We start from the raw sequence: 59,388 nt of genomic DNA, 5'->3' as shown, positions 1-59,388 counted from the left end.
CAGAACGATAGCACAACCGGAAGAACATTTGCCTTGCATTCAGCCAACCCAGGTTCAATCCCCAGCATCTCTTATGGTTCCCCGAGCACCTCCAGGAGTGATTCATAATTCCTGAGTGCTGAGATAAAAAACAAAAACAAAAAACAACAAAAAAACCCACCTAGGAATATAAGTGATTCCTGAGACCAAAATATGTGTGGACAGTTCGATGAGGGATCCAGATCAATAACATGAATTGCAGGCTTTTCACCTGCCGACACACCCACCAGAGGAGCTGAAAAAGATCTTTTATGTGGTATAAAAGAGTTTTCTGAGTGGAGAAGAATGGTGGTATGCACCACAGTGTGGTTAATCCCTCCTTGCAACACTTAGGTATTATGTGGTTAAGTATCAAAAAAGAAACCAAAACCAAAACCAAACCCTCTCTCAGCAAGCATTCTAACTTGGAAGAGGCTTCAGTACCACTGGAAACTTGCGCTTTATTCTGGGAAGCACACGGAAGAGGAAGCTGTCACACCATTTGTCTCAGTCCTTTATTCAGTAACAGGGTGGTCACGCTCACTGCAGTGTAGACAGCACAAGGCGAACAGGGAGGGGAGTCAGGTCGGCATCCCCAGCCCCCCTCTTTCACCAGCCCCCCAAACCTGGAAAAGGAACGATGAGCTTTTAACATCATCGAGTAAAGCACTTTCACTTAACGGCTGAAATTGAAAGAATAAATAAAAATTATTGTGGCAAATGTTTCTTATAGGCCAAAAACCCAAGTCTCCTCCAAGTCACCTCAGGGAAGTTTCAGGGCAAACATCAGGGCCCTCAGTCTTACCCAGGGACAGACGACAATTCGTCCCAACCACACACCAGGGGAATGGCACCCGCAGAAACACCATGTGGCATGGGAGGGTACAGACATCCACAACAGGGAAACCAGGGGCCCCGGGGCAGCCAGGGCTGCACCCACCCAGAAGCCTCTTAGATAAATACTTTACTCTCCAGATCAGCATTAATAACAAGGAAATCCAAAAGAACTCAAGGTTAATGTGAAAAGAGGTTCAACAAATCATTTTCAAGTACCTTCTGTGACAACCACTCTGTACCGAGCCCAATGTTACCAGGTTAAAGGTTAATCACAATTTACATTATAAAGGCAAATCTCGTCATTAAAAATAAAAACAAACAAAATAAAACACTGCAGCAGTGAGATGTCAGAGCAACTGATAAAATAGCCATAAATTAATCCATTTGGTTTTAAAAGCTTCTCTAGTAAGAGTTGAAGGATGTAGCTGATACATGCAGAAATTCTGTAAGGGTTTATAGTGTTATTGCCAAATACACTTTATCTTGAAACAGGCAACATTACAATTTGGACATTATTGGAGAACCCAGTTTGGTAATACAGGTAAAATTGGGGAAAAATTAAATAACAATTAATAAATATATAGCCTACAGTAAAACGGCCTAAAGGAAATGTCAAGTTACAGAGCTGTGAAAGGCTTCCACCTTGGAGAAGGGCAAGGGGGCGTCAGCAGCACTCTCGGTGTGATGCGCCTGGTCTTCCAGAGCTGCTACCTACGTCCCCGTGCGCCTCCACACCCCTGCGCCGGTGCTCACACAACTCCGCTGGTGTCTAGGGCCAAAAGTTCGATACACAAGCAGCCCGAGTGCCTGACGGTGGCCAAAAACACTGCAGTGCAGGCCACGCTACAAGTGGCAACTGTCATTAAACACAAAGAGGAACGAATGCGGGAGATGCTAACGGTGTCTGCTCAGAGCACACAACGCTGGGAATCCACAAGAACATATTCCCTCGGATTGAAGAAAATTGTGATTAAAAGTTTTCCCCAATTTCTGAATCAAAAGCATTTTAGAAGGTTTATAAGGCTACCATGGGTCTTCTAGATCTCCAGCACCCTATAGGAAAAGAAAAGGAAGAATATTATTATTATTATTATTTGCCTGCACCACTTCAAGGGTGGGTTGAATTTCAAAAGAAAACAAAATTACCTTCCTTCCTCTGTCTGAAAAGGTAATTTTTAGAGTGTTGTGAGCAGTGTCTAATGTGTATACGCAGATGCAACAGACTTGGGTGGCTTCTTTCCCCTCTCCACCCAGCGCCTTCCTCTTTCTCAAATCACTTCAAGGTATTTGTGCATGGGTTTGAAAAACAGTCTAAACCAGTGGCTCCCTACGTCTGAAGATTCCAAAGTTTTAACTTATGGTACTACTCAAAACAACTGTAGATATATGGTAGATGTCTAAACAAGACAACTGTCTGGAAAAAATACTTCCCTGGAGGACTAAATCACCTGTATTAAGAAAAAATAAATCCATCTGAAACAAAAACAAAAACCTACCATATCACCACTAAAAATATTCTCTGATCTTACATGTCTTAATCAGATGGGTTTAATGTAGCTGGCAACCCTGCCTGCTTTAAAATGCTCATCACAACTGTTTCCGTACGTTTCTGCAATGTATTCCCTCATCAAGGACTGGCACTTCGTACAAGGAAAGAAGGTCACGACCAATTTACTTAATGCAAGATTTCTCCTTTCAGTTAATAAAAAAAGATTTGTCAAAAGTTCTTGTAAATTTGATAGAAATACAGATGAATTCCTAGTGAGGATTTTTTCCAATCCACAAACCTGGTTGTTTACAAAACTTAATTTAAAAATAATTACAACATGCATTGATTATTCCACATCACGCACTTTATTTGGACTCAAACAATTATCATTTCATTCTAAACACTTGGTTGACATACATTATTGATGTCTGTTAACTATACAGAACATACACAAACCAATGAATACATAGGTTTTTCAAAAATCATGTTTCATAAAGAATACAGAGAATGGGGAAAAAACCACACATCCAGTATCTCAGAAATTCTAAAAATAAAACTACAGAGATGAGAATAAAACACATCAAAACAACACACAAGTCATCACCCTGGGGGGAAAATTACAGGCCAACACCTGCCATTCTGTAAAGAACTAAACTTCTTCCAGAGCCAAATGTGCGCATGTGGGGTACGCAGGTACAGTGGGTTTCACTCTACACAGACCAGTTCTCCCCCCAGTCTCTGGCATCTGCTCATCAATCAGCATTAGTCCCTATCAAGTGAGAAGGGAGCTGGCTTGCAAACTGGTGGCCCAATTTCAGGCCCATAGTATGAAATCACATTGTTTTAATAGACTCAAAGTACTACAGGAAGTTTAAACTATCTGGTAAATTGTATGCAAAGGCCTTCTTAAAAAAAACAAAAACAAGGCTATATGAATATCATAATAAAACTAGTTTCCCAAGAGTCAATAACAAAACGGTTATATAAATGCATACATTAAACCTCGGAGAAAGACCATCCAAGCACAGATCCTGGGAATATCACACCAAGTCGAATCACACTTTGTCACCACTCCTCTGCGCCCCTGCGTCTTCATGAGCGCTGTCTAAGGCAGCGAGATCGCTGTGGGGCTCGGCAGGGCCTTCCTGCATTGTCCCTGGGTGGCCCACGTCACTGCTGGGGGCTTGCGCTGGGCCTGCGGGGTCGGCAGCGCCGTCGTCTCCCTCCACTTTAGCTAGCCTGTAACTAGTCAGCATCTCTTCCAGAAGTTGTCGGTAGTTGCCCCTATGATTAATTCTCATCTGCCTGAGGGCTTCCACCAACTTCCCCTGGGATCCACCTTCCTCGGATTCCTCGGAGGCCTTTTTGCAAGATTCAAGACCCCAGTGTCAGTAGACAAACTAGGATATCACACGGATTTCAAACACATCAGCAAAGCCCGCCTTCCTCCCCCTCGGGGAAACAGCGGTCTAGGACAGCACTTCAGTACCTCAGCAGGGTTCTTATCCCGAGGTACTGGCTTATTTTATTGACATTGTTTGTTGCTTAATGGAATTCACATGATTAGAATTCAACGACACCAGTAGCATCTCCTAAAACTAATGTATTTTAAAAAGCAAACATGAATTGGCCACGATGATTTAGCACAAAATATTAGTTTAAAGCAACAGGAAAGGACAGGCGAGAAGACCCTTACAGCCCTGGTCTTTCTCCTCACTTCTGCTAAAGAGACAGGTGGTATAAGGGCAACACTGAGCTGAAACTGTGTATTTCTCCCCTTATGGATAAAAATTTCACTTATTTTATGTTTTTATTTTGGGGGGGGGGGAGTCACACCCGGCTGTGCTCAGGGGTTACTCCTGGCTCTGTACTCAGAAATCGCTCCTAGCAGGCTCGGTGGACCACATAGGATATGCTGGGATTTGAACCACTGTCTGTCCTGGATAGGCTGCATGCAAGGCAAAAACACCCTACCGCTATGCTATCTCTCCGGCCCCACAATTATTTTGTTTTTAAGTATTTTTAACAAGACTATATCTAGATAAGCTAAAAAAATACTAGAACATTAAGACATGAAGAACCAACCACTCGGTCTTTTTCACTGGAGGACCCCATAGCTTTGAGCGGTAAAAGCTACTTCATCAACTCATGAGAAAGTGAGACCAGAAAAGCAGGCGACCTGGGTCTCCCTAGGAATGTCAGGAGGGCGAAGCAGCACACTATGTCCTTGCCCCAAAGATTACTCTGAATCAGAGTGGAATTCCAACTGACAGGAAAAGGGGCAGAGGGTCAAGTAAAGGCCACACTACTGAGGAACCCTCAATAGTCTGGTCCCTCAGACAGGCTCTGCAGAGCTGGCTCTGACGCTGGGAAGGGACAGGGGTGCTGGGTGGTGGAAACCAGGCTCACTCTCGATCATTAGCTCAGATGTTGGCAGTTGGTACCAAGGGGAACATGGAGAGGTGATGGATGGGAGAAGAAGGCTCACCCTCGATTACTGACCCTAACGCTGACATCTGGTCAGGGAACAGGAGTGCTAGTGGGAGCCAGGCTCACTCTCACTCATGGATTATAGGTAACTTCGCCGCCTGCTGAGAGCATTCTCAGCACAGCAAGTCATTCCAGGGACAACAGGGAAGTTTGAAACTGGATATTCAATGACACTGCAACATTCACTTCCTTAGAAAAGAAATGGAGGGGCCAGAGAGATAGCATGGAGGTAAGGCATTTGCCTTTCATGCAGAAGGACGTGGTTCGAATCCTGGCATCCCATGTGGTCCCCCGTGCCTGCCAGGGGCTATTTCTAAGCATAGAGCAACTCCTGAGCGCTGCCAGGTATGACCCCAAAACCAAAAAGAATAGATTCTTAAGAGAAATATGTCCTCACTCCTGGGGCCGAAGAGATAGCACGGCAGTAGGGTATTTGCCTTGCACGCAGGACGGTGGCTCAAATCCCAGCATCCCATATGGTCCTCCCTGCCTGCCAGGAGCGATTTCTGAGCATAGAGCCAGGAGGAACCCCTGAACACTGCTGAGTGTGACCTAATTTAAAAAATGTTCTCAGTTTTAAGAACTGCGCGCCAAAAATATTCCGAGGATATTACATGTGTAATTTGCTATCAAAAAGCTCAAAGGGTCCTTCCACTGTAACTTTACCTTGGCCTCTTTGCATCATTGTTCTCATAATTAAAAATTAAAAATTAAAAAAAAAAAAAAAGCTCAAAGAGCCGAAGAGAGCGCAGTGATAGGAGTGCTTGCCTAGCATTCATAGGAGTTCAATCTCTGGCATTCCATTGGTCTCCTGAGCATCACCAGGAGTAGTAACCTGAGCGCCACCCTGTGGCCCCAAACAAACAAACAAAAAGCTGAAACTTGACTTCAAATTATTTCCTATACTCAAGTTCATAATATATTTCCTTAATGCTAAAAGACTAATGAAACTTCAGGGCAAAAATCTAGAACTGGGAGCTGAAGAGATAGCACAGCTGTAGGGTGTTTGCCTTGCATGAGGCCAACCCAGAACTGACAGTGGTTCGATTCCCAGCATCGCATATGGTCCCCAAGCCTGCCAGGAATTATTTTTTTTTTTTTTTTTTTTGGTTTTTGGGCCACACCCGTTTGACGCTCAGGGGTTACTCCTGGCTATGTGCTCAGAAATCGCTCCTGGCTTAGGGGGACCATATGGGACGCCGGGGGATCGAACCGCGGTCCTTCCTTGGCTAGCGCTTGCAAGGCAGACACCTTACCTCCAGCGCCACCTACCCGGCCCCAGGAATTATTTCTGAGCCCAGAGCCAGGAGTAACAAACCCCTGAGCGACACCGGGTGTGAACCAAAAACCAAGTAAATAAATAAAAATAAAAATCTGAGGCTGGAGATGTCAGGGCATTTATTTGCCTTGTACATGGCTGACCTGGGTTCTATCTCCTGCAATACAGGAGGAAAAGAGAATTTATTAAACATTTTAAGAGGGGCCGGGCGGTGGCGCTAGAGGTAAGGTGCCTGCCTTGCCCGCGCTTGCCTTGGACGGACCGCGGTTCGATCCCCCGGCGCTCCATATGGTCCCCCAAGCCAGGAGCAACTTCTGAGCGCATAGCCAGGAGTAACCCCTGAGCATCACCGGGTGTGGCCCAAAAAGCAAAAAAAAAAAAAAAAAAAAAAAAAAAAAACATTTTAAGAAATTCCCATAAATAGTGAACTTTGAATACATTTGTCTTTTTCTTGGGGGGGGGGGCACACCTGACAGTGCTCAGGGGTTACTCCTGGCTCTGTACTTAGAAATCACTCCTAACAGACTCTGGAGACCATTTGGGATGCCAGCAATCGAACCCAGGTTCATCCCAAGTTGGCTGCATGCAAAGCAAATGCCCTGCCGCCATACTATCTCTCCAGCCCTGAATACATTTGTCTTATTTTCAGTTCAACTGATAGGATTACATTAGTTATCTAAAAAAGATCTTCTCTAAGAAAAATGAACGAATCCCTAATTTTTGCTTGTTCTGGGGGCACACCCAGTGGTGCTCAGGGTTTCCTCCTGGTGGGACTTGGGCTCATATGGGATGCTGGGATCAAACCCAGTTTAGCCACATGCAAGAAAAGCACCCTGCACACTATAGTATCTCTCTGGCCTCTAAGGAATCCCTAATGTTTAATTGTACTTCTACAGGCTTCTACAGCAGAGCAAATTTAACTTTGACAAAAGTACACATTTTAGGAATCTAAAAACAATTAACTCTAACACTAGTTGTTTTTCTATAAACCGAACAAAAATGAGTGTGCTAAAACTAAATGAATGCACACTGGGGAACACTGTATTGAAATGAGTGACAAGCAAGAGTGCAGGGAACCCTTGGTCAGACAGACTGCACCAGACAGAAGCTACAATGGAAAACAATGTTGAGACTGACTCCTGAAATCCTTTTCTTGATGCTTCAGTGCTAGGAGGCCACCGGGGCCCACACCAGCAGTGTTCGGGGCCCATGCGATGCTGGAGACAGAGCCCAGAGCGCCCTGACATGTGCTCTTTTATCACCCCCAATTCCCAGAATACAGTCCTGTACCTGCTCTGTCCCTGCAGCCACCTGAGCAACCTAGCAGTAGGAGCCCCCTGACTTTCTGGCATTCTGCCCTTTCCAGAACATTCTGTGATTTGTGGTCATGGCGAGTGCTTTTCTGAGACTGTTACTCTTCACCAAAGGGCAGTGGCTCCCTGCATTGATTTCTGGGCTGCCAGGCAGAGCTAAGCACCCGGGGAAGATGGCTCTAAAGCCAGGTCTGCTCCTCATGGACTAGACCTGCTCCCAGCAACACGCCCTTCCACAAGGTACATAGCAGGCCTCAGAGCCACCATCCCTAGGCCTACATACCTTACTTCTCAGTCTCTGCTTGCTCCCAACAATGCCTTTCTCCTCAGGACAATTCCCCACAACAATACAGGTCCCTGCCACACCACTGAGGCTCACCCTAAACTGCCAAAACCTTCACTGCCCAAGTGTCTCTCTGAGAAACTAACTCTCTGAACTCACAAGGCGATTTCACATTCAAGTTAGTCAGACCTTTCTATTCTCTCTGTATATGGAGCATCTACACTCAAGATATGAGAGCAGCGTGATCCAGGGGGGGTTGTTCTGGGGGGAACTATCTTCTCACAGCTCAGGGTCATAGTGCACAAATCTCTGACTCATGTTTCTGGAATCGTTAGTCTTGAGTATTTTCTCTGTTTCAGAACTCTGCTGCCAGTCCATCCACTGTTCCTGTCATCCATGAAGAAGAAGTATTTTGTTTTGCAACAAGTTTTGAAGTCATCCCTGATATAGGTCAAAGAGAAATTTAGGGTACTAAAACACTACAATCTTTCCTTCCCTTTATTTTACCATACTCAGTGATGCTCGGGGGTTATTCCAGGTGGTGCACGGGAAACCATATGGGAGGCCAGGAATCAAACCCAGGTCAACTGCGTGCAAGACAGGCACCCTACCTGCTGCACTACTGCTCCATCCCACCAAAATTTGAAAATCTTTGGGATAAGAATAACACTTTTCTGAGGCCCAGGACCAGCTCCTAGACAGTCCTTTGGGGGGGGCTCTTCCTCACGCATGGGGCCTGAATCTCTTTTACTCATTCACCTCCACTCATCCTATAAGGCAGTACTGACACATCTTTATTTACAAATTGCTTTTCACGGGGCCGGAGAGATAGCATGGAGGTAAGGCGTTTGCCTCTCATGCAAAAAGGTCATCGGTTCGAATCCCGGCGTCCCATATGGTCCCCCGTGCTCGCCAGGAGCGACTTCTGAGCATGGAGCCAGGAGTAACTCCTGAGCACTGCCGGGTGAGACCCAAAAACCAAAAAAAACAAACAAAAAAAAAACAAACAAATTGCTTTTCACAACTTTAGCTATGACTTTTTTTTTTTTTTTTTTGGTTTTTTTTTGGTTTTTGGGCCACACCCGGTGACGCTCAGGGGTTACTCCTGGCTATGTGCTCAGAAGTCGCTCCTGGCTTGGGGGACCATATGGGATGCCGGGGGATCGAACCGCGGTCCGTCCAAGGCTAGCGCAGGTAAGGCAGGCACCTTACCTCTAGCGCCACCGCCCGGCCCCTTAGCTATGACTTTTAGTGCTTAACTCCTACTAATGGATCTGAGCTAGAAGTGTTCTAGTTAGAGCTAGAATTGTTCCTAGCCGTGCAGATCACCAATCTCGTTAGCCTCACTGTAAGGATTCAATTGTATACCTTTCCTCTCAGGGTTCCTAGACTCAGGGAGAGGTGCTTAAGACTGTCACCCCTGAAATGACAAGGCTATGCCCTGTGGAACCACCTTCAAACGATGTGCTTCCTGTGCTCATCTGCACCTGTGCTTGCCAGGAAAAGCCTTCGACTGCTCAGGATGCACAGCACCACGTGGCCTTAAAGCCAAGGCTGCACAGCCAAGACCCGTCACTGTTGAGTTTTCCGAACGTCTGAGAAACTCCCAGGGGAAAAAACATGTTTCAATGAATACTTGGAAATTGAGATGTTGTCTCCAGGGCGCTGGGCAGAGTTCTGTTAAGAGGGCACATAAGGTGGACACAACATTCCTAGAGCCTCCAGCAGTCAGGCTCCGTGTGAACACAGGGCGGATGCCGACAGGCCTAGCCTGAAAGTGACCCCTAACTTCTACCTCCTGCAGCTGGAGCTGAGCTGTTCCAAGAAGCACATGACACTGGGGGGAGGGTGTTGGACACTGTGATACTATCATGAACAACTCTGTGTATCTCCACTGATTCAATCGAAGAATTTATTTAAAAAAAAAAAAAAAAAAAGAAACATATGTTCTCTGCTTCATGAAGACTGGGCAGGGTTGAGGAAGAAGTGGTGGAGGAGGATGAAGAGGGAGAAGAAGAGGAGGAGGATGTGGAGGAAGTGAGTGCAGCCCAAACAGAAGCACCCTGCCAGATTAGGCACCCTGCAACTACCCCTTAATGTCCCTGTCCTGCAGTGGGGACCCTTTAACACCCTTCACTGCCCAGAAGAAAGCAGCAGAGGCATCAGCGTGCGCATGTTAGTGCTCTCACATCTAGTCCTCACACTATAAGATCATCCGAGATGCTCAAGGAAGAAAAGACACTTACCCCGTCGTTTTCTCTGTGTGGGTTCAGCCTATTATAAACAGCTTCAATAACATGGCGCCTGGAAAAGAAAAAGGCTTCAGTTTCCCGGAGGTGCCAAGATTTTGCTCCTACGTATTTTGGGTAAAGCTTCATCATGACAGCTCCACTCAGACCTGCCAGGCACCATCTGCCTTTAGCTCAGAATCTGACCCCATATGACCCATCATCTTCGGTTCTTGAGTAAGTAGGGCCTTATCTTCACAGAATATAGTCAGTCCCTTAAAAACAAAGTTCTCCTGGGGATCTGAGTTGGCAGAGAGAAAGTACAGCCTGCCTGGCATGTAATCAGCAATGGCTCCTGGGCTCTCACAAGGAACCCCTGGCTCCACAGACTCAAAGTCACCCACAAAGTCCCAGTGCTCGAAAAGGCTCGGGAGACCCCCATGATACCTTGGATCTCCAGGGACCATGATCCATAGTTCAAGTGTAAAAACCTTCAAGTCATTTCATTTGAAGCTAATTAATGTCCTCCCAGCCCCATGACTTAATTACTAATTATAAATGAGCTCTGCGTGTTCTACTTACTTGCCAGCAAGGCCTCCTCCAGGAGGCAAATTTGGGATACTTTCAGCGGACAAGATGCGCATGACCTGGGCAAGATCAGGCATTCTCTCCTCACCAGACTTTTCCATAATTTCTGCAGGGTTTTAAAGAGTCAATATTAATGCAAAAATTCTTCAGCAACCCATCTTCACTACCAGGGCAGCAGCCCTATGCTCAGAAACACACAGGCTAGAGCAGCAATCTGTTCCCGAGATGGACATGGGGAAGAACACTCATTCAGCGATAGGGTGTGCAGGAAAACAAAAGCAATAGAGAAAAAAGTATTATGAAGAATTAAAAACATTCATTTTTAATAAATATTGATAGTTTGTTCCACTATTTATTTAAAATAAAAAAGGAATTAAAGTCCAAAAGCAAAATTAAAAAAATAAATCCCTGTTTCTATTTGCAATTTCTGAAAAAAAAAAAAAAAAATGTTTTCAAGTATCTGAGGGAAGACCTCAGAGGAGCCTGAACTCTCACAGGGAGAGGGAATGCTAAATAATTCCTAAAGAAGGTAATTGCGGGCCCGGAGAGATAGCACAGCGGTGTTTGCCTTGCAAGCAGCCGATCCAGGACCAAAAGTGGTTGGTTCGAATCCCGGTGTCCCATATGGTCCCCCGTGCCTGCCAGGAGCTATTTCTGAGCAGACAGCCAGGAGTAACCCCTGAGCACCGCCGGGTGTGGCCCAAAAACCAAAAAAAAAAAAAAAGAAGGTAATTGCATTTTTTTTCTTAATCACCATTTTTTTTTTTTTTTTGGTTTTTGGGCCACACCTGTTTGATGCTCAGGGGTTACTCCTGGCTATGAGCTCAGAAATCGCCCCTGGCTTGGGGGAACCATATGGGACGCCGGGGGATCAAACCGAGGTCGGGTCCGTCCTACGCTAGCGCTTGCAAGGCAGACACCTTACCTCTAGCGTCACCTTCCCGGCCCTAATCACCAATTTAGTAGGAACAAATTAAGGCAAGACTCAGACTCAGACTCAGCAGTGGATAGTAAAACTGGCAGGTAAGACTCCGTGACCAAAAAAAAAAAAAAGAAAAAATATCAGAAAGGGCCGGAGAGATAGCATGGAGGTTAGGCATTTGCCTTGCATGCAGAAGGATGGTGGTTCAAATCTCAGCATCCCATAGGGTCCTCCCTAAGTGCTGCCGGGTATGACCCAAAAAGCAAAAAGCAAAAAAAAAAAAAAAAAAAAGAATCTGTGACAACCTTTGATAACATCTTTTAAAGGTCTCTCCTTATCGATAAGACTTCCTGGCTTCACTTTTAGTGGTGGAGCTGAAAGCTGGTCCCTCTAGGGAGCAGTGAATACACAGCCATCCTGTGGGCCATGAGGCGAGGTCATGGGCAGACAGACCCTGGCTTCTAGGGGCAAACAGCAGCTGGTCCAAAGCAGGGGTTTTTAAATTACAAATGTATCTGGGGCTGGCCAGGCAGCCAGCACAGAGGGTTAAAGGCATGTTTGGCATAAAAGAGGCCTGGGTTCAAGTCCCAGAACACCACCATGCTCAGAACACTACAGTTGTGGCTCCAAAAAACCAAACCAAAACAAGGACAAAGTAACTGGGCTCTAGTTGGTCCAGGCCAACACAAACAAGAGAAAGAATGACTTACCCCAGCTACATTAAGACATAGGAAGGGCGCTCGACCTGGTCAACAGTGCTCGGGAATAAAGGGTGAAAGGGAGGGACAGGAGTGATGGCACAGTGGGTAGGAATTTTTTTTTTGCCTTGACCAGATCCAATACCCAGCATCCCATATGGTCGGTCCCCTGAGCCTGACAAGACTGACTTCTGAGTGTAGAGCCAGGAGTAACCCGAGTACTGTCGGATATGGCCCCAAAACAAACAAACAAAGGTGAAGGGAGGGATTCAAAGACTGGATGGGCAGGTGGGCCACTGGGAATATCCCTCTTCTGTTGGGCAGAGTTTAAGAGGCAGATCACCTAACATGGGTGGGCACAGGTAGAGTGAACAACACATGGGCAGTTTGAGTGTAGGCTACTCTCTGTGTATCACTTCTGTTTAAGTTCCACATTGTCACTACATCAAGCTCTGACCACAGCCTGGATCTGAGTCCAGCACAGAAAGGAACAAGGGCTCTTGGGAGTAGGGGATTTCATCGAGATGTTTCAGACAGCTTAAGGATAGGAGTGGGGGTGGAGCTGCAGCGGGCCATGTTGGGGGGGGGGGGAGGCAGCAAGCAACCCTGTTCTCTAGCCAGGAAAAGTCCCACACAGTCAGCCTGAGGTCAGGGAGGAAAGGGTCATTTTGTTTGTTAGGCCTTGTTTAGAAACAAGTCACTGATTTTCCCATGTAAATTTAAAATAATTTCTTGATAAATAGGGCTATTTCCTTTCATTCTAAATTTAAAAAGTATCTTTCTTACCTTCAACCCGTGATTCCAAGTACTTATCCAACTCTGAATCTTTCCTCACCGCTTCATCTGAGACCTTGGGGGCATTTGAAAAACAAACTAGCACAATACTCATGTTATCTCGACTTCCCTGTATATTGAAGAAAGAAAAAAAAATTATTTCTATAGTCCACCAACTCACTATTTAATTCAAAACAATTTCATCAAGCAACAGTATTTAACATGCATAACATTCAAGACATTCCTTTTTATTGTTTTTTTGGGGAGTTTTTTTGTTTTTTGGGCACACCCAGCAGCGCTTAGGGGTTCCTACTGGCTCTGTGCTCAGAAATTGCTCCTGGCAGGCACAGGGGACCATATGGGATTCCAGGATTCAAACCAACACTGGTCCAGGGCTGGCAAATGCCCTATCGCTGTGCTATCTCTCCAGCCCAAGACATTCCTTTTCTGAAAAAAGGTTTGGGGCACACCAAGCAAAAACTAAGGCCCCTGGGGATGAGATTAGAAATTATTTCCAGACTTGAGATTCTGTATACCTTTGTTTTAACCAGATTCCACAACCCAGAAAATTAACACAACTTTAGAAGAATGAAATGCCATTCTTAACTTTCCCACAGATTACTGGCCCCAAGGAGATGTCATCCCCAAATGCATTCCTCCCAAATGAGTGTGCCTGTTTCCACCCCCAGCTAACTAACCTGGACCAGGGCAACACCACAAAACTGACTGAACCTGTCACTGAAACTGTGGGTCAGTGTACTCAAGGCAATGACTTGGGCTTGTTCTCTAGAGAACCTGGGCTCTCACTTGAATGTTCATTTTCCTCTTTCTTCTGAGTAATTTGTTTCCAATAAAAACTATTTTGTTTCATTTTTTTTTGTTTTTTTTTGTTTTTGTTTTTGGGCCACACCCTGTGACGCTCAGGGGTTACTCCTGGCTATGCGCTCAGAAGTTGCTCCTGGCTTCTTGGGGGACCATATGGGACACCGGGGGATCGAACCTCGGTCCGTCCTAGGCTAGCGCAGGCAAGGCAGGCACCTTACCTCCAGCGCCACCGCCCGGCCCCTTGTTTCATTTTTTAAAGCTGAAAAATTAAACTGGAAACTTTTCTAAGCACTGAAATATTACAGTCAAGTGCAATAATTAAAAATAAGAAAAAAAAACAAACCACAGGGGCCAGAGAGATAGCACAGCATCTGCCTTGCATACGGCTGACCCGGGAGGAATCCAGTTCGATTTCCGGCATTCCATATGGTCCCCCAGCCTGCCAAGGATGGTTTCTTTTTTCTTTTTTTCTCGGGCCACACTCATTTGATGCTCAGGGGTTACTCCTGGCTAAGGGCTCAGAAATCGCCCCTGGCTTGGGGGGGACCATATGGGACGGCGGGGAATCGAACTGCGGTTTGCTTGCAAGGCAGACACACCTTGCCGGCCCCCAGGGATGGTTTCTGAGTGCAGAGCCAGGAGTGACTCCTGAGCACTGCTGGGTGTGGCCCAAAAACCAATCAATCAATAAATTAAAAAACAAAAACCACAAATTGGTATAGAGAATTTCAAGGCTCCTAGTGAGTATTAAAATACTGAAAGATCACAATGGTTTTAATAAAATAAAATATTAAAAGAGCCCAACATGTAACTTACACAAGCACATGTCCGTGTGTGTGTGTGTGTGTGTGTGTGTGTGTGTGTGTGTGTGTGTGGGAGAGAGAGGGAGAGAGAGAGGGAGAGGGAGAGGGAGGGGGAGAGGGAGGGGGAGAGGGAGGGGGAGAGGGGGAGAGGGGGAGAGAGGGGGAGAGAGGGGGAGAGGGGGAGAGAGGGAGAGGGAGAGGGAGAGGGAGAGGGAGAGGGAGAGGGAGAGGGAGAGGGAGAGGGAGAGGGAGAGAGAGAGAGAGAGAGAGAGAGAGAGAGAGAGAGAGAGAGAGAGAGAGAGAGAGAGAGAGAGAGAGAGAGAGAGAGAGAGAGAGAGAGAGATCCTAGGCTGGGTCTCCAGAATAACTGCTAAGAACAAATTTTACTGTTGTCTTTTTTTTTTTTTTTTTTTTTTTTTGATTTTTGGGCCACACCCGATGGTGCTGAGGGGTTACTCCTGGCTGACTGCTCAGAAATAGCTCCTGGCAGGCACGGGGGACCATATGGGACACCGGGATTCGAACCAACCACCTTTGGTCCTGGATCGGCTGCTTGCAAGGCAAACACCGCTGTGCTATCTCTCTGGGTTACTGTTGTCTTTTAATCACACTCTAAATGACTGTGTTGAAAAGGAAGCATAAAGGGGCCAGAGAGAGAGCACAGTGGTAGGGCGTTTGCCTTGTTTGTCAGCAATCGACTGACCCAGGACCAAAGGTGGTTCAAATCCCAGCATCCCCTATGATTCCCCCCAGAAAGCAACAAACAAACAAACAAAACAAAATAAAACAAAACCAAAAAAAAAAAAGCATAAAATATGTAGTTCTTGACATATATCATAAAATTATGAGAGGTTAACTTCAAACACTCATTTTCCTGAAGGTATCTAAGTTATTTATCCTTTAGTTGTTTTGGGGACACACATGGCGAGGTTCAGGGGTTACTACTGGCTCTGCGCCCAGAAATCACTCCTGGCAGGAGGATCAGGGGACCAGATGGGATGCTAGGAATCAAACCCAGTTTAGTCACGTTCAAAGCAAAAATCCTAACCACTGTGCTCTGGTCCCAATTTAACCTTTTTTTTTTTTGGGTTTTGGTTTTTGGGTCACACCAGCAGTGCTCAGGGGTTACTCCTGACTCTGTACTCAGAAATCGCTCCTGGCAGGTACAGGGGACTGTTTGAAATGCCCTACTTCTGTGCTATCTCTCCAAGCCCCCCCCCCTTTTTGGGGGGGGTCACACCCAACAGTGCTCAGGGTTACTCCTGACTCTACGCTCAGAAATCGTTCCTGGCAGGCTCGGGGACCTTTTGGGATGGTGCGATTCCAACCACCGCCCTTCTGGATGCAAGGCAAACACCTTATCTCCATGCTATCTCTCCAGCCCCAAATTAACCTATTTTTTAAGAGCAAAATGGAATGGCTCTTGGAACAGTAGTCCCTTTCTAGCACTCTAAAAAACAAAGTCAAAGAGGGTTGATAGGCAATTTTATCTGAAAATGGAACTTGCAACCCAAAGGACCAAAGTCAAGGCCACATTAATGCTAGTCTTTGTTATCTTGGCCAGAATCTGGGCTTCAGACTGCACCTTTACAGGACCCAGGTCTGTTTGTTTGTTTGGGGGCCACACTCAGCAGTGCTCAGGGCTACCTCTGGACAGAGCTAGGGGACCATATGAGGTTCTGGGATTGAATTTAGGTCAGTCGCACACAAAGCAAATGCCCTCCCTGTCTGCTGGTGGCAGACCACCTGCCACCCAGGAGCCAGTACAGGTAGAAACTCAGTCTCCCACAGATGCTCTGGATTCAGAAGAAAGGACCTTCAGAAGGGAGGAGAACCATGAGGAGCACAGCACTAGATCCTATATGATCGCAGGAAGCAGGATTTCATCCTTCAGTGGAGCCCAACCAAACACCTCCATAGCCTGACCTTCTAGAGTCGTGGCAATGACAGTCTTTGGTTTTTATAAGGCACAGCTCCAAGTACCCAAAAAAGGCACCAGTCCTCCCTAGGAACTAGATACTCTCCACACATTTTGATAGACTAGAACTAGATGCCACAGCTATTTGTAATCAAGCATCACTTATTGATATCTAAGGCAATATATGAATAAACAGTATTAACAACATATTTTTAGAATCCAGGTTTCTCTTAGGGGTGCAAAGGGACACAAGGCCAGGATGAAACCCAAGGACTGTCTCATATACCAGGCAAGTGTTCTACAACAAAATTCACTTTTTTCTTTTTGGTTTTTGGGCCACACCCAGTGGTGCTCAGGGGTTACTTCTGGCTGTCTGCTCAGAAATAGCTCCTGGCAGGCACGGGGGACCATATGGAACACCAGGATTCGAACCAACCACCTTAGGTCCTGGATTGGCTGATTGCAAGGCAAACGCCACTGTGCTATCTCTCCGGGCCCAAAATTCACTTTTTTCTAACCAATTGCTATTTGCTAACAACATCAAGAGCATCGTTCTACAACCCCCAATCAACATATATTTTCAAGTTTTGTTTGCTTCTTTTGTTTTGTTTTGGCCATATTACTCCTGGCTCTGTGCATACAGAAATCACTCCTGGGGGTGTTTCTTGTTTTTAAGTAACAAAACATATCCTAACAATGGAGAAGTTAGCTGAAAGATAAATTTCAGGAGGTTTCAATATTCAAAGGTATTTGAAAGACCTGACATATATACCATAGCGCGATCCCACTGTGTGATTTGATTTGATTAAATGACTTTTCCCTAAACATCTAACGTTTCAGTAATGTTTACATTGCAAGAAAAGCTCCTTCAATTTACATTGCATGCATTTTCTAATCTATTCTGTATTATCAAACATTGAAAATTAACTCACCCGCACCTCCAAACTCAGTAGTCCCTACCTGTGCCCACCATCTTCTGGCAGATAAAGGCCCAGTCCCACAATTAAGTTCTAAGAGAAATTGATGCCACTGGCCTTCCCAGGCAGACAACTCTGGGGCTTCTCAAAAAAAGGGGCAGGTGGGTGGCCCTTCCTTTTTTTTTTTTTTTGGGGGGGGGGGGGGTTTGGTTTTGGTTTTTGGGCCACACCCAGTGGTGCTCAGGGGTTACTCCTGGCTATCTGCTCAGAAATAGCTCCTGGCAGGCACGGGGGACCATATGGGACACCGGGATTCGAACCAACCACCTTAGGTCCTGGGTCGGCTGCTTGCCAGGCAAACTTGGCTGTGCTATCTCTCCGGCTCCGCCCCTTCCTTCTTGAAGCCACAGCCACCCCGACACCCTCCAACTGTAATGACCCGGCTCCCTGACTGAACCTCATAAAACTTCCAAGACGTAGATCCTAGACCACGAAGCTGAGCAACACTCCAAAATTTCACAGCAGTAGGGTCACAGCAAATCTATGGAAAAGATACAGAGACCACCAACAAGCTCAGTGAGCCTAAAAAAGAGCTCAGTTAGCACCAAACTCAACCCAATAATCCTCAGACACTGACTTTACTTAACACCACTGAGAGATATAACTACTACAAATTATACTTTATTGATCTGTTTTGATAATTCATTTGCCTTTGTTCTGTAACAAACAATATGAAGTAGAGTATTTGTGCCTGCAAAGGATTGGTAGGGTGGTGGGTGCGAAACCGGGGACCATTGGTGGAGAGAAGATCACACTGGTTGTAGATTTAGTGTCTGAACGTTTCATGCCTAAAATGACTCCATTATGAGCAACTTAGGAAATGATGGTGTTAGCCCCACCAGAAGTGAACCCTAAGCAGAGCCAAAAGTCAACACTGAGCACTCTGCGTGTGGCCCAACCCCAATATCACCCCCAAACTGACCCACTTCTACAGCTGATTTTGGTTGGAATGCAGCTTCTTTAAAGTAAAGAATTAATTTCAGGCAGTAACAATGTTCTGGCCTCCTGTGCTAACCACCATCCTTCTCGTTTCTGAGATGTAGGCCTCAGTCCAGAATCTTGGAATGCCAACACCAGAGACAGTGGATCACTTAAACGGAGAGAGACTATCAAGGGAAGATAACTACAGACAACTAGAACCAGAGTTCACTGTGGGGAGGGGCCAGCGACCACTGTAGCATATCCACTCCATAAACCTTTCCTGCTTCAAATCACAGATCAAATAGGTTTTCTGGCTCATCCTTCAAAACCCCAGCAGGGCCTGGATCAGTAATCAGTGAGTAGAGTAACTGCTTTGCATGCAGCCAACCCTGGCTAAACTGAACACTGCTGCGTGTAGCGGGAAAAAAATTAAAATAAAAAATAAAAAGATTCACAGAATGTCAGGAAGTCTGAGCCACTTTACTTGGCTGGAATGTGTGAGGCCCTAAATTTAACCTCTGACATATTCCAATTCTAAATTAAACTTTAGTTTTCTCTAAGAATTCTTTACAATATGACAATCTGAGTCTTTTTTACTTTAAATCAGTGATGTTAAAAACATTTCTATATTGGGGCCGGAGAGATAGCATGGAGGTAAAGTGTTTGCCTTTCATGCAGAAGGTCATCGGTTCGAATCCTGGTATCCCATATGGTCCCGCGAGCGAGCCTGCCAGGAGTGATTTCTGAGCCTAAAGCCAGGAGTAACCCCTGAGCACCGCCGGGTGTGAACCAGAAAACAAAAAAAACAAACACCATTTCTATAAAAACTGGAGCGCTAGTCTTTTTTTTTTTTTTTTGGTTTTTGGTTTTTGGGCCACACCCGGCAATGCTCAGGGGTTACTCCTGGCTGTCTGCTCAGAAATAGCTCCTGGCAGGCATGGGGAACCATATGGGACACCGGGATTCAAACCAACCACCTTTGGTCCTAGATTGGCTGCTTGCAAGGCAAGACGCCGTTGTGCTAACCCCTGAGCATTACCGGGTGTGGCCCCCAAAAAAAAAACCAAAAAAAAAAAAAAAAAAGAAAAGAAAATTGGGGCCGGGCGGTGGCGCAAGAGGTAAGGTGCCTGCCTTGCCTGCGCTAGCCTTGGACGGACCACAGTTCAATCCCCCGGCGTCCCATATGGTCCCCCAAGCCAGGAGCAACTTCTGAGCGCATAGCCAGGAGTAACCCCTGAGCATTACCGGGTGTGGCCCCCCCAAAAAAAAAAAAAGTTTTGTTTTTTTTTTTTTTAGTTAGATCCATTTATTTTATGCTTAGTTTTTAAGTCTTGCCTTGCACACAAGCAGGCATGATTCCCCATCATCCCATATGATCCCAAGCATTTCCAAGAATGCAGAATTATTGAGTATGGACCCTACCCCCCTTAAAAAACAAAAATCCCTGTGGGGCTGGGGCCAGAGAGATAGAATGGAGGTAAGGCGTTTGCCTTTCATGTAGAAGGACGGAGGTTCGAATCCCGGCATCCCATATGGTCGGTCCCCTGTGCCTGCCAGGGGCAATTTCTGAGCATAGAGCCAGGAGTAACCCCTGAGCGCTGCCGGGTGTGACCCAAAAACAAAAACAACAATTCTGTGGGGAAAAATACAAGCTGTAAGACTGTAGGGGCCGGAGCGATACCACAGCAGTAGGGTGCTTGCCTTGCATGCGGGCTGACCCAGGATGGACCTCGATTTGATCCCCCAGAGTCCCATAAGGTCCCCCATGGCAGGAGCAAAATTTCTGAGCGCATAGCCAGGAGTAACCCCTGAGCATCACCGGGTATAGCCCAAATACCAAACCAAAAACAAAACAAACAAAAAAACCCAACAACAACAAAAACAACCCATGTTGTAGCTCAGTAGTAGAGCATTTGCTTTTGCACATACAAGGCTCTGGTTCCACCCCAGTGCACACAAAGAAAGTAAGGTATGGGGGGATGGGAGAGGTCAGAGGGATGGCTCATTAACTAACTGTGCCTCCTGACAAGTGTAAGGCCCTGAGGTGGATCCTGAGATTCTGGCAGCAAAGACCCCCAGCTGCACAACACGTGTGATCTCTAAGCACCAAAGCCATCATATGTGAGCAGCATAAACCAACGTGAGATAGCCGTACCTAACACATCTGTGAGCACAAGGTGAGCCCAGCAAGCACCCCAACTAAAGAATGTAACCCTCACCAAACACTGAAGCACTATGTACGACCCCCTCAGCACAAGAGCAACAAAGGGAAGAGAAAATAATGAAGGGGCAGAGATAGTACAGGGCTAAAACACTTGCCTTGCACGCTATCAACCTCAATTTGATCCCTGTCCATCAGCCAGGAGTAAATGGGAGCACCGTGGGGTATAGCCCAAAAGCAACCTAAACAAAGTGGATGGATCTTGGCTACTGTACCATATTGCTCATATAAATCGGGGCAGAGATGAGTCCCTTCAAAAGCCTACTGTGAGGAGAGAGCTTCTTGCCTGCCAGATAATAAACACTCTTATTTTCTACACTTCTGACTTTCCACAGCTGCTCAGAACTGGGTCGCAAAACATAACTTAGGGGAGCTGGAGCAATAGCACAATGCGTAGGGTGTTTGTCTTGCACGTGGCTGACCCAGGTTCAATCCCAGCATTCTATATGGTCCCCCGAGCCTGGCAGGAGCGATTTCTGAGCGCAAAGCCAGGAGTTGAGACTGAGGGTTGCAATACTGCTCAGGCCCTGAATTATGGGGGACTCTTGAGACCACCCCCTAGAGATGGGTGGGTACCAGTAAACACTTAAAAAAAAATTACACGCCTTCTTGACTGTACCTCTCTTCCCCTTGACAGTGAGTCCCAACAGTCTTGTTTCACTTTACTTACTTACCGTGTCTTTCCCCGCAGCAAGCCTCACGTACCTTATGTAAACAAGTGTCCACTACCCAATTGCACACGTTCTCCAGATCGTCAGACACCTCGAGCCGAGATTGGACGTATTCGCAGAGCTCCTCGTTACTCATCACATCCCAGATCCCGTCGCAAGCCAGGATGATGAACTCGTCGTCATCGGCCCTCACAACATCAAAGACCTCGGGCTCAGGGGAGACCAGCTGTTCCGTGGGACCCTTCCCTTCCACGCACTTGTAGTCATAGTCCCCCAGGGCCCGGGACACAGCCAGTGAGCCATTGACGCGCTGGATCATAACACTGCCCCCTGCATTCTGGATGCGCTCCTTCTCCTTAGGGTTGCACGGCTTGTGGTCCTGGGTGGAGAAACAGACCTGGGCCTTCCGGCAGAGCACAGCTCGTGAGTCACCGCAGTTGATAAAGTAGATGTGCTTTGGAGAGATCATCACACCCACGGCTGTGGAGCCGCTCCGGTCCATGCCGTTTCTGAGGTCCGAAAAATCACGCATGTACTCATCAATTTTCAAAAAGCCAGTTCGAATGCCCTTCTTGACACTCTCCACAGAAGGCTCAGGAGCAGGACCCGATCTGCCTGCTGCCCTGAAATCTTCATTGTTCGTGATGTGCTCGAGTAAGTGAGTGGAGCAGTAATTGGCTACCCGGGATCCAGCATGGCCATCATAAACGGCAAAGAAGGACCAGTCCTCCAAGCCCTGGGGAATGCCCACCACAGCAGTGTGCGCGTCCTCCATCTCCACTCGCCAGCCCTGCATGCTGCTGAGGCCATAACGCAGGCCATTCCCAGCACCGTGAGCACTGTGCTTTTCAGTCTTGGGTTTATCCAAAAACGCACCCATCTTTAGTGATGGATCTGAAAGGGAAATGTACAGGGTTACATGTTTACATCCGAGAGAGAGAAATATCGGCAATGGTCTGCTCATTCTCTACCTCACTTTCTATCTTCCTTTTTGGCCACATCCAGTAGGGGAGTGCCAATCCCAGGGCTCAAACCTAGACATGCAAGGCAAGTGCTTTACCCACTATACTATGGCACCTGCCCTCTAGTTCACTTTTATCTTGTTATTTTCGGTATTTTCAAATACTGAAATATGAGAACAAAGAGGAAATCAAAATGATTTCCCCTTACTATGTAGAATGGTGGATTTGTCGGTCCTGACACATAGAATCACATACCAATTTAATCAGCATCTCAGATTTTTTTTTTCTGGTTTATTTTGGGGAGGGGTAGAGTACTTTCCAAGTGGCACTCAGGAAACCTGGGAGTCAGCCAGACCAGTAGTTTAATGCCCGGGTTCAAGGACTCGGCACTGCTCTGGCCCTGCAGTGCCAGGGATTATCCAGGCCACCCTGGTGGTATGTGTGAATTAGGTTTGGTCACATGCAGATACGCACCTTGGTCCTGGACCACCCCTCTCCGTTATCTCAGCTTTTGAGAGGCTCAGATGGTACATTCTCAGCAACACTCAGATAAGTTTGCTGGAAGAGGGAGCTATGGGTATGCTGCTTCCCAGAGACTACAGGGCCACCCTGGTTGTGCTCGGAGCCTCCAAGACCACAAGGCAGTTCAGGGCTCATGATGTGTCAGAGGCTAAACCCAGTCTATATGCACCCAGCTCGCAGTGCCCAGGGGGTCACAACCAGTCCACACAGACCCCAGTTCAAAAACCAGTCCTCTATGCACCAAGCCCATTCAGTGCCCAAGGATTACAGCCAGTCCTCTAAGCACTGAGCCCACATAGTACCCAGGCTCAATACTTGCTTTTGGTGATGGGGTGGGAAGAAGGTGCAGAGAATTCTAGTTTTTCAGACAGCCTTCCACCTTCCATTAAAAGGTATCCATCCTGTTAGTTCCCTAGAGCCTTGCCTTTTTCTTTGAATTAAAAAAAACAAAAACCCCTCCAGAGTCGGAGTGATAGGAGTGATAGCACAGCAGCAGGGCGTTTGAATCAGCATCACTAACAACACACACAGACACAAAATATAGAGGCTGTACAGGTGAAGAAAAAAAAAAAAAAGATGGTTTCGCTAATGGAGTTTGGAACAGAGTCTTAAATACTAGGGAGTACTGAACCTAAAACTGGTATCAAACCCAACATGGCGATCGTTATCTTAGAGAAGAGACAGCAATATTTAAATGTAAATTTAATTTTGTCAGCCTCAAACGGCTGACAAATTGAGCAAATTGTGCTTACTATTAATCTTGCTGCCATACACCAAGTACCAATTTAGGGGCAAGGTGGGACAGCAGGTAGGGCATTTGCCTTGCACACAACCAACCAGGGTTTATGCCTAGCACCAGCATACCTCCCAATCCTAACCAGGGAATCAGAAGCAATTCTTGAGCACAGAGTCAGGAGTAAACTCTGAGCACCACTGGGTATTGCTCCCACCAAAAATAATCAATTTAAATTGTTATGTACCCACAAAGTTGTGTACACGGACACAGATTCATATTTCAGTGAGATTTTATTTCAACAATATTTTGCATTAAGTTCTCTTATTAAAATTGTTAATACTGATTTTCTTTTTTTGTTTGTTTTTTTGGGGGGTTTTTGGGGTCACACCTGGTGACGCTCAAGGGGTTACTCCTGGTTATGCGCTCAGAAATCGATCCTGGCTTGGGGGACCATATGGGAGGGACAACTGAGATCGAACCATGGACCATCCTAGATTAGTCACATACAAGGCAAATGTCCTAACGACTGCGCCACCGCTCCAGCCCCAATACCGATTTTCTTGACAAATATTATAGAAAGATTTCAACAACCCCAAAATATGGCTCCTTGCTTGTTCCATTTATGGAGTGTGAAAATGCTATGTAAACACATATGTAGCACAGAAACTGTTTAGCCAAAATAAATGTCACTTCTGTTTTAACAGACGCCTGGTCTAACACAAATAAAAGATCAACTCATTTGAATTTATCTGCCTGCTAAATTTTCTGAGCATTCTTTAAAAAATAAATGTGGAGGTTGGGGTTTGGAGGAAGCTTTACAAATGGGAGGGCCGGTGAGGTGGCGCTCGAGGTAAGGTGTCTGCCTTGCAAGCGCTAGCCAAGAAAGGACCACAGTTCGATCCCCCGGCGTCCCATATGGTCCCCCAAGCCAGGAGCGACTTCTGAGCGCTTAGCCAGGAGTAACCCCAGAGCATCAAATGGGTGTGACACGAAAAACCAAAAAAAAAAAAAAAAACAAAAAAACCAAAACCCAAAAAAAAAACCCCAAATGGGAATAAAGGAGACCAGAGAGAGAGTACAATGGGGAGGACACCTGCCTTGCACACGGCCAACTTAGGTTTGATTCCCAGTGTCCTATGTTACCCCAAGACTGACAGGAGTGATTTCTGAGGGCAGTGCCAGAAATAATCTCTAAGTACTACCAAAAACAAAGAAAAACAAACAAACAAAAAACAATAAATGATACTGAGGGGGCCCGGAGAGATAGCACAGCGGCGTTTGCCTTGCAAGCAGCCGATCCAGGACCTAAGGTGGTTGGTTTGAATCCCGGTGTCCCATATGGTCCCCCGTGCCTGCCAGGAGCTATTTCTGAGCAGATAGCCAGGAGTAACCCCTGAGCACCACAGGGTGTGGCCCAAAAACAAACAAACAAACAAACAAAAAAAAATGATACTGAGGGCCGAGTTCAAGTCACACATATTCCACTGGTTCAGTGCTTGAGTGCCTGCCAGTGTAAGGCCAAGTGTGACCCCTGTAATGTCCCCTCTAAAAACGGTAATAGTTGGGGGAGGGAAACTTCACAAGTATTGTAGGAAATAAGACATGAAAATAGATTTCCTTATTTTCCCAAACCCAAAGTAATTGAGCAGGTGAGGCAGATGGCAAGTGTCTAAAGTACCTGCCTCGGGGCCGGAGAGATAGCACAGCAGCGTTTACCTTGCAGACAACCGACCCAGGACCCAGAGCTATTTCTGAGCAGATAGCCAGGAGTAACCCTGAGCACCGCTGGGTGTGGCTCAAAAACCAAAAAAAAAAAAAGAATTATTAAAGTACCTGCCTTGGAAGCATGACACTGAGTTCAGTCCCCAGTGCTCCAGCACAAGCTGGCTTGGTGCCCAACATTCTGTTGCCTAGAATAAGTGTGGATAAGACCCCTCCCCTGCCAGAACAAGGGCAGTATAGGGAGTGTGGGAGGAGTGAATGGACACACAACAATTCTCCATGCCATCCTCCACAACATGTAGAGAAACAGCATGATGGGTGGGTGGTATACCGCACCAGCCAACACCTGTAAAGGAAGTGCCAGCCCAGACAGCCCAGACCTATGGACACAGGTGCTCACATCTAACAGTCCTAAAGCACAGGATAGAATTTTCCCAAAATTATAAAACATTCCCCAATGAAAATTCAGCATTGGTGGCGGATACATGGTGTCAGTGTTGAGTCAAGACGAAAAGCAGGGGCTGGAGAGATAGCATGGAGGTAAGGCGTTTGCCTTTCATGCAGAAGGTCATCGGTTCAAATCCCGACGTCCCATAGGGTCCCCCGTGTCTGCCAGGAGCAATTTCTGAGCATGGAGCCAGGAGTAACCCTGAGCACTGCCGGGTGTGACCCAAAAATGACAAAAAAAAAAAAAAGACGAAAAGCACTGTGGTATAGAGCAGCCTCCTGGGCTGCAGGCTCAGCGCTCAGACATAGCCTGTGCAGATAGAGGGACCAGAGGGACCAGAGAGGCCAGGGCTGGACCGCTGGAGATGAGGTGACTATTGAAGGCTATTGAAAAATGGTACTCCAGACCCAGAAAAGTATCTGACAGACTTTCACTCCAAACCAAGCCGGCCCTGGACCGAAGTGGATTAGAAGTAGATTAGATTTCCGGCATCCCATATGTCCCCCAAGTCTGCCAGGAGTAACCCCAGTGCCACTGGGTGTGGCCCCAAAACAAAAATAAACAAAAGGGCTGGAGCGATAGCATAGCGGTTGGGCGTTTGCCTTGCACACAGCCAATCCAGGACGGACAGTGGTTCGAATCCCAGCATCCCATATGGTCCTCAAAGCCAGGACCGATTTCTGAGCACATAGCCAGGAATATGTGTCTTTTGATGTGGCCAAAAAAAAACAAACAAACACACAAACAAAAGCTTCTGGAACAACACAATGGAGTCCTGGTCAATACTAAACTCCCACAAGATCCAACGCCACCTCTAGCCACAGAACCCAAAGTAAGGCCAGAGAAAGCCCACAGGGCTGAGTACTGGTGGCCATGTTTGATCCCCAACACCACTTACTCCAGCAATGCTGAGCAAGGTGGTCTCAGTCAAGTGATTGACCACTTCCTGAGCCACAGTGCCTGTGAAACAACAGAAATATCACTGTCCTCAAAGACACTGTGAGAAGCAAAAAAGCGAAGACAGGGCCGGAGCCACTGCACCAGTGGGGAAGGCATTTTCCTTGCACACAGACAACCAGGTCCAGTCCTCAGCACCACAGAGTTGCCTGAGCACAGCTGATTGTTCTCCCTCCACCCACCTCATAAAAATAAAATAAATGTTCAAAACAGTGTCTCTATGTTCACATCTATTTTCAAATCAGGAAACCAGTCTATGGGCCTGAGATGAAACTCAGGAGTACTGCATTTCCTTCACACATCCAAGTCCCCAGGTTTGAGCTCTGGCAACACACACACACACACACACACACACACACACACACACACACACACACACACACACTTGTGTTGAAGGGAGGCTTCTCTGGCCTACACACACACACACACACACACACACACACACACACACACACACACACACACACACACACACACACACACTTGTGTTGAAGGGAGGCTTCTCTGGCCTAGCCAGGTGCTTCCCACTGTCCAGGAAGACACAGGGCAGTGTTTACATGAGGGATTCTTAGACTCTTATTAAAAAGTCAATAACAGCCATAACTAACACCCATGAAGAGCTCAGGCTCAAGATGCTCCAACACTAACACCTACCCAAGCTTCAGGATGTACCAGCAGCCATCCTGAGAGACTTTTGGACCATGCTACGAGGATAAGCCAAGGAAGAGGCCTGCCCTCACGGGGACTGTTTGAGCAACTTGCGCATACTCCTCCTGCGGGGTCACCGGAACCTCGTTTGTAATCCCACAGCTGGCTTGTATGCAGCAGACACCACAGCAAGTATGTGCAGAACCATTTTCAGAACCCCTGAGATCAGCAAGAGAGAGCTCCAAGGGCCAGAGTGTCCCAAGTTCAGTCCCCAGCAATGCTCAGTCCCACTGTATACACATGTAGAGTATGGTCTAGAAACCAGATAGTGTGCAGGCCGACAGGTGAAGAATCTACCAGAACATAGTTAAAACACTAGTAGTGATGCTCTGTGCCAGAACATGGCATTTGCCACGTGAAAGATAAAAAAGAACTCACCAGAGGAGCCGGAGCACAGCACTAGGACATTTGCCTTGCACGCGGCTGACCTAGGACAGATGCAGGTTCAATCCCCAACATCCCTGGTCCCTGAGCCAGGAGCAATTTCTGAACACAGAGCCAGGAGTAACTCAAGTGCCTCCGGGTGTGGCCAAAAAAACAACAACAACAACAACAACAACAACAAAAAAGAAAAAGTTGGGTGTGGAGCAATAGTACAGCAGTAGAGCGATTTGCCTTGCAAATCGAAACCTGACTCAATTCCCCGCATCCCATATGGTCCCCCGAACCTGCCAGGAGTGATTTCTGAGTGCAGAGGCAGGAGTAACAACCTGAGAGCCATCGGGTATGACCCAAAACCCAAAAGAAATAAAAAAAAAATAAAACTCACTGACCTTCCATTCAGCGAAGTCGATTTTTCAAGTATAGAAGAACACAATCTGGGGCCGGGTAGGTGGCGCTGAAGGTAAGGTGTCTGCCTTGCAAGCGCTAGCCAAGGAAGGACCTCGGTTCGATCCCCCGGCGTCCCATATGGTCCCCCCAAGCCAGGGGCGATTTCTGAGCACATAGCCAGGAGTAACCCCTGAGCGTCAAACGGGTGTGGCCCAAAAAAAAAAAAAAAAAAAAAAAGAAGAACACAATCTAGTAACAAGAGCTTGGAAAGACTTGAGAATAGCTGACTTCTAGGATGTTAGGGGTAGGAATGAGGAAGAGAAGAGAGACCGTCTCTGGGTTGAAAACCAGAGAGAAAAGCTAAACAATCTCCTGAAAATGTTCCTGGATGGCCGGAGCACTAGCACAGTGCAGAGGGCATTTGCCTCACAGGTGGCCGGCCCAGGTTCAAATCTATCATCCCAGATGGTCCCTGGAGCTTGCCATGAGTGATTTCTGAGAGTAGACCCAGGAGTAATCCCATGCACCAGAAGGTATGCCCCCTCCAAAAAAAGTTCACGTTACTCAATGCAGGGATATATAAGTCAGAAAGACTGAGCTATCAGTTCACACCTGTGTCAAGAACAGAACCACGTAGTGGTCAGGATGTGGAGAAAATAGCACCTGCTTGGGGTCCAGAGGTGTGAATCAAGTCAGGAGCTGTGATAACATCCATAAAGCCCTGAGTTTGATCCCTTGTATCCATCCCCTAATGCCTGAGCATCACTGGCTGTAACAGATGGCTTCAGAGCACCCCTGGACCAGACACTTAACAATCAGGAAAAACAAAAGGGATGGTCTGTAAGAAACCTGTCAACTATCTCTGGGAATCAACATGGTGGTTTCTAAGAATATTAACATATTCACCCTATGATCTAATAATCTCACTAGCTGAAGAACACAAAAACAAATGATCCTCCAAGATTTATGCACTCCTAAATATACTGGCGCACTATTTACAACTGCTGAGAGATCTGGAAATGACTGAACAACCAAAAGCAAAGGAATGGATTAGGAAGATGTGACATACACAATAGACCACAAAATCCCATTAAGAAAAGGCAAAACCTTGCTATTTGAGACAGAGTAGTAAAGCATGAAGGGATTATGCTGTGAAATAGATCATAAAGAGAAAGAAATACCAGAAGAGCTCACTGATGTGTGGGATACACAGAAACAAAAGTTCTGGCAATCCCAGAACATCCCTTGGAGTCTGGCTCCAACCCTGACACTGCCACCAGCAAGGCCTGGAAGACCAGGGGTGCCAACAGACTTCACAAAACCCACACACCACGCCCTCTCTATCACTGCCTGTCCACAGCCTCCTAAACTTGCTTCACAGGGGGTTTGGCATAAAGTAAAAATTTTGGGACAGTAGTCACAGCTATAAAATGAAAACCCCACTATCACAGTGAACTGATACCGAGAATCAGACAGTAAAATTTCACAGAACCTTCCTCAACATGGCATGAGAGAAATGAGAGAACTGTTCTTCTCGTGTCCAGGCAGATATGTGAACAATGACCATGACCACCATCCTTATTTAGTCCTTCTAAGTAGGAAGGCAGTGTGGGAAAATGCTAGAAAAGTGTCTTGTGTTTCAAAAGCTAAGAAGGCTTAAATTAAAGATCGATTCCACCAAGTCAGGAAATCCAGAGTTTGGAAATGCAGTTCAAGCCCGTGTACTAGAGAATATGGGGAGACCAGTTCCTGGCCCTACTTTCACTTTTTCCCTTACTGAAGCAGACTGAACTCACAGGCCCTGGCTGAGCATTAGCTGTGTAAGCAAACTCACATCCCCTATGCTCTTCGGCAATCCAGGATGAACCCTGGGTTCCATCCCGGCATCCCATATGGTCCCACTAGCCAGGAGTGATTTGAGTGAATAGCCAGGAGCAACAGGGTGTGGCCCAAAAAGCAAAACAAAAAAACAAAAACAAGGGAGCAGGAGAGATAGCAGGGAGGTAGGGCATTTGCCTTGCATACAAAAGGACTTTGGTTCAAATAGGAGTAACCTGAGCGCTGCAGGGTATGACCCAAAAACAAAACAAAACAAAAAAAACCCTTGCCCAAAACTCAGGGTTTGGCTCTCCCATATGAATACCCAAACCATGGGACCAGAGTGACAGCACAGCGGTAGGGCGTTTGCCTTGCAGGCGGCCAACCTGGAACAATCCGTTTTCTATTCCTGGCATCCCATATGGTCCCTTGAGCCTGCCAGGAGCGATTTCTGAGCAGAGAGCCAGGAGTAACCCGAGTGTCGCCAGGTATGGCCCAAAAAACGAAAAAGAAATCCCAACCCAGGAACTGCAAGTACTGTGCAGAATGGCATCGAGGAAGAAGGTCTTTATGGCATTAGTGAGGCCACCACCATGACCTTCACAACAACCCTTAGTGTGTCATAACCAAGCTGATCTAGAAATAAATCATACATATTCAAGTGCCAAAAAAAGACAACCATGTTCTGAATCAACATTCATACATAAACTGACAGTGCAATTATTACAGACACCCTGGAATGCTCACATTCACCAACTAGGTGTTACCCTAGTTGGTGCAAAGAGGTTTTCATCTTTCTGATGTTTCTGAAAAAGGCTTCTCATTTCTGAAATCCTTTCTGACTTCTGAAAGCAGGAGCAAGAAGAGGTTAATTTCATTCACTAGGTCTGCTCTGGATGTATTATTTGTTTGTAGCATGGTCCATACACTTCTGCTCCATCCCCTCCTCGTTTATGTGAAACTCCTCAAAGTAGAAGCCATCAGGCATACCCAGACCCAGGACTGACATCAGGAGGTGCTCCCAGTCCTGTCCCACACAGGAGACTCAGCAGAGGCAGATGGGAGCAAACACAGGCCCCACTGCTGCCCTCATGCATCCATGTGCCCACTTCAAGGATGGTCTAAGGAGGCTGATAAGACTTCACTGTGATGCAAAGACTCCCCGTAGACCCCCTCATGTGCTCCTCTTTCTCAGAGTCTCCTCGGGCTCCCCTCACTTCTGGGGTCCTAAGATCCATCATGGTGTTGCTCAGAAGCACATTCATTTTCTTCCTGTGCTTCTCCAACTTTCCTAACCCTTAGTGCCAACAGGCTTAGAAAACAGATTCAGGGGCCGGCGGTGGCGCTGGAGGTAAGGTGCCTGCCTTGCCTGCGCTAGCCTAGGACGGACCGCGGTTCGATCCCCCGGCGTCCCATATGGTCCCCCAAGAAGCCAGGAGCAACTTCTGAGCGCATAGCCAGGAGTAACCCCTGAGCGTCACAGGGTGTGACCCAAAAACCAAAAACCAAAAAAAAAAAAAAAGAAAGAAAACAGATTCAACCTCTAGGAAGTGGGTTAGTCCAGTCGAGGCCTCAGAACCTACCATATCCATTAAAAGCTGAGGAGTATCAGGAGCCCAACTGACAGTACAGCAGAGAGGGGCTTGCCTTGCACACGTTCAACTGGGTTTGATCCATGGCACCCCACACGGGAATGAGGCTACCAAAAGTATACCCTGAGCAAAGAGTCAGGGTTACTACTACCCTGAGTAGTGCTGGGTGTGGCTCAAAAAAGCTTAATGCAACTTGGTTATCTGTCAGGGGCAGTGGGCCAGTGAGAAGGCATGAAGCTGCCTTGACTCACATTAAGCTAGTCTCAGATACACAGATATGATAGAAACCCTCATATAGGGGCCGGAGTGGCGGTGGCAGTGCAAGCGGTAGGGTGTTTGCCTTGCATGCGCTAACCTAAGACAGACTGCCATTCGATCCTCCGGCATCCTATATGGTGTCCCCAAGCCAGAACTGATTTCTGAGAGCATAGCCAGGAGTAACCGAGCGCCACCGGGTGTGGCCCAAAAAACAAAAAATAGAAACCCTTGTATAAAAGAAAATGCTCTTCCTAATATCACTGTTTTCAAGCACACAAGATTTTCCTTTTAGAAGTTCTAGGTTCCTTCCCCCAAATAAACAGCTCTAGACTACAGAATGCAAACTAGGGAAAGTCAGACAAGGGTTTTAGTGCACTTTCAGAAGACCTCTTATCAACAGATCTAGAGGTCTAATCTCTCCAGAGCTATGTTCAGAATTTACATAACTAGGAGTAACCATGACTCTATGTCATAGTTCTAGAAACTGTCATTAACAGTATGGAATGCCCAATAATTCAATAAAAATGTGGGAAAGTAGTTGTAAAACCTACAAAAGAATTCACTCTACAAAAGAATTCAGTCAAGGTAAGTAGGTAGATAGGTAGGTAGGCAAGCAAGCAGGCAAGCAGGAAGGCAGGCAGGCAGGGAGAGAGGAAGGGAGGGAGGGAAGGAAGGAAGGGAAAGGAAGGGAGGGGGAGGGGAAGGAGGGAGGGAAGGAAGAAAAGAAGGGAAAAAGGGAGGGCTGACTCCTGGCCATTTGACCATCTTAAACACAAAAGAACCAAAACCTTTGTTCATCTTTGCAGCTTCAAAGTCCTAACCAACTATAAATAGTAACTTCTCTAAACATTTGTGATCCCCTTAGAAGTGGACTAAAAAACAATTCTTTTTAATAAATCCCACCATGACTCCAATAAAACCAAGTCACTGTCTTCAAATCTTCTTTTGTATATCCTTCATCCAAATTCTGATTGCCACCTACTGTGAGAATTAGCTGAGTGCCCCCCTCCCACTCAGTCTCCCTGACTCCACTCCACCCATTGGATTTAGGGTTCCCACAGATGCCAGCTGTCCACAAGCCATGTATGTGACCTCAGGTCTGAGCCTGCCTTGAAAACCTCACAGAGCTCAATGACACCTCAGAGAGGTTTTCCTATCTTCTCTAAGAAAAACTTGAGCTCATAAATAAGTATTCCAGGGTACCTCTAAAACTAGACTCCTTGATGCCATCCCTAAGCCCACCTCATCCAAGTTACCAAGTCTGTCATCCTTCACCCTTCAGTCTGAATCAATGACCTTGGTACCTGGCAGACACTCAGTAATAGACACTCGAGGAGTTCCAACCCCTTTTAAGAAAGGATGCACAAGACACAAACCCCAAAATATCAATCAACCTGGAAGAGATGCAAAGTTCTACCAGAACACGGAACAGCCCATGTCTTCTAGAGTTTCAGTAATTAAGAAAAAGCAGGTCTGTGTCTCCAATAATCTCACTTTGGTGATTCACATTTAAAGAACCAGCCAATGACACCCACTTACTGTAGCACAGGGCACATCACTGAATGAATCACTTGCTTTGTTTCCAAATGCTGCTAGAGCAACTCCAGCTCCCTGTCCTCAGTTCAGCCCAGCTCCTTTTGAGAACATCTTGGCTCCAGACCAAGTAGTCCTCTGCAGTTGTTCCTAGGCTGATAGGAGTTAAGGAAGGTAAAAATGAATGACAGGGGCCACACCTTGGCATAAGCATTAGTACAGTGGGAGGTCAAGGCCAAACACCTGCCGCCCCCTCCCCCCCCCCCCCCGTTCCTATAAGGTGCCCCCCTAAGTACCCTCAGGAGTGATTCCTGAGAGCAGTGCCAAGAGTAAATCCTGAGCATTGCTAGATGCGGCTAAAACACTGAAGGGGTAAAAAAAAAAAAAAAAAAGAATGAAAGAAAAAAAGCTGTGGGGCCAGAGAGATAGAATGGAGGTAAGGTGTTTGCCTTTCATGCAGCAGGATGGTGGTTCGAATCCCGGCATCCCATATGGTCCCCTGTGCCTGCCAGGGGTGATTTCTGAGCATAGAACTAGTAGTAACCCCTGAGCGATGCTGGGTGTGACTCAAAAAACAAAAAAAAAGCTGTTTATGGAGGGCCAGAGTGATAGCACAGCAGTAGGGCATTTGCCTTTCACATGGCTGACGCTGGACAGACCTGAGTTCGATTCCTGACATTCCATATAGTCCCGTCCCGTCTCCAACCTGCCAGGAGTGATTTCTGAGCACAGAGCCAGGAGTATTCCCTTAGTGCCACCAGGTGTGGCACAATAACTAAAAATAAACAAATAAAATAACCCACCAGTTTAGTATCACAGCAAATCCAAATTTATGCAAGTAAGGTTTTGTCTATAGGGAAAAAGATCAGAGAAATACAATAAAGGCGAAATTCAAATGGCCAATTTAGGGATATTCACAGTTCACTGCTAACAGCAAAATGCAAATGTCCTAGCAAGAAAATACAAGAGTAAGATCACAATACAACACTGTTATCTCTCATCAGATTCAAAGGGAAAAGAAAGCCCTCAATACCAAACAGACAGATAATGGGACACTCCCGTCTGACAAAGGTCCCACCGCCATAGGTATCTACCAAGGACTAGAAATACAGCAAATTCAAATTGAGATTTGATTTTATGTAGAAAATGTATGCCATATTTCAAAGTTTTAAAAGAGAATATTTAATTTTGAGGTCAGAGCGACAGTGCTTGCCTTGCACGTGGATTCATTCCCCAGTATCCCACATGTTCCCCCAAGCCTCTCCAGTAGTGACCCCTGAGCACAGTTAAGTATGGCACCAAAACAATAAAATGAGAATGTGTGTGTGTGTGTGTGTGTGTGTGTATGACAAATAAGAACAGAGGGTTGTGTTACAATAAAAGTATTGACAAATATTGGCAGCAGGCCCAATTTGGCTAGTGAGTCAAATTAAGAATTTGGTGACTCCTGTCTAGATCCATCTTTAAAAGATCTCAGTAGCACATCCATTAAGTAAAAAGCTGAAAGAGAAATCAATTTGCACAATAAAAAATAATCCATGATTACTCGGTAATTACAAACGAAAAAAGTGTTCCTTGTCCACAGAAAAATCTATCAACCACAACCTAACCCTGTAATCACATCACTAATAGTGTTACAATCAGGCAACACAATAATTGCAGGGAACCTAAACATACCACTGACAGCAGCATCCAGAAGAAAAAATTAACAAGAAAACAAAGACACCGTGAAGTAATAGAGATGAATGTAACAGGTATATACAGAAACTCCCATTCCAAAGAAACTGAATAAACGTTTCCCAAGTGCATCTGGAACAATCTGCAGGACACATCATACATAGAGTGAAAATAAAGTCTTGGTAACATGTGAAGACTGGGGCCGGGTGGTGGTGCTGGAGGTAAGGTGCCTGCCTTGCCTGCGCTAGCCTAGGACGGACGGCGGTTCGATCCCCCGGCGTCCCATATGGTCCCCCAAGAAGCCAGGAGCAACTTCTGAGCGCATAGCCAGGAGTAACCCCTGAGCGTCACAGGGTGTGGCCCAAAAACCAAAAAAAAAAAAAAACCAAAAAAAAAAAAAAACATGTGAAGACTGAAATCATATCAAACATCTTTTCTAACTAGATAGTAAGATGAGAAATCAACAACAACAAAAAAAAAACAAAACGGGCTGGAGAGAGACAGTACACTGGTAGGGCATTTGACTTGCATGCAGAAGAACAGTGGTTCAAATCCCAGCACCCCATATGGTCCCCCGTGCCTACCAGGTTTAATTTCTGAGCATAGAATAAGAGTAACCCCTCAGCGCTGCTGGTGACCCAAAAACCTAAAAAAACAAAACAAAACAATGGGGCTGGAGTGATAGCATAGCTGCAGGCTGTTTGCCTTGCATGCTGCCGACTCAGGACAGACACAGGACAGACACAGGTTCTATCCCCTGCAACTCATATGGTTCCCTGAGCCTGCCAGGAGCTATTTCTAAGCTCAGAGCCAGGAGTAACTCCTGAGCGCTGCCAGCTGTGGTCCAAAAATCAAAAAAAAAAGGAAAAAAAAAACAAACAAACCACAAATTACTAGACAATATACTTGAGTAATTCTTGAGACAAAAAAAAAAAAAATCTAAGAAGAAACCAAAAATTACCTCAAGAACAAAGAGACAAATTATTAAACTTGTGTGATGCAGCAACAGCAGTGTGAAAAGGGAAGTTTGGGTTACATAGTCCAACCGGGAACCAAAAAACGCTTCAAGTAAACAATCTAAACTTGCAAGAGAAAAGGAATGAACAGAAAAAATACTCAAAAGAAAGAAAAAAAGAAAAAAATATTCAGTACAAGGATGTAAATGCTAAAAAGAAATTGAACAGAAACCAAAAGGATGTTATGTTATAGAAGACCAAGAAAGCCAAAAATTGGTGATTGATAAAATTAATAAACCCCTTGTTAGGCTCCCCTAAGAGCAAATCCTGTAAACACACACACACACACACACACACACACACACACACACACACACACACACACACACACACACACTATAAAATACTCTGTACAGAGTTAAAAGATTGTGGGACTATTATAAACTTCTATCTGCAAATAGACTGAAATAGGAAATGATTTTCAAAACTAAACTACTAAGAATAAATCAGGAACACCTAGAATGTCTAAAAGACATTCTAAAGGACAAGAAATTCAAAGAGCTATCAAGTTTTCTTAAGAACAAAAGTCCAGGGGGCCGGGCGGTGGCGCTAAAGGTAAGGTGCCTGCCTTGCCTGCACTAGCCTTGGACGGACCGCGGTTCGATCCCCCGGTGTCCCATATGGTCCCCCAAGCCAGGAGCAACTTCTGAGCATATAGCCAGGAGTAACCCCTGAGCATTACAGGGTGTGGCCCAAAAACCAAAAAAAAAAAAAAAAAAAAAAAAAAAGAACAAAAGTCCAGAATAGAGGCCGGAGTGGCGGTGCAAGAGGAAAAGATTCTGCCTTGCCCGTGCTAGCCTAAGACAGACCGTAGTTCGATCCCCCAGCGTCCCATATGGTCCCCCAAGCCAGGAGCAATTACTGAGCACATAGCCAGGAGTAACCCGAGCGTCACCTGTAGTGGCCCAAAAACAAAAACAAAAATCCAGACTGGAAAGTTTCATTATTCAGGGGCCGGGAAGGTGGTGCTAGAGTTAAGGTGTCTGCCTTGCAAGCGCTAGCATAGGACGGACCGCGGTTCGATCCCCCGGTGTCCCATATGGTCCCCCCAAGCCAGGAGCGATTTCTGAGCGCATAGCCAGGAGTAACCCCTGAGCGTCTAACGGGTGTGGCCCAAAAATCAAAAAAAAAAAAAGAAAGTTTCATTATTCAATTCTGATACTTTGGGGGGGGGGTCCTCGCACCACCTGGCAGGTCATGCGAAGGGAACCAACCATATGTGGTGCTGGGGATCAAACCACAGTTTGCAAGGCTTACCCTGAGCTATCCTTCTGGCCCTCAAAAATGTTTAAAGCTCTAATACACATTCTGTTCCAACTCTTACCTCCAAGTCCAAGGTGGTGAAAAACTCTCCTAAACTTATTTTCTCAAGTCAGTATCACTCTAATTCCCAAGTCAGAAAAAGGGAAAAGACAAAAACAAAACCTGTCAACAGAGAATCTCTCAAGGACACTAACACAAAAAAGCTCAACAAAATTATGAGCAAATGGAAGCTGGCAACACATCAAGAAACTCTGGCCCGGAGAGATAGCACAGTGGCGTTTGCCTTGCAAGCAGCCGATCCAGGACCAAAGGGGGTTGGTTCGAATCCCGGTGTCCCATATGGTCCCCCTTGCCTGCCAGGAGCTATTTCTGAGCAGACAGCCAGGAGTAACCCCTGAGCAATGCCAGTGTGGCCCAATAGCCAATAAATAAATAAATAAATAAATAAATAAATAAATAAATAAATAAATAAATAGAAACTCAAGTTCATGAGTGACTGGACCCTTCCAGGGATGCAAGAAAGGTGCAAATACATCCTCAAAAGCAAGTGCCAGGAGTGGCAGTCCTGGATTTGACATTTGGCTCTGGAACACATAGCAAAAAAACAAACAAACAAAAAAAAAACACCATATTCATAGAAACTAATCTGAACCAATACCACTACCACAATAACAGAAATCAGGAGAAAAGTGAAAGGGGGTAAGGGAAGGGTAAGGCAAAGAGAGAGGACAGAGTGCCTAGTAATCTTCACTATAGTCCTGAAACTATTACTACCTACAAAGCTCCATTTTTTAAATCTAAAATAACTGAAAATTGACCCTTATTTTTACCTTGTTAAACTATTTCCAGTCCTCTTAAAAATGCAGTCTTGGGGGGAGGTGGGCCGGAGAGATAGCACAACGATAGGGCGTTTGCCTTGTAAGCAGCCGATCCAGGATCTATGGTCATTCGAATCCTGGCATCTCATATGGTCCCCTGAGCCAGCCCAGAGCAAGCCCTGAGTGCTGCCCGATGTGGCCCAAAAAACAAAACAAAAAAGGATTAGAAAAAGAAATGCAGTCTTGGGAGGACTGAAGAAGAGTACAGCGGGCAGGGTGTTTGCTTCCCACGCAACTACCCAGGTTTGCTCCCCAGACCTGATATGGTGCTCCTGAGCCCTCCAGAAGTAATCTCCAAGTGGGAATAATCCTTGAGCCCTCCCAGTGTGGCACAAAAAAAAAAAAAACACACCAAAATGCAGGGTCAATGTTATTTAGTCACTCTGTAAAGCTAACTATGTGTTTCTATTTATATTAAAAACATACCTTTAGGGGCCAGAGCGGTGGAGTAAGCAGTAGAGCATTTGCCTTGCACACGCTAACCTAAGATGTGCACACGCTAACCTAAGATGGACAGTAGTTCCATCCCCCAGCGTCCCATATGGTCCCCCAAGCCAGGAGCGATTTCTGAGCTCAGAGCCAGGAGTAACCCCTGAGTACCGCCGGGTGTGAGCCAAAAACAAAGAGGGGGGAGGAGGGGGGAGGAGGGGGAGGGGGAAGGGGGGGGAGGGGGAGGGGGAGGGGGAGGGGGAGGAGGAGGAGGAGGAGGAGGAGGAGGAGGAGGAGGAGGAGGAGGAGGAGGAGGAGGAGGAGGAGGAGGAGGAGGAGGAGGAGGAGGAGAAGGAGAAGGAGAAGGAGAAGGAGAAGGAGAAGGAGAAGGAGAAGGAGAAGGAGAAGGAGAAGGAGAAGGAGAAGGAGAAGGAGAAGGAGAAGGAGAAGGAGAAGGAGAAGGAGAAGGAGAAGGAGAAGGAGAAGGAGAAGGAGAAGGAGAAGGAGAAGGAGAAGGAGAAGGAGAAGGAGAAGGAGAAGGAGAAGGAGAAGGAGAAGGAGAAGAAGAAGAAGAAGAAGAAGAAGAAGAGAAGAAGAAAAGAAAGAAGAAAAAGAAAAAGAAGAAGAAGAAGAAAGAGAAGAAGAAGAAGAAGAAGAAGAAGAAGAAGAAGAAGAAGAAGAAGAAGAAGAAGAAGAAGAAGAAGAAGAAGAAGAAGAAGAAGAAGAAGAAGAAGAAGAAGAAGAAGAAGAAGAAGAAGAAGAAGAAGAAGAAGAAGAAGAAGAAGAAGAAGAAGAAGAAGAAGAAAGACAAGTCAAAAAACATGGACAGCAAATATCAACTTCTGGGCCCGGAAAGATAGCACAGCGGCGTTTGCCTTGCAAGCAGCCGATCCAGGACCAAAGGTGGTTGGGTTCAAATCCCGGTGTCCCATAGGGTCCCCCATGCCTGCCAGGAGCTATTTCTGAGCAGACAGCCAGGAGTAACCCCTGAGCACCGCCGGGTGTGGCCCAAAAACCAAAAAAACAATATATATATCTCAACTTCTAAAACACACCTATTACGGTGATCTTAAGATATTAAGAACTGGGGCCGGGTAGGTGGCGCTGGAGGTAAGGTGTCTGCCTTGCAAGTGCTAGCCAAGGAAGGACCGCGGTTCGATCCCCCGGCGTCCCATATGGTCCCCCCAAGCCAGGGGCGATTTCTGAGCACATAGCCAGGAGTAACCCCTGAGCGTCAAACGGGTGTGGCCCAAAAACCAAAAAAAAAAAAAAAAAAAAAAAGATATTAAGAACTAAGAATGTCATCATGTGTGTCTGAGAGCTAATAGTACAGTGTGTTAAGGCACTTGGCCTACACGCAACTGACTGCAGGCTCATCCTTGATCACCACCAGGAACAATTCCTGAACAACTTCGCAGAAAGGAGTAACCACCAAGCAGTGGAGAGTATGACCCAATCTCCCCTCCAAAAGAATGCAATAATACTGTCCATGGGGGGGGGGGCGCAAAAAAAATAATATTATCCATAGTACAGAGGGGTATTTGCCTTGCAAGCGACTAACCTGGGTTCAGTCCCCAGCATCCCATAGGGATAAGCAGCACTGGGAGTAATTCTTGAGTGCAGAGCCAGGAGAAACCCTAAGCACTGCTGGGTGTGCTCACACACAAACACACGCACACACACACACCACACACACACACCCGAAAAAGAACACAATGAAATGATCTAAATCACCACTAATTTTTCCAAAACTCCACTTCCCCTAACTAGAGTTCCTAAAATAGACTAAAAGGAGTGATAATTGAAAACCATTTGCACTGGGCTGTCATTTTTCATTTTTATTCTGGTTCAAAACATTCCACAAAAAGTTTCTGTTAAACTCACTAATCTACTTCTGAACAATCATTAAAGCTTTAATAAAATCATACGATATAAAAATCCAATTATAACTTTTTTTTTCATGTAAATTACAGGTACTTGCAAGTTTCAAATCCTGAACTGTTTAATGAGCCTGGTCAGAACCTCAGCACTAAATTTAACATACTTTGAAAGTTCTAAGTTTTGTGGCACACTGGCACCAGACAGAAGCAACCAAACAACATTAAAGGTGAAAGTGGAGGCTTATTTGGGCTGCACCAGGGTACAGGTAAGATAGTAGTGCTTAAAGCAGCAAATATTAAGTTGCTTTCAAATAAAGAGTATCTCTCAATTCACCGAGGTTAAGTTCACAAGGCTGACTCAATGACTCACAAATGAAAGCCAAAACCACGGCACAGTAAAAGGAAAAACCAAAGATTTCTCATGTAGATCTCCAGCGAGCACTGTGTGAATACAGGAAGAAAATACAACATCTGGGAAAAGCTACAGAACAAAGTAGAACACTAAAAACCTGCTTCATCTCTACCCCTTCCAGAAGTATGAGGTGCTAGGGGAACAATGGCCTGCAGTGGTTAGTGACAACCTGCAAGGGGGAGCATCCACATCTTCAATAGAATGGGCAGCCCTGAGGCAGGGGCAGCACAGCCAGACACTGGCCATCCCTGACCTGTCTAGTGATTCTTTCACAGAAGAACAGCAACAGCCAGTGTCCTTGAACACAGATGACAGGGCATATCTTCAAAGCCAGGCCCAGCGGATATAAAAGTCCTGCTCACTATCCTTCCAGATGAAGCCTCTATCATCATTCCTCAGCACCATTTCCCCAAGGCTGAGGAGAGCCCCCTAAACACTGCCCCTTTCCAGCCTGAGGGAGAGTCCCCTCCACAGGCTTAGCTGTTAAACTTCAGTAAAGCACTTCCTTCCTACCTTCCTACCTCTGCTTTTCTTATTCATTCACAATCCAGTTACAGGGAACCTTCTTTCCTTCTGTGGGACACAGCTTCTCAGCACCCAGAACTGAAGTCAGCCCTCTGGGCGGCAGCAGTGCTGGATGGGGGGGGGGGGGGGACGACGACAACGACAGTGACTTTCGTCAGAACGGAAACTGCGGACAGGAAGAGGCTAGAGAAGTGCAGGCCATGCGGCGAAGGCACTCAGGGAAAGGAAGGCCAATGGGTGGGGTCCAGAGCACCTTCTACCCACCTAGACAGAATTATTCACCCATCAACTCCAACTCCCATTCTCTCTACCATTTAAAGCAGGGATCTCAAACTCGCAACCCACAGGCCGTTTGCAGCCCTCCTACAACATTCTGTGCCTCTGCCCTAGAGGAATCTTTTTTTGTTATTTTGTTTTAGTTGTTTGGGTCACACCCCCCATGTTCAAGGCTTACTACTGACTTTTCACTCAAGGATCATCCCGACTTTGCCTCCTGCGGCCCCAAGGTAAATTGAGTTTGAGACCCCTGATTTAAAGTCATTTCCAGCGAGACAGGATGTTGGGATGCTCTAAGCACACTAACCAGGCTGACTGCTTTCATGGGAAGGCAGAAAAAGTGAGCACTGTCAAGACTGGCCAAGCACCCATGAGGTACTCAGATGTTCCTAGACTCACTCTTCGACATCTCGGCCCTTATTCATATACTTAAAATTTTTTTTTTTTTTTTTTTTTTTTTTGGTTTTTGGGCCACACCCGTTTGACGCTCAGGGGTTACTCCTGGCTATGTGCTCAGAAATCGCCCCTGGCTTGGGGGGACCATATGGGACGCCGGGGGATCGAACCGCGGTCCATTCCTTGGTAGCGCTTACAAGGCAGACACCTTATCTCCAGCGCCACCTTCCCGGCCCCATATACTTAAAATTTTAACACAACTGACAACGTTTAACATAAAGTTCAAGGACTGAAGCAACATCATAGTGGGGAGGGCGCTTGCTTTTCATGTGGCAGATCTGGGCTGGGCTCAATTCCCTCACATCCATATGGTCCTCAGAGCATCACCAGGATGCTAGTCATCACTGGGTGTGGACCCCTCCCTGCAAAATAAAGCAATGTTACAGCTCTTTTTATTTACTAGATAAATCAAATGGATTCAGTTATTATTTTGGAGTATATTGTTGAAAAATCGAAGCAGATTTTAATTGCTATAAAGTTAATTTGTTTCTTAAAAGTTAAAAAAATATTAACATTTAGGGGCCAGAGCGATAGCACAGCGGTAAGGCCTTGCAGGCGGCCAACACAGAATGAACCTTGGTTCGAATACCAGCATCCCATATGGCCCCGAGCCTGCCAGGGTAATTTCTGAGCACAGAGCCAGAAGTAACCCCTGAGCGCTGCCAGGTATGACCCAAAAGCCAAAATAATAACAACAACAACATGTAGGGGGGGGGGAAGCTATGGTACAGCAGTACGGCATTTGCCTTGCACGCGGCCAACACAGGACGAACCCAGTTCAAAATCCCGGCATCCCATATGGTCCCCCGAGCCTACCAGGAGCTACTTCTGAGCACAGAGCCAGGAGTAACCCGAGTACAGCCGAGTGTGACCCAAAAACCAAAAAAAAAATAAAAAATTAACATTTAGAAACAGAATCAGAAAACTTATTACATCTAGCCGAATCAAGATGCTGTACTAAAACACAGTTGAGAGAAAAGAGAAAAATTGGAAGACATCTGTCATATATTAAGAAATTTGGCAGTTCCTGGCAGACACAGGCAAAAAAAGGTCTCTAGCAATTCTGTGCTTTTGAAAATCTACATGAAATATTTCAAAGTAGTTTGTGAGTGAAAATTGCATCTGGATAAGAACATAAAAATCCTTTCTTTCATGAAAAACTTAAAATGTGATTTTGGGGGGCCCGAAGAGATAGCACAGCGGCGTTTGCCTGGCAAGCAGCCGATCCAGGACCAAAGGTGGTTGGTTCGAATCCCAGTGTCCCATAGGGTCCCCCATGCCTGCCAGGAGCTATTTCTGAGCAGACAGCCAGGAGTAACCCCTGAGCACCGCCGGGTGTGGCCCAAAAACCAAAAAAAAAAAAAAAAAAAATGTGATTTTGGGTGGGCCGGCAAGGTGGCACTAGAGGTAAGGTGTCTGCCTTGCAAGCGCTAGCCAAGGAAGGACCGCAGTTCAATCCCCGATGTCCCATATGGTCCCCCCAAGCCAGGGGCAATTTCTGAGCGCTTAGCCAGGAGTAATCCCTGAGCCATCAAACCGGTGTGGCCCGAAAAACCAAAAAGAAAAAAACAAGTGATTTTTGGGAACCAGAGATAGTATACTGGACTGGGATCTTGCCTTACTCAATTCTATCACCAGTATCCCATATAATGTCCCCTCCGCACACACCACCAGGAGTGATTCCTAAGCGCAGAGCCAGGAGTAAGCTTTGAGCTTTGGCCCAAAGACAAACAAAAAAGTTTGAGAATGAAAGGACAGTATGGACACTTTGCAAACTCTAACATTATCAAGAATTCAGTCAAAAAAATTCAGTCTTCAGGGGCTGGAGAGATAGCATGGAGGTAAGGCGTTTGCCTTTCATGCAGGATGTCATCGGTTCGAATCCCGGCGTCCCATATGGTCCCCCGGGCTTGCCAGGAGCAATTTCTGAGCATGGAGCCAGGAGTAACCCCTGAGCACAGCCGGTTGAGACCCAAAAAAAAAAAAATTCAGTCTTCATTATACTTTACTCACATTCCTACCTGACTAAAAACATGAAGTTTGTTCTCAGTGGCAGCACCTCTCAAAGAGGGTCAAGAGCCCAGAAAGGATGCTGAGAAGCTTCATGTGGACAGGCCCAGGCAGGAACTCCATTCAGCAACTACCAAGTGAGTTCAGATGGCACCCAGCATCTCTGAGGAAGGACCCCTCCAAAAAAAAAAAAAAAAAAAAAAATTTAAATCTACAGAGAGAAAAAGAAAGCAACAAAAAAAAAAAAAAAAAGAAAAAGAAAAAAAAATCTACACAGAGGTTTCAATCACAATACAAATGCTTCTTTAGGGGTTTAAAAAAGGTCTAGTTAATATATTCAGATTATAGACTAAAAATTATTTTCTGGACCGGAGAGATAGCACTGCTGTAGGATATTTGCCTTCAAGCGGCCAACTCAGGACTCAGGACGGAGGGTTTCAAATCCCGGATTCCCATATGGTCCCCCGTGACTGCCAGGAGCAATTGCGAGTGCAGAGCCACGGCTGGGTGTGACCCCCCCAGAAAAAAAAGCAGAAAAAAAAAAGAAAATAAATTTTATTTTCTTTTTAAATCAGTGTTTTGCTGTTCTAAGTAATTACAAAAAAAAAAAACAAAAAAAAAAACAAGAGTGTGAATACCATGTTACCATTTGTTAAGAGATCAGTTGTCGGGCAGGAGAGATAGCAAGGAGGTAAGGCGTTTTGCCTTTCATGCAGGAGGTCATCGGTTCGAATCCCGGCATCCCATATGGTCCCCCGTGCCTGCCAGGAGCAATTTCTGAGCCTGGAGCCAGGAATACCCCCTGAGCACTGCCGGGGGTGACCCAAAAAACCAAAAAAAAAAAAAAAAAAAAAAAAAGAGATCAGTTGTCCTTGTAACGAATTCCACAGCTGGAAAGCAAAATACTACTAAGGTCAACTTCTCCTGCACCGAGTGATGATGAGATGGGAGTTCTAGATGTTTGCAGGGGCTCTGCAGAGCTCTAAATGAAGTTCTAAACTGCACAGCTTTGCATCCACCAGGCCACATGCGGCCGAGCTCATACAGAGCCTGCGTGTCCTGCCCCTTTGAGCTATGTCCTTGGGTGTTTCGACCACAAGAAAAGCTGGTTTGTATGTATGAGGGGGCTGTTCCCCTGAAAGGCAAGTTCCCAGTGGAGTGTCCCCTGTGGCTGGTACTAGTTCTCCACACCTCTTCAGTAAAACTAAAGCTCTCAAGATACAAGAGAAGTCAGTGTTTGGCTTCTCTCCAAAGTTGGAAATTAAGGTAAAGTCTAAATCAAGTTTTTTGGGGGGAAGGAAGCCTGGAAACTCAAATCAATAGTATTATACCCAAAAAAAAATTTCAGCAGTACCCCAAACATAATTCTGTTTTATGCTAAGTGCATAAATACGGTAACAGGTGTTACAAGTGTATGGTAATGGAGGGGCCAGAACCGTATATACGAAGAACTCTGCCCTGAGGCCCCAACAGAGGAAGAGACCCTGGTTTGAATCCCGGGCATCCTTTATGGTCTGTTTCCCCACCCCACCCACCCAGCCTGCCAGGAGTGATTTCTGAGCTCAGAGCCTCCTAGGAGTAAGCCCTGAGCGCCAGCCAGGTAGTGACCCAATTAAATAAATAAATAAATAAAAGGTTCGTGGTGCTGGTGGTTAATTTAGATAATATGGTTACAGGTGTTAAAAGTTTACGGTAGGGGCCAGAGAGAGAGCACAGAGGTAGGGCGCTTGCCTTAGACGCAAAAGGACGGCGGTTCGAATCTCGGCCTCCCATAGGGTCCCCCGGGCCTACCAGGAGCGACCTCTGATCGTAGAGCCTGGAGGAGCCCCTGAGCGCTGCCGGTGTGACCCAAAACCCCCCCCAAAAAGTTTACGGTAAATGGATCAGAGAGATAGCACGGTCCGGGTAGGGCGTTTGCCTTGCGTGCAGGAGGCCGGTGGTTCGAATCCTGGCATCCCACAGGGTCCCCCGAGCCTGCCAGGAGCGATTTCTGCGGGTAGAAGCCAGGAGGAACTCTTGAGCGCCGCCGGGTGTGACCCAAAAACCGACCGACCAACCAAAGTTTACGGTAGGGCGTTTGCCTTGCATGTTGCTGACCCAGGACAGACCTGGGTTCGATCCCCAGGCCAGGGGACCGAGCCATTTCTGAGCGCATACCCAGGAGTAACGCCCCCAACCCACCAACCCCGGCGTTACCGGGTATGGGCCAAAGCCAAGACAAAGTAAGTGGACGGTATGTCGACGTGAAGCCACCATCCCCACTGTTCCTGGGCCCCCTCTGGCCTGGTCTGGTTCTTATGAACGACAAAAACTTATGAACGGCGGACCCTTCACGTTCTGACTCAGGGGGCCGGAGCGGCAGCAGGAGGCGGGGCGGCGCTTCGGATCTCGGACCCCGGCGTCCGGGAGGGACCCCCCGCATTCTGCTACGGAAAGCAGTTTCCCCGAGAAGGGTCGCTCACGCTGAGCCGGCCCGGGAGGCGCGCTTCGCGGGGCGATCCCGGGGACGCGACGAGAGGCCTCGGTGGCCGTGAGGCCCCCAGCGACAGTCCCGGCGCCCACGGGGATGGTGGACGCCGCCAGGAGCGGGGCCCGGGCGTGGCCGGGCACTTTCCCTGCGCGGGGCGCCCAAGCCTTCGCGAGGAGCCTCCGGCCCGGCCCCCCGGCAGCGCGGCGGGGGCGGCGGCGCCGCCACGAAGGGCCTCGGGCCTCGCCAAGTCCGGCGGGCCGCGGGAAACAGGTGTCCGGCCCACGCGGAGGGCGGCGGGCGAGGCGTCCCCAACGGCTCCGGCCGGGTCGCCGGCGACGCGGGCACGTCCGGCAGCAGGCCGCGGCCTCGGCGCGCGGGGACGGGCCCGACCCCGACCCGGGGCCTAGCGCGTCCGAAGAGCCTCGCCTCGCCTCGCCTGGCGTCGGCCTCCCGGGGCCTGGGCTCAGCGCGCCGCGCCACCGGGTCCCTCGGCCTCGCCTCGGCGCAGCAAGCCCGGCGGGGCCGCGCCGCCCTTCCTCACCTGCGCGCGCGGAGCTGGGCCGGGAGCGAGCGAGGCCGGCCGCGTCCTTCTCCGCCTCCGCCTGCGCCTGCGCCCGCCCGGGCCGCCTGCGCCTTCGCCTTCGCCTTCGCCTGCGCCTTCGCCTTCCCCGCCGCCGCCGTCCCGCCCTTCACGCGAGCGCCCGGCCCCGCGCGCCTTCGTCGTCGCCGCCGCCGCCGCCGCGGCCGCCGGGAGAGCCTCGTCGCTCCTTCCGAGCCGCCGCCTCGTCGCTCCGGAGCATCTTCCACCCGGAGGCCCCCGGAGAGAAGCGCGCCGGGCCGCGCCGCGCCGAGCCGAGCCGAGCCGAGCCGAGCCGCGACGAGACGAGACGAACCGCTCCCAGCCGCTCCCGAGCTCGCGCCGCTCCTCACAGCCTCCGAGCCGCTGGCGGCCGCTCCGCCGCCTGCCTCGCCTCGGACGCTCGGCGCCCCGCCCCTCGCCCCCCCACGGCCCGCCCCCGCCCGGCCCCGTCATTGGCGGCCTGCGCGGTCTCCCCGCATCTACTGGTGAGGGCCCGTCGATCATTCGCGCCTGCCTCGGCCCGCCCGCAGAACCCCGCCTCTGTGTTCCTGGCACCCCATTGGCTCCTGGCCGCCAGCGGCGGCCGCCTCCCTATTGGCCCCCCGATCGGCTGTCCGTCAAACGCCGCCCACGGGAGGCGGGCCCACCCGGCTCTTCCTTCGTCGTTCGCCTCCACGGCCCCGCCCCTGGGGCCCCCGCCCCGTCGGCGACGGTCATAGGGCGGTGCGGTGTCCGTCAACACGGTCCGCCCCTGAGGGCGGGGCCCACGGAATCTCTCTCTCCTGATTGGTCCGGAGCGTGACCTGAGAGCTCAGCCATTGGCTATCTCGCTGTGCCCGTCACCGGATGATTTTTTTTTTTTCACACACCGGCTTTTTTTTTTTTTTTTTTTAAATAAACGCGCAGAAGACGGGGGCTCTTAAAAAGTTGAGAGGCGATTGGCTCGGCTTCCAACACCCCCAGTCCCAGCCGAGCCACTGTGGCGCTCTCCGTGTTTGTGCCAAAACCGCCATGGCCCCTCTCCCTTCCTGCTCTCGAAATCCGGCGTCCAAAGAGCCCGCGACTCTGCCCAGTTACCGGGCCCCCGGCTAAGCCCCGCCCCGGTCCCAGGAAGACGCATCTGATTGGATGGAAGGATCCTGCCGCGCCTCATTGGACGACACGGATGCCCGTCTGAGGCTCAGGCTCGAGCGCCGCCCGGTGGAGGCGGTTGGTCGACGTCGCCGGGCCCGAGGAGGCGGGGCTCCGGGGAGGGGGGTAGGGGGGAGGGGAAAGGGCCCGGATGCGCCCGACTATGAGCTCATCGCCAGCCAATCAGAGCCGCGAGCGGGGCTGGCGCGTGAGGGGAGCTGGGTGAGGCCGGCTGACTGAGGCGGAGGACGCGGCCCGGCCCGGCCCGGCCCGGCCCGGGCGTGGAAGGTCGCGCGCTGTTGGCGTCCTCGTCGGCCCTCTGGCCGTCGCCCGCCCGCCCGCTCCGAGAGCCCGGGCCGGATCGGAGTCGTCGGGAGGGTGTGTTCCTGGAGGCCGCCAGGGCTGTGGCGACTGAGAGGGCCTTCTCTGAGGGGCCTTAGAGCCCCCCAAAAGCAGGCTCGCCTAGGCCCAGTGGAGTCGGGACCCCCGCGCCCTCTCGAGAAGACGCCACGGGGCCCCGTCCCGGCCGAGGTGATGGCCGTGAGGCCCAGCAAGCGACTGACTGACAGCCTGCAGGCTCCCTCTGGCCTCCACAGGAAACACAAAAGGCGCCAACTCAGGGCCCAGGGAGGCTCGGAGGCACCTTGGCCCTAAGGGTGACGCTCCGTCGCGCCGTTCCTGTGTGTGCAGACAGACCCAAGACTGGAACCCAGACAGTTGCCACACCAGAGGCTCGGGGAGGGACAGTCAGGGTCCGCAGGCGGGAGGCCACTCTTTTGCAGGATCCGGACACAGGCGAGGCCTGCCGGGCCCACCCACACGCGAGAGCAGGAGGGTCTAGTCTCACCCTGAGGACTGGACGTTGGGTTTAGGCATTCTTCTCCAGGCTGCTCGTAGGCCCTCACTTGCGCAGACAGCCCGTGAGACTCGCAGGAGTCACGGAGCCCACCGCCAAAGTCTCTCCTTCGTGCAGATCCTGGGGGAGACGAGAGACATAGCAAACACCCATTACTGGCACAGCCTTTACCCCCTTTATTCACAGATGGGAGTGCGTGGTTATCAGGAAATAGTTCTTACATGATTGGCCTTATCTTCTCGGTAGGCCTTGCAGGAGGAGGGAAAGGAATCCAGGGTGCCAGCTTCCCAAACTTGGAATCTGAGTCCGTAGCGGAGACAGCTGGGGCCTGTGTACCTTGAGCACCTAAGTCTAGCAGACATGGAACCATGGGGATCTCGGTCTCACTTTCCCTTGGTTGATCCCAAAACAGGAGCCCAGAGCACAGTCATCCAGCTGGTCTGATGAAAAGGCTATTGAAGTCAACTTCAGCTTATGCTTTATTTGGTGGCGTAAACTGACCTCTAGCCATCAGAAGGCCCACGAGCGGCACAGCACGGAAAAGGAACATCGGCGGGTGCCATCATAAACGTCCAGTGGAGCACACCAGCTGAATGAGCTGGTTATGAGCTAAAGGGAACTTCTCCAAGCCTTACATCTTTCTGTACGGATGAAGAGCAATTTTCCCCATGTTGATTATAGTGCTCTGATGTTTCTTATTGACAGCAGACACCGTCTTACACAAATGGAGAGGGGTCCCCCGGTTTTCTCTCATACTACCTAGGTTACAATGAGAATTTTATAGATTAAATAAGGGCATATTCTACCCAGGAGTGTGTTAAGTCAAATCTGTATGTTGACACAGCATTTCATTCCTTCATTTGTCAATACAATGATATTCCTTAGTGCAGATCTCTAGCAGTTTCGGTGTCAAACTGAAAAAAAGAAGTGTCAAAACTTTGGGTCTTAGGCATTCTTCTCAGTTGGAGGAAGTTGATTCCCTCTCCCCTTCTTAAATGTCCAATAATGAACTTGTCGTGCTCATTAAAAAATAAAGCACAAGGGCCAGGGATTTGCCTCAAGTGGTAGAGCCAGGCCCCAAGTTGAGTCCACTCTACTACATGGCTTCCTGCCAACAGCTAGATACAACCCTTTTGGTCCCCAAGCACCTCTGAGAAACAACCTCCACAGCAATAAAGAAAGAAAATTAAAAAACAACGGACATTTAAAAAATTTAATGTAACACATACGCTAGGTCATAGCAAGGCCATCGTGGCACTGTAGTGACCTTGGCTACACTTCCTTAACCATATATATGGAAGACATGACTTAGTACATGCCTAACAAGCATTTAAGTAATAATGTGTTAAAAACCATTGAGAATTTCACGCTGCAAGGACTCATTAAACAGCAATACAAATCAGGTTTAACAAGGACAGGCACTGCTGTTTCTGAGATTAATGAAACTGAGATACTGTGACCTAAGAAGAAAACATTGTTTTAGCTTTCAATCTCGTTCCTGCACCTTGCTCCTGAACTCATAGTTTCATACATGATAGGATGAAAGGAGCATTTTTTTTTTTTTTTGGTCATGCAAAATAAACCTCTTATGTACCAGGATCTATGATATGATGGTAACCCTTTGGGAGCATGTGCTCATCTCCAGAAAATTCTAGCAGTCAGCTCCATGCAACTCATGCAAGTTCTGAGGAAAGAAGAATGGCTGAAAATGGACTTACTTATCCAAGGCAGATAATTTGATCAATCCCGCCTCCATCATCAGGTCCCCAATGAAAATCCTAAGTGAAGGCTTTGGTAACCTTCAGAGGTGCTGGAAGTGGGGAAATCCAGAGCAGTCCTGGTAGCAACTGCCATACACTGTCATCCACATACAACTTGCCCTCTGCTCACTTCTATTCAGCTGACCTAAGTTGCTGCCTTCAAGAGAACTGGGTCCTACTAGGCCAAGTACCTCCCTGAGTTCTAGAGCTTATCTAGCAAACTGGGGGACCCTAACAGGAAAGATAGGGAGGATCATAGGTCCCAGCCCCAGAGTTTAGAATGGGCAGTGGGTGGGGAAAGGCTGGTTAGTGTCGAGATTGTTACTGGGAAGGAAAAGACCCTCTATATGGTGTTGCTAGTGAAAACAAGTTTTTTTGTATTGGTGACCTTCAGTAATTCCCCAGAAATGCCTCACCCCTGACTTCCCTGATGCTACAAGCTGTTTTTTTGTTGTTGTTGTTGTTTTGTTTTGGTTTTGTTTTGTTTTTTTGGGGGCCACTCCCGTTTGACGTTCAGGAGTTACTTGTGGCTATGCACTCAGAAATAGCTCCCGGCTTGGGTGGACCATATGGAACTGAGGTCCATCCTAGGCTAGCCCTTGGAAGACAGACGCCTGATCTCTAGTGCCACCACTCCGGCCCCTACAAGCTGTTTTTTAAAAACACGTAAACATGTTTCGAGAATGCTTTAGAACTGAGACCCTCAGATCCCAAGGCATCTGAGGATTTAACAAGAACTGGGCCACCCTTTGGGGGGAAAAATTAGATTGTGTCCTCAGCTCCTCATTTAATACTTATTTCCATATTAAATAGTTTCATATTAAAATATTCTTATCACAAGCAGAACTTTCTTAGTCATGTCCTACTAGTTAAAAATAACAACAGTGGGGGGGGCCGGGCTGTGTGGCGCTGGAGGTAAGGTGCCTGCCTTGCCTGCGCTAGCCTAGGACGGACCACGGTTCGATCCCCCGGCGTCCCATATGGTCCCCCCAAGAAGCAGGAGCAACTTCTGAGCGCATAGCCAGGAGTAACCCCTGAGCGTCACAGGGTGTGGCCCAAAAACCAAAAAAACAAAAAAACAAAAAAAAAAAAAAACAGTGGGGACCAGAGTGATAGCACAGCAGTAGAATGCTTGCCTTGCACACAGAGGACCTGAGTCTATCCTGGGTCTGATTCCTGGCATCCCATATGGTCCCCCGAGCCTACCAAGAGCCATTTCTGACCTCAGAGCCAGCAGTAATCCCTGAGTGCTACCGGGTGTGACCAAAAATAAATAAATAAATAAATAAATAAATAAATAAATAAATAAATAAATAAATAAATAAAAAAATACTGCAGAAGGGCACAGCAGATAGGGCATTTGTGTTGCACACAGCTGACCCGGGTTCAATCCCCAGCATCCCATATGGTCGCCCTCGCACTATGAGGAGTAATTTCTGATCACAGAGCCAAGAGAATGCCTGAGCACTACTAGGTGTGGCCCACAAACAAAAGAAAAAATACAGCAGAAAATTGAAACAATACTTGAAGAATTGGAGGTTGTGGGGTCATTTCCCCATCAGGGCAGAAGCTTGGTGACCAGAGAACCATCAGGGCATTACTGCCAGTGCTGACCTGTTTGTGCTTCAAGATTGTAGGATGTGGGGGCCGGGAGCACAGTGTGGTGGGGCGTTTGCCTTGCGCACGGATGACCTCGGTTCGCTCCCTGGCAATCTCCTACGGTCCCTGAACCTGCCAAAGAGTGATTTCTGAGTGCAAAGCCAGGAGTAACCCTGGAGTGCCACCGGGTGTGCCCCCCCCCCAAAAAAAAAGACGACAGGATGTGGATCAGAGCAGTAGTACAGTGTGTAAGGTGCTTGCCTTGTACACAGCTGACCCAAGTTCAAGCCCCGGCATCCCATATCGCCACATAGGCACTGCCAGGAGTCATTCCTGAGTGCAGAACAAGGAGTAACGCCTGAGCACTGCCCCTGATGCCCAAAAGATCAAAAACAAACAAACAAAAAACCAACTGCAGGATGACTCCACAACTTCAAATGAGGCATCCACAAAAGACAGGGTTATTCAGAGTAGAGGGCCTCATTTTTCCAAGCCAGCACCTCTTGATGAGCTTATTAAAATAGATTTCTGGGCCCCATTCACACTTTCTGCTTCATCTAAGGTTAGTGGGATCTGAAAATTTGTATTTCTATTCAGTTCAAAAGATGCTGCTGTGGATAGAGGAACCACACTAGAAACAGTCATGCTTGGTTTTACCTGGACACATGCTGTCAGAATCAGGTTGATGTGAGCACTGGTGAAGACCTTGACAGCTATATTTTCATTTTGTCAGCACAGATTAACCTAATGCAGAGGGAAATCACGAGGTCTTTGTAGGTCAAACTCCAGCAGATTCGCCATGCACTGATCAGCCTTTATTTATTTATTTATTTATTTATTTATTTATTTATTTATTTAGGTTTTTGAGTCACACCCGGCAGTGCTCAGGGGTTACTCCTGGCTCTTTGCTCAGAAATCACTCCTGGCAGGCTCAGGGGACCATATGGGATGCTGGGATTCGAACCACCGACTTTCTGCATGCAAAGCAAAGGCCTTACCTCCATGCTATCTCTCTGGCCCCCTGATCAGCCCAAGCCATGAAGACTGAAAGCCCTGAGTCTCAGGGGCCTCTGCACTTTTTTTTTCTTTTTCTTTTTCTTTCTTTTTTTTAATTCACAACCAGCAATGCTCAGGGGCTACTCCTGGCTGTATGCTCAGAAATTGCCCCCAGCAAGCTTGGGGGACCACATGGGATGCCGGATTCGAACCATTGTCCTTCTGCATGCAAGGCAAACGCCTTACCACTGTGATATCTCTCCGGCCCAACCTCTGCACTTTCTTTTTTATTTGTTTTTGTTTTTTTTGTTTCTGGATCACATCTGATGGCACTCGGGTTACTCCTGACTTTGTGTTCAACAGTCACTCCTGCAGTCTTGGGGGACCATATAAGATGCCGGGGATCAAATCCAGACTAGCCGCATGCAAGGCAAATGCCCTACCTGCTGTGCTACGTATGGGCTATCTCCACACTTTCTGACTCCCACGGCAGGTCAGTGGGTCAAGAGCATTACTAGACTCCATAAAGTTTTCCTTCTGGCCAAATACACAGAAACAGATGGTGCACTCCACATCAAGGATCCATTGGGAGTGAAATAAAGAGGCAGACTGTAAAAGGGGAAAAACTAGGGGCTGGAGCTGTGGCTCAGGGTGTAAGGCCTTGCATGTGCTAGCCTAGGATGGACAGCGATTCAACCCCACCATCCCATATGGTCCCCCAAGCCAAGGGCAATTTCTGAGCGTATAGCCAGGAGTAATCCCTGTTCGTCACCAGGTGTGGCCCCAAAACAAAACAAAACAAAAACAAAAAAAAGGGAAAAAAAAATCAGTCTGACCCACCAATCACAATAACAGGAGGCATCACGTACCCTTATCACCCCTGCCCAAGGGCTCAGGTTAAAAAAAAACCTGAGGAGCTGGAGAAATAGCATGGAGGTAAGGCCTTTGCCTTGCATGCAGAAGGTCAGTGGTTCGATTCCCGGCATCCCTTATGGTTCCCCAAGCCTGCCAGGAGTGATTTCTGAGCATGGAGCCAGGAGTAACTCCTGAGCGATGCTGGGTGTGACCCAAAACAACAACAACAACAACAACAAAAATCTGAAAGTGAAGTGAAGTGGAAGAATGGAAGGGCTGAAGGACTCTGTTACATGGCCTCTGTCCCCAGGAACCCATGCTCTCTCATGGAGAAAAATAAGGTAAGCCTCTTTGATTGGCTGGACTTCAGACACCTCCCTCTTTGGTCCTGCACTTGGTCTGCCACTGGCCAAGCCTCACAGAGGCCAATGGCTCTCCTGTGGTCAGGGACCTGAGGGGTATGGAGAAGACCGCCAAGAGCAAACCAGTGCATTCCAGAGATGCCACAAGAGTTGTGCAAGGAAATGGCTAATCAGCAGGTCCCCCAGGAGGCCCGTGTTCCCTACAACACAAAGACATCAGGTACCCATTTTGCTCGCCAGCTCTTAGAGACAGAGGAGAAGTTGGAGTGCCAGAGATCAGGCGCCACTACAGTCTGCTGGCCTAGGGAGCCCATTCTCCCACTTGTAAAGCATGAGCTAACTGGCCCATATTTGTTTTTTCGGAAAAATCCCGGGAAGGATGGGCCAAAGAAATATACAATGAATAGGGTGCTTGCCTTGTCTGCAGTCAACCAAGGTTAGTTCCCTGGCATTGCATATGGTCCATATGGTTCCCCTGCCAGGAATAATTCCTGAGTGCAGCCCTGCTCACTGCTGGGTGTGCCCCCTCAAAAAAAAAATAAGGGAAGACCAAATAGTACAGAAATGAAGGAATGAGCATCCTCAGAATTGCTCAAGGTTTACTCCTGTCTCTGAGCTCAGGAATCACTCTTGGCTGTCTCAGGGAACCACATGGGATGCCAGGGATCTAATCCAGTGTGGCTGCATACAAGGCAAATGCCCTCCTCGCTGTGCTATCACTCTGCCACACACCCCCAGAGCCATTATTAAGTCCTGGGTACTGACTGGTATGGCTCTGACCCAAAATAAATAATAAATAAAAACACAAAAGAACATTCCAAATTAAATTTCATGTTGACAGAGTTAGGAAATGCCATTAGCATCCAAATGTCAAACACTAAAATGCTCACTGAGCCAGTAAGGAAACACCAAAAGGGGCATAGAAACCCACAAGACAGGGCCGGAGCAATAGCACAGTGGTAGGGCATTCACCTTGCACGTGGCCAACCCAGGACAGACCTGGGTTTGATCCCCAGCATCCCATATGGGCCTCCAAGCCTCCCAGGAGCGATTTCTGAGCGCAGAGCCAGGAGTAACCCCTGAGCGCTGCCGGGTGTTGCCCCCCCCCAAAAAAAAGGCAAGAAATTGTTTTATTTGGGCGGACAATACAGCAGCATTGGGTGCTTGGGGGACTAGGTGAAGCTTAAGGGATCATGTGGTTTGGGGAAGTACATGCAAGACAAGTTCTCATCCACTGATCCACAGACTGGGAAACCCTTATTTAATTTTACTTGTTTGGGGGCCACATTTGGCAGTGCTGGGATGACTTCTGGCTCAGTACCCAGGGGTCCTTCCTAGCAATGCTCAGAGGAACCGGGTACCTAGAATCAAACCCAGGGCTCCAGCACAAAAGGCTAGAGTCCTATGAGCTACTACCTCCTAGACTCAAAGCTTAGATATCTTAAAATACACAATGAGTAGCCAGAGAGATAGCTCAGAGGTCTAGAGTACATGCTTTGCATGCCAGAGCCATGGAGTACCATGGACACTGAGTTCCACATGACCCCTGAGAATGGCCGGATATGGTCCTGAGGGCTTCATGTGCCAAACAGGCTCCATGTCACAGAGCCAGGTGGTTTCCCGGGGTGGAGGGTGCCCCTCCACTAAAAGAAACACTGAGAAAAAAAGATAAGGTATCATTATATCTTTGAAATGTAAATAACAAGTTGACAGTCACATATATGTCATATATATGCAACATACATACAATATTGTATTTTAATACTTTTAAATAGCTGTTAGTCAGAAAGTGTAAGCTTTCATTTTCACGCCATAAGTCCATTATCCTGTCACTTAACCACCTACTAGGGCAGACAAATCTTCAGTAGGTTGCCTTTTAAAATAGTTGGTCATAAAAACAATCCTTCTGGAAAAAAATTTTTGTTTGGATGTTATTAGTATGTTGTGTCTCAGTTAAGCAATTTTATGTTCTCTGAAGAAATGTAAACAGATGGCTATTTTAATAGAGCATACTATTTGTCAAATTAATGCTATGTAATTCAGACTGCTGGTTTACAAAAAATAGAGCTCAGGCATTTATTAATAGCAGGTAACTAGGTTAGAGCAGTTGGTCTCAAAACTATTCTTGCCAGTGATGGCATTAGGGAGGATTAAAAAAAACTTGTTTTCATTTGTTTTGTTTTTGAGTCACGCCCAGCAATGCTCAGCAGACTTACTCCTGGCTCTGCACTCAGGAATCACTCCTGGCAGTGTTAGGGGACCATATGGGAGACCAGGAATGGCTGTGTACAAGGCCAGCATCTTACCTACTCTATTAGCACTCCAGCCCCTGGATAAAAACTTTACAACAATGTAAAGATGTTCCGTAAAATTATTCACAGCATAGGGGCCGGGAAGATGGCGCTAGAGGTAAGGTGTCTGCCTTGCAAGCACTAGCATAGGACGGACAGTGGCTCGATACCCCGGCGTCCCATATGGTCCCCCCAAGCCAGGGGCGATTTCTGAGCGCATAGCCAGGAGTAACCCCTGAGCGTCAAACGGGTGTGGCCCAAAAACCAAAAAAAAAAAAATTATTCACAGCATAAATAGTTCTACATGGGCTCTTTAAACTTGAAAGTGAGCACATTAAAGTCTTCCCAGGTTGGGGAAAGAGATCTGGAGACACAGTACAAAGGTAAAAGCACAACATATCCTCCAAACACTGCCAGGGTGGATGTGGTAATTTCCAGTATCCTCAGCCTGGCAGAGAACTCTGGGAGTTGCCCCTAGGTCCCCTGAGTAGCACTTGAGAACTTTCCCCACAAAAATACCCACCCTTATTTGGCCACACCTGGCATTGCTCAGGGGTTACTCCTGGCTCTGTGCTCAGAGATTGTTCCTGGGGCTGGAGAGATAGCATTGAGGTAAGGTATTTGCCTTACATGCAAAAAGACAGTGATTCAAATCCCAGCATCCCATATGGTCCCCCAAGCCTGCCAGGAGCGATTTCTGAGCATAGAGACAGAAGTAACCCCTGAGTACTGCCAGGTGTAACCCCAAAAAAACAGAGATTGGGGCCCGGAGAGATAGCACAGCGGCGTTTGCCTTGCAAGCAGCCGATCCAGGACCAAAGGTGGTTGGTTCGAATCCCGGTGTCCCATATGGTCCCCCGTGCCTGCCAGGAGCTATTTCTGAGCAGACAGCCAGGAGTGACCCCTGAGCACCGCCGTGTGTGGCCCAAAAACCAAAAAAAAACAAAAACCAAAAAAAAAAAAAAAACAGAGATTGCTCCTGGCAGGCTCAGGATCATATGGGATACCTGAAATCGAGCCTGGGTTAGCTGCATGTAAGGCAAATGCCCTACCTACTGTGCAATCACTCCTGCCCCTCTCCATTTGGGGGGGGGGGTTGGGCCACACCCAGTGATGCTCAGGGATTACTCCTGGCTACGCTCAGAAATCGCCCCTGGCTTGGGGGACTATATGGGACTCCAGGGGATTGAACCACACTCTGTCCTAGGCTAGGGTGTACAAGGCAGACACCTTACCGCTTGCGCCACCACTCCGGGCCCCCCCCCACTCCATTTTTTTTTTTTTGTGGAGATGCTGGGAACGAAGCCCACTCCATTTTTTTGTGTTTTTTTTTTTTGTTTGTTTGTTTTTGTTTTGGGGCCATGCCCATTTGATGCTCAGGGGTTACTCCTGGCTATACGCTTAGAAATCGCCCCTGGCTTAGGGAGACCATATGGGACATCGGGGGATCGAACCGAGGTCTGTCCTACGCTAGCGCTTGCAAGGCAAACACCTTACCTCTAGCGCCACCTTCCCGGCTCCAGCCCACTCCATTTTTAAAGACCAGATCTAGTCCCACAAGAGGCCTCCAATATCCCCATTACTCAAACCATAACCAGCATGTTATTTTATTATCTTAATTGTCAAATACTAAATTATTTTTGTTGTTGTTGTTTGTTTTTGGACCACACCCGGAGGTGCTCAGGAATCACTCCTGGCAGAGTTCAGGGTACCATAAGTGATTTTTGGGAATCAAACCAGGGTTGGCTATGTGCATGGCAAACACCAGCCCCAATGCACTCTTGCCTTCACTCGGGCCCCAAACACTAAATTCTTGCCTTCTATACCACTTTTGTTCTATTCTGGGGTTGCTCACAATGGTGCTTTAAGGCCCATGTGGAGCCTGAGTCTCCAGCATGTAACATGTGCTCATACCATAGCATCATTGTCGTGGTTCCATAACTCTTTCTTTTTAAGAAGGTAGTTTAATGGAAAGTACAGGAGAAAGGAAATGATACTCTATGTGGGGAGGGACTGAGTGCAGAGCTAAGTTCTTGGTCCATAACTCTTTTTTTTTTTTTTTTTTGATTTTTGGGTCACACCCGACACTGCTCAGGGGTTACTCCTGGCTCTATGCTCAGAAATTGCCCCTGGCAGGCACAGGGAACCATATGGGATGCCGGGATTTGAACCACCGTCCTTCTGCATGAAAGGCAAATGCCTTACCTCCATGCTATCTCTCTGGCCCTGGTCCATAACTCTTAACCTTTAAATATTTCAATATATATATCCCTAAGAAAAGGGAATTTTCCCACTTAACTATAATACCTTGATCTTGCCTAGTACAGATAATTAATCCAACAATGTCACCCAAATGAGAGTTCTTTTTTGGGGAGGTCACACCT

At 47.6% G+C, this 59,388-nt stretch overlaps 1 protein-coding gene across 2 annotated transcripts; it reads right to left on the bottom strand.

The window, feature by feature from the left end:
- Nucleotides 1-519: 519 nt before the first annotated feature.
- On the bottom strand, nt 520-47,396 carry PPM1B (protein phosphatase, Mg2+/Mn2+ dependent 1B). Of its 2 annotated transcripts, none has more exons than XM_049784260.1 (6): nt 47,116-47,394; nt 21,290-22,149; nt 12,932-13,049; nt 10,520-10,631; nt 9,956-10,013; nt 520-1,908 (listed from the first exon to the last, which is right to left on the bottom strand). In XM_049784260.1, exons 2-6 carry the CDS (start codon nt 22,133-22,135, stop codon nt 1,879-1,881), a joined length of 1,164 nt encoding a protein of 387 aa, XP_049640217.1. In that variant the 5' UTR covers nt 22,136-22,149; nt 47,116-47,394; the 3' UTR covers nt 520-1,878. The 2 variants fall into 2 exon arrangements, with proteins under 2 accessions (XP_049640217.1, XP_049640216.1); XM_049784259.1 differs by lacking the exon at nt 520-1,908 and adding an exon at nt 2,687-3,705 and having other exon boundaries at nt 47,116-47,396.
- Between the last annotated feature and the right edge of the window lie 11,992 nt (nt 47,397-59,388).

The sequence above is a fragment of the Suncus etruscus genome, chromosome 12 (assembly GCF_024139225.1).
Source record: "Suncus etruscus isolate mSunEtr1 chromosome 12, mSunEtr1.pri.cur, whole genome shotgun sequence".
Taxonomy (NCBI): domain Eukaryota; kingdom Metazoa; phylum Chordata; class Mammalia; order Eulipotyphla; family Soricidae; genus Suncus; species Suncus etruscus.
The sequence above is the reverse complement of the archived record's forward strand: the minus strand, read 5'-3'. Positions and strand labels throughout refer to the sequence as shown.

Bases quoted from the DNA above. Each gene is read 5' to 3' on its own strand.
- PPM1B (XM_049784259.1), bottom strand. From the start codon at position 22,135: ATGGGTGCGTTTTTGGATAAACCCAAGACTGAAAAGCACAGTGCTCAC. The intron at 10,014-10,519 runs GTAAGTAGAACA...TTTCTTTTCCAG, and splicing joins GGAGGAGGCCTTGCTGGCAA to GCGCCATGTTATTGAAGCTG. The intron at 3,706-9,955 runs GTAAGTGTCTTT...TCTTGCAAAAAG, and splicing joins CACACAGAGAAAACGACGGG to GCCTCCGAGGAATCCGAGGA.